Consider the following 62,067-nt stretch of genomic DNA (forward strand, 5'->3'; position numbering starts at 1 on the left):
GTCGTGCAGCACGGCTGTACGCAGAGATTGTATGAGATGAAGTGAAGTGAGATGCCTCACTCCATTGGGAAAAAAACGTCTGGTGACAATTGCCGACAATTTTGATTATCGCTTTTTGTCGACAACGTCAACGCATCGTTGCAGCCCTAATTATGATCGGAACACAAGCCATTCCACGGCCCGGTAGTAACGCCTCTACGGACCGGTACCGGTCCGGGGACCGGGGGTTGGGAATCACGGCTCTAGTGGACATATAAATTACCACATTTAAATGCATTTATTTGCCCTCTAGTGGACATATAAGTTACTGCCTTAAAATTACTTATTTGCCCTCTATCGGACACAAAGGTTACTGCTTTGAAATGCATTTATTTGCCCTCTAGTGGACACATACGTTACTGCATTGAAATTCATTTATTTGCCCTCTTGTGGACACATAAATTACCATTTTTAAATGCATTTATTTGCCCTCCAGTGGACATCTAAATTACTGCCTTAAAATTACTTATTTACCCTCTAGTGGACATATAAATGACCACATTTAAATGCATTTATTTGCCCTCTAGTGGACATATAAGTTACTGCCTTAAAATTACTTATTTGCCCTCTAGTGGACATATTAAATTACCACAATTGAATGCATTTATTTCCCCTCTAGTGGACACATGAATGACTGCATGACTGCAGAAATCGTAAAAATGTGGTGCACCGTGCACATCTTTGTATTTGTATTCTTTCCCAGTTTTAACTCAAATCTTTGCTTCTGTGTGGGTCTCTGGAAAAAAAAGAGATTTAGGGTGATGCAGATAATACTGGGGTCCTTGACATGCCAGTTTGAGATCTAAATATGTTATCATGCCTCTCCAGGTATGGTATCTGCTTTTTGCAGATGACGTTGCCCTGTTGGCTTCATCGGACCGGGACATTCAGCATGTGCTGGGGCGGTTTGAGGCCGAGTGTGACGCGGCAGGGATGAGAATCAGCACCTCCAAAACCGAGGCCATGGTTCTCCACCGGGAAAGGGTGGCGTGCCTTCTCCGGGTGGGTGGAGAAGTCCTGCCTCAGGTGGAGGAGTTCAAGTATCTTGGGGTCTTGTTCACGAGTGAGGGAACGATGGAGCGGGAGATTGACAGACGGATCGGTGCAGCGTCCGCAGTTATGCGGTCGATGTACCGTCGATGTGTCGTGGTGAAGAACGAGCAGAGTCGAAAGGCGAAGCTCTCGATTTACCGGTCAACCTACGCACCTACCTTCACCTATGGTCATGAACATTGAGTAGTGACCGAAAGGACAAGATCGCGGGTACAAGCGGCCGAGATGAGTTTCCTCCGCAGGGTGGCTGGACGCTCCCTTAGAGATGAGTTTCCTCCGCAGGGCAGCTGGACACTCCCTTAGAGATAGGGTGAGGAGTTTGGTCACCAGGGAGGAGCTCGGAGTCGAGCCGCTGCTCCTTCACATTGAGAGGAGTCAGCTGAGGTGGCTTGGGCATCTGTATCGGATGCCTCCTGGACGCCTTCCTAGGGAAGTGTTCCAGGCATGTCCCTCCGGGAGGAGACCCCGGGGAAGACCCAGGACACGCTGGAGAGACTATGTCTCTCAGCTGGCCTGGGAACGCCTCGGATTCCCCTTGGAAGAGCTGGAGGAAGTGTCTGGGGTGACGGAAGTCTGGGTATCTTTGCTGAGGCTGCTGCCCCCGCGACCGGGGAACGGATAAGCGGGGGATGATGGATGGATGGAATATGTTGTTATATCGTTATTGAATGCACTGCATTTTTTATTTGTTGCATTGATTGACTGGATGTGCCTATATTTTCAACAGTGCCTAGTTTAATGTTTTACACTATGCAATATGTTTTATACTGTACAATATGTTTTTATACAGAATTTTGTATTCTTTTCTTTATCCTTTTGAAGGATAAAAAAATGTCTTTGACAGATCACCTGTTTTGGCATATTTGTTACAAGGTGGTGGTGGTATGTGAGGGGGTGTGGTCCAATTGTTCAAATCTTTATAATTATAATCTACAATTACCAGGTAATAGTATGGAAACAAAACACGCTTTCTTTTACAGTCCAGATTCACTTTAATTACTGAGTAAAAGCCAGGTAAACATTTCTGTACTTAATGAGGAAGTACCAGGTAATATTATGGAAACAACACACGCTTTCTTTTACAGTCCAGTTTCACTTTAATAACTGAGTAAAAGCCAGGTAAAAATGTCTGTATTTATTGGGTAAATACTTAGGAAATAGAATTACTGGGCAAGTAACTACAAGGTAAGTACCTGCCAATTGCCAGGTAAAACATGGCAACTATCAGGTTAATTACAAGGTCAATAGAGTCATTTACACCCTCGGGGGTACATGCACCAATCCATTGATAATACATAAATCAATAATGAATGGGTAAATACCCGGTAGTTATCCATGAAATGTATAGTAATTACAAGGTAACTACATGGTCATTGAAGTGTAATTAGCTGGTAACTACCTCAAATATAGGTTATAAGTTCCTGGTAGTTTGCAGAAAAATACTTAGTAATTACCTCGTACTTACTTAGAAATAATTAATGTAATTTCAGAGTAATGACATGGTAAATTGACTGGTAGCTACGAATATAAACCTAGTAAATAGCTGTAGTTGCCCTCATAGTTCCCATCTCATTTTTTTGTAACTACCTAGTAATGTTTAGTTTAAATAACCAGGTATTTACCATGTAATTACATGGTAAATACACATAATTACATGGTACAAGAAAAAAAGGTGATAATTATCTAGTACTTACTGGGTACATTAACCGGTAGTTACCATGTAATTACCTGGTAAATAGAAGGTACTACTAGGTAATTACAGTGTAATTACCATGGTATTACCTGGTTATTAGCGTACTGTAAAAGAAAGGGTTACCGATGATCCTTCCAGTGTCATGTGACTTTTACGAGCCATTCAGATTCTGCAGATTCAGCAATTTACACAGGTCAGCCTCTGCTGCGTAAAACCACGCCCACAACTAACTCCACCGGCCGGAGCTTCCGCCATTGTTTCGAAGCAGTGTATCGTGTGGCTGTTTCAACGAGGGAGAGTAAAAATTAGGTTTTGCATCAACACTTACCCTCATAAAAGGATCAGTACCAACAGTACGGACCCGCAACTGCACACGAGTCAGCGGTAAGTAACGTTCATTTTTTATGTTATTTATATCTGTCTACGGGTAACACCGGAGCTCTATTAGTAATACATACTGTCAATGGTTTCAGATCTTCCAAGCAATGCACCTGAAGCTGTTCGACGACACCTTCAGAAGAAATGCACGGTCCTTCCTTGAGCCAGCAATAGTGCATAAATGTTATTTAGATACAACTTGGTGTATATAAACAGTGTATGGTTATTTGTATATGTTTTTTTTTTTTAACAATAAAAGTTGCCATTTGTGAACATTCAGTGTTGTGATTTCTTTACAGTTAACATGATTGATTTGTTTTGTAACATAAGAAATGAAATGATGAGGAATCGGAGTTAAAGAACTGTGGTGTATGTACCTATTTAGAATTCAATTAAATCTTCCTGTGTGAATTGTGAAGACGAGGTGATCCGTTCCCCCCTTCCCACCTTCAGGCAACTAAAGGCTGATTTATGGTTCCGCGTTACACCAACGCAGAGCTTAAGGCATAGGGTACACGTCGATTTTTTTTTTGTTTTGTTTTTGTTATTAGGGGGTAAGGCACAGTTGAACAGGAATAAACAAAAAAAAAGATATCTCCTTTTTTTTTTTTTTTTTGGAATTAAGAACAGAACAAAAAATCCACACAAAACAATGACAAATACACGAAAATTATTATATTCTTATATACAAGTAATATTTAAGTATTTAAGCTAAACAGTATGAATTAAAAAAATAGATGAATAAAAAGGGGGGAAAAAAAAAAAAAAAACCAAAAACAAAAGAAAAGTAAATAAAAAGATAAATAAAAAGGAGGAAGAAAGAAAGGAATGAGAGAAGAGAGGGGGGGGGGGATCCGTCAATCAGGAGGCAGGGACTGGAGAGAGTGGAAGAATGTAAGAAAGGGAAGCCACTTATTATAAAATTTGTTGCAACTACCCTTCAGTGAATATTTAATCTTTTCCAGCTTCAGAAAAAACATGGTGTCGTTGAGCCACTGGGTACTAGAAGGAGCCTTAGTCGACTTCCAGTGGAGAAGAAGGTGGCGTCTTGCCAGTAAGGAAGTAAAAGCCAAAATGTCTTTTTGGTTTGAAGTAAACCGGCCATGGTCCTCTGGGAGCCCGAATATGGCAACATGGGGGGAGACTTTTATATTCACGAGAGTATTTTTGACATGGTGTCAAAATAATTCGACCAAAAGCGAGAAAGTAGTGGGCAAGAGTAAAACATATGGGTTAAATTGCAGGACGAGGCATGACATTTGTCGCATTCGTAAATTGATACTGGGATAGATCTGTGAGAGTCGAGCTTTAGAAAAGTGGACTCTAAACAGTACTTTAAAAAGTATAAGTGTAAGACGAGCGCAGGATGAACTTGTGTAAATTTTTTTAAGAGCAGCGTCCCACCAGTCATCCTCCAAATTTAGATCCAGTTCATCTTCCCAGGCAGCCCTAACTTTAATAACTGGAGAGAGATCGAAAGACAGAAGGTCATCGTAAACCTTAGAGATCAGTGATTTTTGAAGTGGATCATGGTTTAAAAGCACCTCCCACTGTAGAGTCGGCGGAGAGGATGGAAAAACTGGAAACAAAGCTTTAGCGCAGTGTCTAATCTGAAAGTATCGAAAGAGATGAGAAGGCGGGAGATTAAATTCACCTGAGAGATCTGCAAAGCTGCGAAAGATACCATCCTTGTAAAGATCTCCAAAACTTTTCAGGCCCTTATTATGCCATATGAGAAAGGTTGAATCTGTAAGCGGAGGTCGAAATAAATGATTGTTCAGTAATGGAGCTAAAGTAGATGCTGACTTAAATTTGAAGTGTTTCCTAAATTGATACCAAATTTTAAGTGTGGAGTGAACCACTTGATTATTTTTTTATTTTTTTTTTTTTTATTGATCTTTTTATAGGAAACAACATACAATGAAAACATGGAAATCTGTAGTCAAACACACGCATTATACATTGTCTCCTTTTTTTTTTTTTTTTTTAAAACACACAAAACCTAACTAAGGAACAGAGTCTCTGTAGCGTTAAATAATAAATAAACAGATGAGCAAGAAATGATCAAAGGAGGAAAGTAATGTATGAGCAAAAATGCATACAAAAAACAAATGCAGTGGTGAATGTAGATGCCCATAAGTGATATCCCATTAACTGGAAATAAATAAAACATAAAAAAAAAACAAATTAAGGAGATGAAAAGAAAATTAAGGGAGGGGGGGGTCAGTCGGTGGGTAGAGTCTTCAACGCGGTAAAGTGGTCTATGAAAGATTGCCATTTGCGAACGAATTTAGCTGCGTTGCCTTTTAAAGAGTATCTCACCTTCTCCAATTTAAGAAAAAACATAACATCACTAAGCCAAATAGAAATAGACGGGGACTTGGGGGATTTCCATAGAAGTAAGATACGACGTCTTGCTAAAAGGGATGTGAAAGCCAATACTTCTGACTGTGTGGGGCTGATATGTGAGGAGTCAACAGTGAGTCCGAATATTGCTAAGAGAGGGGCCATAACAACTTTTTTACCCAGAACTTTAGACATGATCACAGAATAATCACTCCAAAATTTCTGTAACCTAGGACAGGAGAAAAACATATGACTTAAATTGCATGGAGAACCCTGGCATCTGTCGCATAGGTCTGCAACATTCGGATATATTTCCGATAATCGGGATTTTGATAGGTGGGCTCTATGCAGCACCTTAAATTGAATAAGTTCAAATCTAGCGCAAGGCGTGCTAGATCGTATGCTACGGATAGCTTTATCCCACAGCTCCCCTGTGAAGTCAAGGCCCAACTCTCGTCCCCAACCCTCCCGAGCTTTATCTACAGAATGATCATCAAATGTCATACACAGTGCATATATCTTAGATATCAGAGACTTTTGACTGAGTTTCATTGTTAGAAGATCATCCCACGGTTGGTTAGCAGGAAGGGAAGGGAAGCATGGAAACAGAGCAGAGGCGCAGTGTCGAAGCTGGAAGTAGCGAAACAAATGGGAGGCAGGCAAATTGAACTTTGACCTCAGATCTGAAAATGTGGAAAAGATACCATCCTTATATAGATCCCTGAAGTGCTTAATGCCCCGGTTGTACCAAATCATAAAAGTGGTGTCTACTAGTGATGGAGGGAACAGATGATTCTTAGTAACAGGTGTATAGATGGATGGAGAAGCAAATTTAAAGTGGCGCCTAAACTGTGACCAAATCTTAAGGGAGGAAAGCACCACAGGGCTATTTGTAAACTTAGAGGGATTCAGAGGTAAAGAGGAGGAGAGTAGGGCCGTTACAGAGGATGAAGAGAGTGACTGAGCCTCCAATCTGCACCATAATAACTCAGGAGACTGAAGCCAATAAATTAGTTTGTGAATATGCGCTGACCAATAGTAAAGCATAAAGTTTGGTAGTGCTAGACCCCCATTAAATTTAAATTTTTGGAGAAGCGAATACCTCACTCTGGGTGTCTTACCGGGCCATAAAAAGTTGGAAACAATTTGGTCAAGTGATTTAAAAAAAGATTTTGGTAGAAATAAAGGAGTGCATTGGAACAAAAAAAGAAATTTAGGCAATACAGTCATTTTCACTGTGTTAATTCTTCCTATCAGTGACAATGGTAGGGAGTTCCACCTCTGTAAGTCCGCCTTCACTCGAGTTACCAGTGAGGAAAAATTAGCGGTGAAAAGAGAGGGCAGAGTGCGGGTCACATTAATCCCTAAGTATCTAAAGCCTGACGGGCTGAGTTTAAAGGGGATATCAGATTGTTTGAGTTGTAAAGCAGAGGAGTTTATGGGGAAGCATTCACACTTGTGAAGATTGACCTTATAGCCGGAGAAGGATCCATAATTCTTCAACAGAGATAATATTGGTGCGATGCTGGTTAAAGGGTCAGATACATATAAAAGGAGGTCGTCTGCATAAAGTGACAATTTAAGTTCCACATTGGACCTAGAGACTCCGCGAAATAGAGGAAGAGTTCTTAAAGCAATTGAAAGTGGTTCGACGGATAGAGCGAATAGCAAAGGGGAGAGAGGGCAGCCCTGTCTCGTGCCACGTGATAATGTAAAATAAGTGGAGTAGTTGTCATTGGTGTGAATGCTGGCCTGAGGGGAAGTGTAAAGAAGTCTAATCCACGATATAAACCTGTGTCCAAATCCGAATTTATGAAGTGTTGCAAAAAGATAGTTAAATTCGACATGATCAAAAGCTTTCTCAGCATCAATTGCGATAACAACTTCAGGGAGTGGAGAAGAATCTTTAGAGAGAATCACATTAAGAAGTGTACGAACATTATAGAAGAGCTGGCGTCCCTTGATGAAACCATTCTGCTCCTCAGATATGATGCTAGGAAGGATCTTATCAAGACGAATTGCTAGTGCTTTGGCTAAAATTTTGACATCTACATTCAGTAAAGACAAGGGCCTATAAGAAGTGCATGATTCAGGGTCCTTGTCCTTCTTCAAAAGGAGGGCAATAGACGCCTGCATTAAAGAGGGAGGCAATGAGCCATGATCAAGGGACTCATTGTACATTGAAAGTAAAAGGGGGGCCAATTTGTCTTTGAATTTTTTGAAAAACTCAGCTCCGAACCCATCGGGACCAGGGGCCTTGTTGCTTTGCGTAGCTTCAATGGCGGCAGCAATTTCTTGCAAGCTGAAAGGAGCATCGAGGCCATTAGCCACATCCAAATTAATAGTAGGGACAGTGATATTATCAAGAAAGGAGGTCATTTCTGCTGTGTCAAGTGGAGATTCTGACTCATAGAGAGAGGAGTAGTATGATTTAAAAATTGTGTTGATGGCGATTGGATCGGTGGTAAGTGTGCCATTAGAATCTCTAATGCTGGGAATCAGTCTCGACGTTGCTTGCCTTTTTAATTGGTGAGCCAATAACCTGCTTGGTTTATCGCCGTGTTCATAATAGTTGGCATGAGCGCGTAATAGGAGCCGTTCAGAATCGGCTGTCGCTATAAGATCGAATTTTGACTGCAAATCAAGCCGTTGTTTCAGTAAACTCGGACTCGGGTTAACTGAGTTTAGTCTGTCTGTGTCCTGAATTTTAGATGTGAGCTCCTGTAATTTAGCCCTGCGGATTTTACTGGCGTATGCTGAATAAGAGATAATCTGTCCTCGCAAATATGCTTTGAGTGATTCCCATACTAGCGAAAAACTGGTAGAATCTGTTTTGTTTAATGCAATGAAATCATCTATTGAAGCAGATATAGAACCATTAAATGCATCGTCGGATAAAAGCAATGGATTAAACCTCCAGGGAGAAGAAAAACGGGGGCGCTCAGACCATGTTATATTCAAAGTTAGAGGGGCGTGATCCGAAATAACAATTGGGTGGTATACGACAGAAGTAACTTTGGGGAGAAGAGAGCCATCAACAAAAAAATAGTCAATACGTGAATATGACTGATGTACTTGTGAAAAAAAAGAGAATTCCTTATCTCCAGGATGTGAGACCCTCCACGGATCAACAAGCCCGTTCTTGACTGTAAAATCGGTAATAGATTTTGACATAGAGGATTGAGTCAAAGTACGAGGATTCGAACGGTCCAAAGAAGGATTAATAACACAATTCAGATCACCGCCCAGTATTGTAATATGCGTATTTAAGAAAGGGAGGTTGCCAAACAGCCTATCCGTAAAATTGGGGTCATCAAAATTAGGGGCATATTCACCAACAATACAGGGTTACAGTATAGAGTGCCCGCAACAATAAGATATCTACCATTCTTATTGGATATTGTCCTGGAGACGGAGAAATTGACTCTTTTGTTGATCAAAATTGCTACTCCTCTAGACCTAGAATCAAAATTTGAATGAAAAATATCACCCACCCAAGCTCGTTTGAGTCTGAAATGATCTTTATTTCGCAAATGAGTTTCCTGAAGGAAAGCTATGTCAGTGTCCAGGCGTTTCAAATGTGAAAAAATCTTTGATCGCTTAATTGGATTATTCACACCTTTCACATTCCAGCTAGTGAATGTAATGTTTGATCCAGTATCAGGCTTGCGCAGATTACGATCGTTCATAGGCATTCTCTGAGAGAAAATAAGACCGACTCACCCACCACCAGAGGAGATATAAGGAAAAGAGGTAAAAGGGAAAACCAAAACAAACAAAACTCAGGAGTATATACATACCTACAGAGACAAAAAGCCAACATCCCATAACCCCCGCCCACCCACCCAACGCACATTAGATGATCCCATCCCCAAACGATGGAAACAGCCGTGCTGGCTTCAAAGGAAGCCATTCTCGAAAAGAGATGCTTTCGACTATAAAGCTAAATACAAAAACAAAAACAAAATTAGCTCCTGCAGAGTTAAAACCTTAAAAAAAAAATAAAATAAAATATGAGGCATATGAAACCATCAATCTGAGGCATTCTGACGATCGCTGTCTTGTCAGGGTAACAACAAACGTAAATTAAGGAGATCTTTGGCCTATAGAACAATAATATATACATATATGCACTCACACACCCACACAGACACGCACACACATGCACACAATTTAAGCAAAGACAGGGGTGTGTGCATATTTTCTAATCAAGGCATCATACCAGAGAAATGATTAGGCCATCAATTTAAAACGGTGTTGTTCCCATTGATAGTTAGAAGAGAAAAGAAAAAAAATTAATAAATAAATAAAAAATAAAAAATAAAAAATTACGACATAAAGTCCCATTTTCTGAATTGACTCACTCACTCACCCCGGGCCAGAGTCCCGCACGGACATCAAGCTGGATAAATCGTCCCAGAAAACTAGCTGGTAGTCACTTTTTTTATTTTCCTGATGAATGCCAGGGCTTCATCTGGCGACGCGAAGTCCCGCTGCTGGCCGTCATGGGTTACACGCAGCCGTGCGGGATACAGCAATCCATACCGGACTCCTTCAATCTCCCGCAGTTGACGGCGCACGTCATTAAAGGCAGCGCGCGCCCGCGCTGTCTTGGCTGTGTGGTCCGGGAACACGGAGATGCTCATACCCCGGACTTTGATCTGCTGCCGCTCTCTCGCCTTTCTCAGGATGTCAGCGCAGTCGGTGTAATAATGGAGCCTTGCCACTATTGCGCGGGGCCGCTCCCCGGGCTTCGGTCTCGGCATGAGGGTGCGGTGGGCTCTATCCACCACCGGCTCTGCGTCGAGGGAGAAGGCTTCCGCCAATAGCCTGGAAACACCGGCTGCAGATGAAGAGTCAGGATCCTCCTCCGGGACGCCAATAATCCGTACGTTCTGCCGACGAGACCTTGACTCCAAATCCTCGCATCTGTCCTCCAGCCTCACATATTCTTTCGACAAGTGATCCACTTTTTTCTGGAGAGCAACGATGTCGTCTGAGCAGCTTGAGAGCGAGAGCTCGATCCCAGCGACCGTGGTCGCGAGACCCGCGACGTCCGCCTTCATGGAGGAAATACTGCCAGAAAGATCGGCTTTAAGAGAAAGCAGCTCGGACTTAATGGACGTTAAATTCTCGGTAAGTGCTGCCTGAAGCTCTGACCGAAATATAGCTGCAACATCATTGCGGAGAGCGGAGAGGAGTTCGGTTTTAAGCCGGCTGAACTCCGCAGCTGGAACCTGCGCAGCGCAGGTGCTCTCCGGAGGAGGAGAATCACCGCGGGGCGAGGAGACGGCATGAGCAGCAGGCCGCGGGTTAGCTGGAGGGTTATTCCCCGCTTTAATGGACTTTGGAGGCATTTCCGTGGTAAGTTGTCGAAGTAACCGCGTTGAAAATAATTTAGTTAAAACCAAAGCCGTGGGAGTGATGCAAAAAGTGCCTATAAATGTTGAATTAAAATTAACTCTGCAGGAGCTCCGCTAATCACGTCTCACCCCATGTACAGCTAAGCCGGAAGCCCCCCACTTGATTATTTGTAAAGACAGAGAGGTTGGATGGAATAGATGAGGTAAGTAGAGCAGGTAAAGAGGATGAAATGCATGACTGTGCCTCCAATTTACACCATGGCATATTCACCGATTTGAACCAAAATGAAATTTTTTGAATATGTGCTGCCCAATAATACAGTTGGAAATTGGGAAGTGCCAGTCCGCCATTGAATTTACATCTCTGAAGTGTGGATTTGCGGATTCTAGGAGCCTTCCCACACCATAAGAAGTCAGAAATAGTTTGATCAATTATTTTAAAAAAGTGTTTTGGTAAGAAAAGTGGAAGACAATGGAACAGAAATAGAAATTTGGGCAAAATATTCATTTTAACTGCGTTAATTCTTCCAATTAATGAAAGAGGTAAGCTTTTCCATCTATGGAGGTCAGATTTAATTGTAGACATTAAAGGTGAGAGATTAGCAGAAAAAAGAGAGCTTAACGTTCTGGTTACGTTGATCCCAAGATACCTAAAGCCGGAAGGACTAATCTTAAAAGGGATATCTGACTGTACGAGCTGTGTTGCTGAGTCATTAATGGGATAGCATTCACTTTTAGATACGTTCACTTTATAGCCTGAGAAAGACCCGAATCTCTGGAAAGCAGATAAAATTGAAGGAATGGAGAGGACAGGATCCGAGACATATAACAGTAAGTCATCAGCGTAAAGTGACAGCTTATATTCTGTTCCCAATCGGGAGATCCCAGTAAAAGTGGGGGAGGACCTCAGAAAGATTGACAGGGGCTCTATAGCTAGTGCGAATAATAGGGGAGAGAGGGGACACCCCTGCCTGGTGCCACGGGCTAGAGTAAAAAAATTGGACTGAATGCCATTAGTGGAAACGCTTGCTTGTGGAGACGTGTAAAGGAGACGAATCAAAGAAATGAACCCATTCCCCAGCCCAAACTTCTTCAGTACAGTAAATAAATAGTCCCATTCAATCCTATCAAATGCCTTTTCAGCATCGACTGAGATTACGACTTCAGGTGTTGTGGTGATAGTTTTAGAGTGAATAATATTTAAAAGTGTCCGCACATTAAAGAATAACTGTCGCCCCTTAACAAATCCTGTCTGTTCATTTGAGACAATAGTTGGCACAATGTTCTCCAAGCGATAAGCCAAGGCTTTAGCAAGGATCTTAGCATCTACATTTATTAACGAAAGAGGTCTGTATGAGCCGCAGAGAGTTGGATCCTTATCTTTTTTTAAGAGGAGACTTATGGAGGCTTGCCTTAAAGTGGGAGGGAGAGTGCCATGTTCCAGTGATTCCTTATAAACAGCATGCAATAAAGGGGACAATTTATCCTGAAATTTCTTAAAAAATTCCACTGGAAATCCATCAGGGCCAGGAGCTTTGTTATTTTGCATACTTCTCACAGCGAGATTAATTTCTTCTACCGTTAATGGCGAGTCAAGATTTTTAGCAGCATCGGAGCCTATAACAGGAAAGTTGAGGCTATCTAAGAATGAATTCAATTCAGTGGAGCCAGATGGAGATTCAGACGTATATAAAGAGGAATAAAATGAGTGAAAGACAGAATTAATGGCGGTGGGATCCTGATGCAATGAGCCTGATGAATCTTTTATCTGAAGGATCATACGTGAGGCTGCCTGGCGACGTAGCTGATGAGCCATGAGCCGACTTGCCTTGTCTCCATGTTCATAATATACGGAGCGTGATCGTAAGAGAAGTCGCTCTGCGTCATTAGTGGTAAGGAGATCAAATTCAGTCTGTAAATCGACACGTTGCTTAAGAAAACTGGGAGAGCAAGTTGTTGTAGCAAGTTGTTGGTCCAATTTTGTGATCTTAATAGAGAGTTCTTGTAATTTGGCTTTCCGGGACTTATTCAAGTGAGCAGAGAAGGAGATAATTTGTCCCCGCAAATATGCTTTTAATGATTCCCACAGCAGTGAAGATGAAATTGGTTCCATATCATTTTGATTTATAGAGATGTAATCATCAATTTTAGTTGTAATAAAATTGGTGAACTTATCATCTGAGAGAAGTAATGTATTGAACCTCCAAGATGTTGAGTAGCGTGGCTGTGAAGAGAACTGAATATCCAAAGAAAGAGGAGCGTGGTCGGAGATCACAATAGGATGATAATCAACAGACAGTACTTTGGGAATTAGTTTAGCATCAATAAAATAATAATCAATCCGAGAGAAAGATTGATGCATCTGAGAAAAGAAGGAATATTTTTTGGTACAAGGGTTATAAAATCTCCAAGGATCGGTGCAACCGTTCTTGGACACAAAATCTGAAAGAGACCTCGACATTGAAGAAGGAGTCAGATTTCGTGGGCTGGAGCGGTCTAGTTTGGGGTCAATTACGCAGTTCATATCCCCGCCAATTATAAGAAGACTGTCGTTCAATGAGGGGAGACATTCAAAAAGCTTGTTCATAAAGTGTGGGTTGTCAAAATTGGGGGCATATATATTAACTAATAATATGGGAATATGAAATAGCGTACCCGCCACAATTAAGTATCTGCCGTTTTTGTCTGAAATCACCTTAGATGCTGAAAACTGCATTGACTTACCAATTAATATAGCAACCCCCCTGGCCTTAGAGTTGAAATCAGAGTGAAACACCTCAGAAACCCAGGGACATTTAAGTCTGACCTGGTCTTTGGTGCGCATGTGGGTTTCCTGAAGGAACACTAAGTCAGCTTTAAGACGTCTCAGGTGAGCAAATATTCTCGATCTCTTAATTGGACTCCCCATGCCTTTAATATTCCAGCTCAACAACCTCACAGAAGTACCAGTATTAGTGGCCATATGTTAAATTCCTAAAGATAGAGATGTACCGAATGCGGATCCCCAAGGAAGGAAAGGAAATCCCAGGGAGTCGTTTACACCGTGTCATAACTGCATGATCGCGTCGAGCTGCGTGACATCGGACACTCTCTGTCCACACTGAAACCGTTAAACTCGCGGCCAGTTAGGACAGTCCAATACAAAAAAAATTAAGCAATGGAATTGATTTTGTCGCTGACGCTCGCTCGCATGGGACACGCTTTGTGTACGCAGCCGCTGCTCTTCTGCCGGAGCGAGGCTTTGTTCCCTCCCCTGCTACACGTCATTCAGGCAGCCAATCAGCACAGAGCCTCATTATCATAGCCCCGCCCCTTAGAATCCCTCATAGAGAAGAAGGTTACAAGCAGTAAAAAAAAGAGACATGGCCCAGAGTCTGAATTTCTAATTTATGTAGAAAAAACAAGTTTTTGATTGTTTAAGACATTCAAGGCCTGTTTAAAATATACATTAAATGCCATAATAGGTCCCCTTTAAATTGTCATTAGCTTTGTAAGTCTATGACAGCATTCACTCACTTTTACAGTTGACCAGCTGGTCTGAATCAGAGGGTGTCATTAGTAAAGCATTTTTTTCTTACATCCCTCAGATAAAATTAAATCAAGAACCATCATTCATCTATAGTGATAAAATCACATGAACAAGGCATGACAGTGGGACAGTGTTCAAACATTATGACATTGACTTCCTGTTTGTTTACTATGGTTTTACTGAGCAGGAAGCTGAAATCCAACAAAAAATATATAACTTTATTTCTCTTTATTAACAATACAATGACAAAAACTGGTGAAAAATGTTAGAGTAAAATATAAAAATATTACAAAACAAGTTACTAATGTGTCAATAGAAGCAGAACCATTTTTAAAAAGCGAATATAAAACTGAACTTATTAGAATTACACCTTCAGATTTCTTTCTCTCAGAACAAAAGATTAAACACATTTCTATCACTGTTTTTTTCTAACATGTTTGTGCCATCTGAATGCCTCACTCATCATACACACATTTTATCCAATCTAAATACAATTGTGACTTCCTAAACTATCTGATCTGGCAAAAGCTGCCCCACACTGATCCCATTTCTACGGCTTCTCTCCAGTGTGAACACGTTGATGACTTCTTAAATTACCCAATTTAGTAAAAGCTGCCCCACATTGACCACATTTGTACGGCTTCTTTCCAGTGTGAACACATTGGTGAGTTCTTAAAGTACTCAATTGATTAAAAGCTGCCCCACACTGATCACATTTGTAAGGCTTCTCTCCAGTGTGAACACGTTGGTGACTTCTTAAATTACCCAATTTAGTAAAAGCTGCCCCACATTGACCACATTTGTACGGCTTCTCTCCAGTGTGAACACGTTGGTGACTTCTTAAAGTACTCAATTGATTAAAAGCTGCCCCACACTGATCACATTTGTAAGGCTTCTCTCCAGTGTGAACACGTTGGTGACTTCTTAAATTACCCGATGCAGCAAAAGCTGCCCCACACTGATCACATTTGTACGGCTTCTCTCCAGTGTGAACACGTTGGTGACTTCTAAAATGACCCGCTTCAGAAAAAGCTGCCCCACACTGATCACATTTGTAAGGCTTCTCTCCAGTGTGAACACGTTGGTGACTTCTTAAAGGACCCGATTCAGTAAAAGCCGCCCCACACTGATCACATTTGTACGGCTTCTCTCCAGTGTGAACACGTTTGTGACTTCTTAAAGCACCTGATCTACTAAAAGCTGCCCCACACTGATCACATTTGTACGGCTTCTCTCCAGTGTGAACACGTTGGTGACTTCTCAAATTACCCGATTTAGTAAAAGCTGCCCCACATTGATCACATCTGTACGGCTTCTCTCCACTGTGAACACGTTGGTGCTTCGTTAAATCATCTGATTTTGCAAAAGCCGCCCCACACTGATCACATTTGTACGGCTTCTCTCCAGTGTGAATACGTTGGTGAGTTCTTAAAGTACCCGATTCAGTAAAAGCTGCCCCACACTGATCACATCTGTACGGCTTCTCTCCAGTGTGAATACGTCTGTGTTTCGTTAAAGTACCTGATTGAGTAAAAGCTGCCCCACACTGATCACACTTGTATGGCCTCTCTCCAGTGTGAATACGTTGGTGACTTCTTAAATTACTCGATTGATTAAAAGCTGCCCCACACTGATCACATTTGTACGCCTTCTCTCCAGTGTGAATAAGTTGGTGACTACTTAAATGACCCGATTCAGCAAAAGCTGCCCCACACTGATCACATTTGTACGGCTTCTCTCCAGTGTGAACACGTTGGTGACTTCTAAAATGACCCGCTTCAGAAAAAGCTGCCCCACACTGATCACATTTGTACGGCTTCTCTCCAGTGTGAATACGTTGGTGAGTTCTTAAAGTACGCGATTCAGCAAAAGCTGCCCCACACTGATCACATTTGTACGGCTTCTCTCCAGTGTGAATCCTCTTATGGCTCTTCAGGGTTGATGAAGTGGTGAGGACTTTCTCACACTGATCACAGGGGTAGTAACCTGTGGGCCTCTCTTTGCCTTTACGTTTCTGTAAAGAAAGAAAGAGACTTAGATCCTGTTGTCGGTTGACCTGTCAAAAGTTTATTCAGTTGTATTTCAATTCAATTTTATTTAATTTTATTTATATAGCGTCTTATACAACAGATGTTGTCTCTAGACGCTTTCCAGAGATCCAGAACATGAACATAAACATAAACATAAACATAAACCCCCGAGCAATTATTATATAAACATTGGCAGGTAAAAACTCCCATAGTGGGAAAAAAGCCTATTAAGTATTCAATAGCTTCATATCATGGTGTTTCCAGTGAAACAATGAATTCTTATTTTCTAGGGCTCATATTAACCATGTCCTGTCACAACTAGTTCTTTACAGACAAAAACATTAAAATAAAAACATCTCGGTAGGTCAGAACAAAAGTGTAAGTGGTGAAAGCTGCGGAAACACCCGAAAGCTATCGTTTTGTGGCTTTTTAGAGGATTTCTTGTTCATAATTCAGACATTCAGCTGCAGTTGGATTTACAGTGGTCTGTCTGGAAAGAGACTGGGCAGTGGCATCCAGTAATTCTTGGTAAGTTTTTAAACTGTCAGGATTTGGCACAGTAACAGCGATGTTAACACTGTAACAGACAGACTGTTTCAATTCAATTTGGTCATCAACAGATACAACAGTTTCAGGTGTAGGCCAAGTATTGGAGGTTTGCATAAAAAAGCTGGGGCATTGATCCATCTGTTAGGGAGGAAAGTATCTGACAGGGATAAGCCTCTTGTAACATCATCAGCACGATAATTTTCTGAATGTATGTGTCTCTAATCTTGACTGACTGTGAGGCTTTTGATTTCGGATACTCTTGCTCCTAAATAGACTTTGAAGACACAATATTCTGATTGAAACCAGTGGAGCACAGTGGTAGAGGCAGTCAAAAGTGTAAGTTCAGACTGGTAAAGTGAATTCTGTACTGATTAGGCACCAGTTAGTGGAGCATGTAACTCCAGTATGGGTACTGATAGCTGTTGTTTGGGTGAAACGTGTGAACAAGCAAGAATCAAACTTAGCTTGATGTGACCTTTGACATCCTTAGATCTGACATATGCAACAACACTATACTGTATGTAGGGCTGCAACTAGGGATGTCACGATTACTTGTTTTCACTATTAACCGCGATTTTAAACGGCACGATTAATTATTCGTGAAGACTCCTAAACATCGTCACTTTCCAAAGATTACGCCGGGACCCGGAACCATAGACAGATCAGCGCAACTCGCACGGAACGAAAATAAAGTTACACAAGCGGAGGCGGAGCAGCTGAAGTGAAGCATGGATGAAGAGTTATTCCCCCCAAAAAGCGGATAAAATCAGCTGTGTGGGATTATTATGGGTACAGCAAAAATGAGGAAGGGGTTATCAGTGTGTAAACATTGCCGAAATAAATCCATTTATTTAATAAAAATCCCCGGCCCGCGGGGGACGGGCTGGGAGCGGGCTCGGACGCGAGGCTGCGCTCCGTCGCGGGCTCTGTTGATGGATTGTACCGTAGACCAGGGGTTCTTAACCTTTCTGACATTGGGGCCCAATTTTTCCAGTACAGAGTGGCCCGGGGCCCATTAAATATTAAAATTGTATAGCTGGGGTATTCAACTAAAACTTTAAGAGGTCCATTTAGAGAAGATTTACTCAAGCGAAGGTCCAGAACATCATAATATATATATATATATATATATATATATATATATATATGTGTATATATGTATGTATGTATATATATATATATATATATATATATATATATATATATATATATATATATATATATATATTATGTGTGTGTATATATTCACATATATTCATATTCATATATTATATTTAACACTTAACATGTGTAACTTGAATTACACATATTTTTTTCTCTTAAAAATAAAATTGATTTTATCTTATTTTTCAAATGCTATCTTATTTTATTTCTCTACCAGCAGTTTGAATTTCCCCTTTTCTTTGTTAATTGTCTCAACACATTTTTATAATAAATGAATATAAACACATCTTAACAATTGAACAGTTTTGCAGTTTGTCTTTCTTCCCCATAATCGTATGCCCCCACTTTCTGTCGTTCAGTGAGAGAACTGAGCTCTAATTTCTCCTGCCAGGACTTTAAATCTGGGCTGGATGGTGTCAGGTTCTCATACACATGAGAAGGTGCTCATATTTAGTTTTAATTATGTTCATTGTGGAGAAAGCTGCCTCACAGCTGTATCTGGACTCAAACATGGGTGTTTTAAGATTTTATTTATTTAAGATATTAAATTAATCAGTTGTCAGGACTCAGCGTGTCGGGCTTCATCCGAGCCTGATCAGCTGCGACGGGGACGAGCCCGCAGGTCTCCGCGCTGCAGCCCAGTCACTTTCCGATGCTTTTGCAACAACAGTCCAGTCCAGCAGACACTTCACCCCACGCATCTACCATCCTTCAGCAGTAACGACGGAACCCGCCGCCGCCCGAGCGGCAGCGGGTTCCGCGGCCGCGGGGACGCGTCGGCTCCCGCTCAGTCGGGCGGTTCCTCCGGCTCTCCGGCCCGCCTCTGCGGAGCCGCCGCCGGGCAATCACTGGCAAATCACGCCCCCCTTCCCCCTTCTCATGGTGGCTTCAAGCCTGAATTATGGTTCCGCGTAAATCGACGCAGAGCCTACGCCGTAGAATCCCTGATCCTGGTGGATCTTAACGAACTCTGTGCAAAATAAATGATTTTTTCTGTAAATACACACCATTTCTCTTACTATTACACGTACTAGCTGAGTGTCTTCTTCTCCTCATTTGGTCGGGAGTTGCTATGCAGTCCCGCGGCCCACACGTACAAAACTGAATTTTTTTGGCGGCCCACTAGATGGCGCTCGCGGCCCAAGTGTGGGCCGCGGCCCTATGGTTAAGAATCACTGCCGTAGACCACTGCTGCTTCTGTTTTACATCCATTATTAAATAAATGGATGTAATAATAAAAGAGTCTGCTAACTTAACCGCCGTCTTCAACGCTCCGTTGTTTAAAAAACGGCTCTTCCGTGTTTATTCTGCTTTGGTTGTTCAGTAACACCGTCCCCAGCCCCGCCCCCAGTCCTTGACGTAAGCACGTAGCTGACATTCCTGCACTTTAACCTGAACTGAAAGGACTTGAAGCAAGTCTTCTGCAGGTGGCTCCTGTCCTGCAGGCTTTCACCACTTTTTTTGTTCCAAAAGGAAATACATAGCTAGCTTGTATTTAATTTCAGATGTGGTCTTGTTTATTTTCACTGTTACAGTATTATTTATGTTTCAGAGGGCAGCTATAAGTCAAAAGCTAGTTAGATGTTTTTTCCTGTTTAAAAATTATCTTCTCAGGTCCAAAAGAAATGTTCAGAAACATTTTTGTAATACAGTTTACAGTTTGCATGTAGCATTTGAAACGTTATTACCCAAAAGGGAAATCCTGCTGTGGATGATTAACACAGAAGTGATTTTTGTTTAATTCCAATGGTATTATTGTCATTAATGTTGTACTTTTTGGTTACTTTTCTTTGTTGCTAATATTTGGCATGGAAAATAAATGACATTTAAAGATCTCCAAGGAGTGTTCATGTGATTTTACACATTCATAGTGTGAAATTAATTAATACATAATAATCGTGATAATCGTTAAATCGTGATTATTTCTCTGACAATAATCGTACCAAGAAAATCTGTCATCGTGACATCCCTAGCTGCAACTAACGATTATTTTAATAAATCGATTACTCTGTCGATTCGATTAATCGATGAATCAGATAAAAAAAAAAAAAGCATTACATTCCAACCATTCAAAAACAGAACTGACAGTGCAAATTCACAGTGCAGATAATCTTCAGAAAGTTCACAAACAGGTTGCTCCTTGAACATCCCTGAGCTTTTAAAGTATTGATTAAAAAAAAACTAAATGGACTAACACAGAAAACATACACATGTATGCTTTACATCTGCCAAATATATAAAAAATAAAGTGCACAAAAGAGGTTGTTTAAAAGGGACCTGAGCTGTCAGAACAATAAAATAAATAAACAATAAATAAATTATAAAAAATAAAGAAAAATACAAATCAGAAACAGGATTTGTTTGAACATTACAATTTGTTCTCTCACTGCCTTCACTCAAAAAACTAAGGATCTTACCAAGACGTTTTCTTATTTCTAACCTAAAAATGCCATTACACCTGATAACACACATCACTTAAAGGTTAGGTGTTTTTCCCACGTGTTTCAATTGAACTTTCATTTGTGTCAAGCACATTTTAAGTTCTAGTTAAGTTTTAAGTTAAAGTCTTTATGAGATTTGGCAGTGTTCAAAATAAAATTATGAGACCTACTGTATTGGAGCACATTAGGCACCAGTGCTGCTTGTTTTATCCATGAATGACTACAGACCTAAAATTGAAAACTACCCAGTTAGCTTTATTACGTTTTTATTTTTCTGACATTTTCTGCATTTTCTTTTAGTTAAAACTGTAGCAGGAACAGATGTTTAGAGGAACCTATGTATGTACCAGGTTAGAGGGGGAACATATAGGAGAACGGACCACAAGAATATAGAGTGGATTCAAAATAAAAGTGAATCACTGAGCTACACGTGTCTCCCATCTGGGCCATTGCAGACTGCCTGAGCACAGCATTTTACTAAAACCAAACATATCTTTTCGTTTCTGAGCCGCATTCATTCATCTGCCGTCAAGGCTGAAATCGGAGCGCACATGAACATTTAGGAGCGGCTGATTTGACCACGTAAGCACGAATGCAGGCTGGCTGGACCGCAACAGCAACAGACCTCTAAACATAGGCTTGCCACTCATCCCTTGAAATGCGGAATTGTTACTTAATTGGGAATTAAAAGTTGCGTTCCGTATTGGTTCAATACGGAACGCAGTTTTTTCTGTATTTCACAATTGTCCCATGCACGTCTGTCACACACGCACACACATGAACAACGAACTAACAATAATGAACAAAATAAAGGACAGGATATATTAAAGACAGCAACATGTGTTGGTGCGCTCTCTGCCTGCCCTGCAGATGGCCCGTCCCTTCGCGCTCCGTTGCCTAGTTAAGCTTAAATTATGGTTCCGCGTTAAATGGACGCAGAGCCTACGCCGTAGGGTACGCGGCGACGCGCAACGTACGGCGTAGGCTCTGCATTGGTCTAACGCGGTCCATAAATCAGCCTTTACCTCTCACTGCTGCTCACTGCACCGACACACGCGGCTTTAAACAAAAAAAAAAAAAAAAAAAAAAAAGAAGTTAAGATGTCTACAGAGGCTCCAGACACCCCACCTCGTCCTAAAGAGGAAACAGACACCCCACCTCGTCCTAAAAGAGGAAACAGACACCCCACCTCGTCCTAAAAGAGGAAACAGACACCCCACCTCGTCCTAAAAGAGGAAACAGACACCCCACCCCGTCCTAAAAGAGGAAACAGACACCCCACCCCGTCCTAAAAGAGGAAACAGATACCCCACCTCGTCCTAAAGAGGAAACAGACACCCCACCCCGTCCTAAAAGAGGAAACAGACACCCCACCTCGTCCTAAAAGAGGAAACAGACACCCCACCTCGTCCTAAAAGAGGAAACAGACACCCCACCCCGTCCTAAAAGAGGAAACAGACACCCCACCCCGTCCTAAAAGAGGAAACAGATACCCCACCTCGTCCTAAAGAGGAAACAGACACCCCACCTCGTCCTAAAAGAGGAAACGGACACCCCACCTCGCCCTAAAGAGGAAACAGACACCCCACCTCGTCCTAAAGAGGAAACAGACACCCCACCTCGTCCTAAAAGAGGAAACGGACACCCCACCTCGTCCTAAAGAGGAAACAGACACCCCACCTCGTCCTAAAAGAGGAAACGGACACCCCACCTCGTCCTAAAGAGGAAACGGACACCCCACCTCGTCCTAAAGGAGGAAACAGACACCCCACCTCGTCCTAAAAGAGGAAACGGACACCCCACCTCGTCCTAAAGAGGAAACAGACACCCCACCTCGTCCTAAAAGAGGAAACAGACACCCCACCTCGTCCTAAAAGAGGAAACAGACACCCCACCTCGTCCTAAAAGAGGAAACAGACACCCCACCCCGTCCTAAAAGAGGAAACAGACACCCCACCTCGTCCTAAAGAGGAAACAGACACCCCACCATGTCCTCAAAGAGGAAACAGACACCCCACCTCGTCCTAAAGAGGAAACAGACACCCCACCTCGTCCTAAAAGAGGAAACAGACACCCCACCTCGTCCTTAAGAGGAAACAGACACCCCACCTCGTCCTAAAAGAGGAAACAGACACCCCACCTCGTCCTAAAGAGGAAACAGACACCCCACCTCGTCCTAAAGAGGAAACAGACACCCCACCTCGTCCTAAAAGAGGAAACAGACACCCCACCTCGTCCTAAAAGAGGGAACGGACACCCCACCTCGTCCTAAAAGAGGAAACAGACACCCCACCTCGTCCTAAAAGAGGAAACAGACACCCCACCTCGTCCTAAAGAGGAAACAGACACCCCACCTCGTCCTAAAGAGGAAACAGACACCCCACCTCGTCCTAAAAGAGGAAGCAGACACCCCACCTCGTCCTAAAAGAGGCTCCAGACACCCCACCTCGTCCTAAAGAGGAAACAGACACCCCACCTCATCCTAAAAGAGGAAACAGACACCCCACCTCGTCCTAAAAGAGGCTCCAGACACCCCACCTCGTCCTAAAGAGGAAACAGACACCCCACCTCGCCCTAAAAGAGGCTCCAGACACCCCACCTCGTCCTAAAGAGGAAACAGACACCCCACCTCATCCTAAAAGAGGAAACAGACACCCCACCTCGTCCTAAAAGAGGAAACGGACACCCCACCCCGTCCTAAAAGAGGAAACAGACACCCCACCTCGCCCTAAAAGAGGAAACGGACACCCCACCTCGTCCTAAAAGAGGAAACAGAGACCCCACCTCGTCCTAAAAGAGGAAACAGACACCCCACCTCGTCCTAAAAGAGGAAACAGAGACCCCACCTCGTCCTAAAAGAGGAAACAGACACCCCACCTCGTCCTTAAGAGGAAACAGACACCCCACCTCGTCCTAAAAGAGGAAACAGAGACCCCACCTCGTCCTAAAAGAGGAAACAGACACCCCACCCCGTCCTAAGAGGAAACAGACACCCCACCTCGTCCTAAAAGAGGAAACAGAGACCCCACCTCGTCCTAAAAGAGGAAACAGACACCCCACCTCGTCCTAAAAGAGGAAACAGAGACCCCACCTCGTCCTAAAAGAGGAAACAGACACCCCACCTCGTCCTTAAGAGGAAACAGACACCCCACCTCGTCCTAAAAGAGGAAACAGACACCCCACCTCGTCCTAAAAGAGGAAACAGACACCCCACCTCGTCCTAAAGAGGAAACAGACACCCCACCTCGTCCTAAAAGAGGAAACAGACACCCCACCTCGTCCTAAAAGAGGAAACAGACACCCCACCTCGTCCTAAAAGAGGAAACAGACACCCCACCTCGTCCTTAAGAGGAAACAGACACCCCACCTCGTCCTAAAAGAGGAAACAGACACCCCACCTCGTCCTAAAAGAGGAAGCAGACACCCCACCTCGTCCTAAAAGAGGAAGCAGACACCCCACCTCGTCCTAAAGAGGAAACAGACACCCCACCTCGTCCTAAAGAGGAAACAGACACCCCACCTCGTCCTAAAAGAGGAAACAGACACCCCACCTCGTCCTAAAAGAGGAAACAGACACCCCACCTCGTCCTAAAAGAGGAAACAGACACCCCACCTCGTCCTAAAAGAGGAAACAGAGACCCCACCTCGTCCTAAAAGAGGAAACAGACACCCCACCTCGTCCTTAAGAGGAAACAGACACCCCACCTCGTCCTAAAAGAGGAAACAGACACCCCACCTCGTCCTAAAAGAGGAAGCAGACACCCCACCTCGTCCTAAAAGAGGAAGCAGACACCCCACCTCGTCCTAAAGAGGAAACAGACACCCCACCTCGTCCTAAAGAGGAAACAGACACCCCACCTCGTCCTAAAAGAGGAAACAGACACCCCACCTCGTCCTAAAAGAGGAAACAGACACCCCACCTCGTCCTAAAAGAGGAAACAGACACCCCACCTCGTCCTAAAAGAGGAAACAGACACCCCACCTCGTCCTAAAGAGGAAACAGACACCCCACCTCGTCCTAAAAGAGGAAACAGACACCCCACCTCGTCCTAAAGAGGAAACAGACACCCCACCTCGTCCTAAAAGAGGAAACAGACACCCCACCTCGTCCTAAAGAGGAAACAGACACCCCACCTCGTCCTAAAAGAGGAAACAGACACCCCACCTCGTCCTAAAAGAGGAAACAGACACCCCACCTCGTCCTAAAAGAGGAAACAGACACCCCACCTCGTCCTAAAAGAGGAAACGGACACCCCACCTCGCCCTAAAAGAGGAAACAGACACCCCACCTCGTCCTAAAGAGGAAGCAGACACCCCACCTCGTCCTAAAGAGGAAACAGACACCCCACCTCGTCCTAAAAGAGGAAACAGACACCCCACCTCGTCCTAAAAGAGGAAACAGACACCCCACCTCATCCTAAAAGAGGAAACGGACACCCCACCTCGTCCTAAAAGAGGAAACAGACACCCCACCTCGTCCTAAAGAGGAAACAGACACCCCACCCCGTCCTAAAGAGGAAACAGACACCCCACCTCGTCCTAAGAGAGGAAACAGACACCCCACCTCGTCCTAAAGAGGAAACAGACACCCCACCCCGTCCTAAAGAGGAAACAGACACCCCACCTCGTCCTAAAAGAGGAAACAGACACCCCACCTCGTCCTAAAGAGGAAACAGACACCCCACCTCGTCCTAAAGAGGAAACAGACACCCCACCTCGTCCTAAAGAGGAAACAGACACCCCACCTCGTCCTAAAAGAGGAAACAGACACCCCACCTCGTCCTAAAAGAGGGAACGGACACCCCACCTCGTCCTAAAAGAGGAAACAGACACCCCACCTCGTCCTAAAAGAGGAAACAGACACCCCACCTCGTCCTAAAGAGGAAACAGACACCCCACCTCGTCCTAAAGAGGAAACAGACACCCCACCTCGTCCTAAAAGAGGAAGCAGACACCCCACCTCGTCCTAAAAGAGGCTCCAGACACCCCACCTCGTCCTAAAGAGGAAACAGACACCCCACCTCATCCTAAAAGAGGAAACAGACACCCCACCTCGTCCTAAAAGAGGCTCCAGACACCCCACCTCGTCCTAAAGAGGAAACAGACACCCCACCTCGCCCTAAAAGAGGCTCCAGACACCCCACCTCGTCCTAAAGAGGAAACAGACACCCCACCTCATCCTAAAAGAGGAAACAGACACCCCACCTCGCCCTAAAAGAGGAAACGGACACCCCACCTCGTCCTAAAAGAGGAAACAGAGACCCCACCTCGTCCTAAAAGAGGAAACAGACACCCCACCTCGTCCTAAAAGAGGAAACAGAGACCCCACCTCGTCCTAAAAGAGGAAACAGACACCCCACCTCGTCCTTAAGAGGAAACAGACACCCCACCTCGTCCTAAAAGAGGAAACAGAGACCCCACCTCGTCCTAAAAGAGGAAACAGACACCCCACCCCGTCCTAAGAGGAAACAGACACCCCACCTCGTCCTAAAAGAGGAAACAGAGACCCCACCTCGTCCTAAAAGAGGAAACAGACACCCCACCTCGTCCTAAAAGAGGAAACAGAGACCCCACCTCGTCCTAAAAGAGGAAACAGACACCCCACCTCGTCCTTAAGAGGAAACAGACACCCCACCTCGTCCTAAAAGAGGAAACAGACACCCCACCTCGTCCTAAAAGAGGAAACAGACACCCCACCTCGTCCTAAAGAGGAAACAGACACCCCACCTCGTCCTAAAAGAGGAAACAGACACCCCACCTCGTCCTAAAAGAGGAAACAGACACCCCACCTCGTCCTAAAAGAGGAAACAGACACCCCACCTCGTCCTTAAGAGGAAACAGACACCCCACCTCGTCCTAAAAGAGGAAACAGACACCCCACCTCGTCCTAAAAGAGGAAGCAGACACCCCACCTCGTCCTAAAAGAGGAAGCAGACACCCCACCTCGTCCTAAAGAGGAAACAGACACCCCACCTCGTCCTAAAGAGGAAACAGACACCCCACCTCGTCCTAAAAGAGGAAACAGACACCCCACCTCGTCCTAAAAGAGGAAACAGACACCCCACCTCGTCCTAAAAGAGGAAACAGACACCCCACCTCGTCCTAAAAGAGGAAACAGAGACCCCACCTCGTCCTAAAAGAGGAAACAGACACCCCACCTCGTCCTTAAGAGGAAACAGACACCCCACCTCGTCCTAAAAGAGGAAACAGACACCCCACCTCGTCCTAAAAGAGGAAGCAGACACCCCACCTCGTCCTAAAAGAGGAAGCAGACACCCCACCTCGTCCTAAAGAGGAAACAGACACCCCACCTCGTCCTAAAGAGGAAACAGACACCCCACCTCGTCCTAAAAGAGGAAACAGACACCCCACCTCGTCCTAAAAGAGGAAACAGACACCCCACCTCGTCCTAAAAGAGGAAACAGACACCCCACCTCGTCCTAAAAGAGGAAACAGACACCCCACCTCGTCCTAAAGAGGAAACAGACACCCCACCTCGTCCTAAAAGAGGAAACAGACACCCCACCTCGTCCTAAAGAGGAAACAGACACCCCACCTCGTCCTAAAAGAGGAAACAGACACCCCACCTCGTCCTAAAGAGGAAACAGACACCCCACCTCGTCCTAAAAGAGGAAACAGACACCCCACCTCGTCCTAAAAGAGGAAACAGACACCCCACCTCGTCCTAAAAGAGGAAACAGACACCCCACCTCGCCCTAAAAGAGGAAACAGACACCCCACCTCGTCCTAAAGAGGAAGCAGACACCCCACCTCGTCCTAAAGAGGAAACAGACACCCCACCTCGTCCTAAAAGAGGAAACAGACACCCCACCTCGTCCTAAAAGAGGAAACAGACACCCCACCTCATCCTAAAAGAGGAAACGGACACCCCACCTCGTCCTAAAAGAGGAAACAGACACCCCACCTCGTCCTAAAGAGGAAACAGACACCCCACCCCGTCCTAAAGAGGAAACAGACACCCCACCTCGTCCTAAGAGAGGAAACAGACACCCCACCTCGTCCTAAAGAGGAAACAGACACCCCACCCCGTCCTAAAGAGGAAACAGACACCCCACCTCGTCCTAAAAGAGGAAACAGACACCCCACCTCGTCCTAAAGAGGAAACAGACACCCCACCTCGTCCTAAAGAGGAAACAGAGGTGTCCCGGAGGTGTGTCAGACAGCATGCTGCAGGAACCTCCACAAACGTAATATAACATCCCAGAGGAGCCAGGCATCTGTTGCACAGTTCTTACCTGAAACATCCCCTGAGCTTGATATGGTGTGATACGGGACATATATTATGGTCTTAATTATTGATCATAATATACAGCTGAAGGTCGGAAAATTAATATATATTGCTAAAATTAATTTGTTTCAGTAAATTAAACTAAAGGTGAAACAAATATATTATTTACCACTACATGCGAAGTGAGATATTTCAAGCCTTTATTTGTTATAATTTTGATGATTATGGCCCACAGCTTATGAAAACCCCCCCCAAAAAAAAAATTTGAATATTTTATGAAATCAATAAAGAATTAAATAATCAAAATTATAACAAATAAAGGCTTAAAGGCTTAGCACAGTTTTGAAAGACAAGGAGCTTCTTGTCTTAGACATTTGTCGTTTTGTCATTTAATTTAGGTGCGGTTCTGTTTAACTGCCCAATGCAGGCAGACTTTGTTTAATTTACAATGATCATGCGCAGGTTCCGGCTGTCTGTACAGTCAGGAAAGTTCAATGCTATTAAAGCATTTTGTTTTTTCATATAAAATATATACATTTTAGACGTTTTGGGGCTGTCCCTTTTTTTTGGTGCTCGTGAAAATTGCTGAAATCGTTCCTTATTTCTATTTCTGAAAGGTGGCAACCATAGGCTGGCCTGCAGCAGCAACAGACCTCTAAACATCAAAGAAGAAACTTATTTATATTCATTTTTAAAGTTAAGATTGAATTGCTCTCCCATTTAAAATATATAACCGGATCTGATTTGATCCCAGGGCGACATGTGGGTGATGTCTTGCCAATGAGCAAACGCTCTCCATGCGTCTCTACACTGAAAAAAATAAGTCTAAGTGCATGTAAATATAACATTTAAATCTGTGATATTAACAATTAAAAATCAAGTTTGTTGCTTTACATGAATACATCTAGTTTTGAACTGAATCTGCATTTATTCAAAAAACAAGACATTGTGCATTTTTTTTCCCTTAACAAGCACACTGATAAATATTGTGCTTGATCTACTTAAAAAAAATAAGTCAACTTTTTGCATGACATTATTATGTAGATCAAGAAAGACTAGTCTTTGTATAAACTACTTAATTTTTTGTATGTAAATAATACATTTTGCAAGTCATTGTGTTAAGTTTACTTTATTTATAGAAATTAAGTTGACTTTAAAAAGAAAAGAAAAGAAAAAAGGAGAAAAAAGAAAAAAGGAAAAAAAATAAGAAAACTAAAAAATTAAGTTGACTTTACCGGCAAATGAATTTTGTACGTACAAAAAATTAAGTAGTTTATACAAAGACTAGTCTTTCTTGATCTACATAAAAATCTCATGCAAAAAGTTGATTTATCTTTTTTAAATAGATCAAGCACAGTATTTGTATCAGTGTACGATTCTGGTTCGGTTCGTCAGCAGGAGACAGACGGACCGAGAACGAGCAGGTTCTGGTTCTGGTTCTGAACACTGACCTGCAGACCAGCAGCTTTAGTCCTGCTGGACTCGGAGTCCTGGTCCTGGTTCTGGTTCTGGTCCTGGTCCATCTCCTGGTTCTGGTCCTGGTCCATCTCCTGGTTCTGGTTCTGGTCAGGGCCGTCCATGGGTACGGCAGCCGCCACACCTTGGCTTCAGGGGAAAATGTAAATTTTTTGTTTTTTTAAATACATTTATGGAATTACTCTGTGTCTATTTGTGTTGATTATTCTATTATTTAATACATATAAAATAACTACAAATGCAAATCAGAACAACATGATGGATTTCACTAGGTATTATCTTTCCCAACACTTGTACCCCCTCATATCTTGAAATGTCCCAGCGTCCCTGACGACAGTGGTCGCTATAAATCTCGTTTTTAGCGCTCTTTGCAGTGTTACTAACTTACAAACTTACAAAAATTAAAAGAAAGCAGGCGACACTGCAATTGTTTTTCAAAGAAAGAATGCCAGTCAAGATATTAACGAGGCTGTCAGCCACTGACGGATTAATTATGCAAGTTCATCTTAAGGTAAGATATCAAATCACCATACCCTCTTATAAATCTGTTTAAGGGAAATTAAGGGATTGTGTGGTCCAGTTTAGGAAAAGTGCTTTTAGCCAGTCTGCATTTTCTATCAGGGCTGCTCGTGAGTGGAACTTACTACCCACTGAGATTAGAAACCAATCAAATTATTCTTCTTTTAAATTTTATCTAAAAAAGTGGTTAATTAGTGGCCAAGGCTGTCAACATTGAATTTTTGTGGGTAATTTTCCTGGCTTGCTGTCCTGCCTGTCATGTTGCCTATTAGTTTGTCTAGTTACACCGTTGCTTTTTGTGCATGGCTTTTTATTCTGTGTTTAGTGCTTTTGTCTTGTTTGTTCTTGGCCTGTTAGTGTGTTACTGTGTCTTGTGTTATTAATGTTGATATTACTGTTGCTGCTTCATGTGGTTTCTGTTTTCGTTTGTAGCAATTGTCTGTTGTTGAGCTTATGTTAACCTGTGTGTGTGTGTGTGTGTGTGTGTGTGTGTATGTATTTTAGCTTAGTTTTTTACCTCTTAATCTTTATTCTGATATAGCCTTTTTATTCAGAAATGTTTTATTGATTGTATCTAATAATTATTTCTTTTAGGTTGACTATTTTTACACCAGTCCAGGGACAGCGGATGCAAAATAGCCTTTTTGGCTAATTCCGGCACATTTTATATTTGTTTAAATGCGTTATTAATGTGCATTGTCCCTGTTATCTAAACCTTTAAATAAATAAATATTTGACTTTTTTTACTCTCTCTCTCTCTTTCTTTCTTTCTTTCTTCTGCTCCCTCCCTTTCCTTTTTGCATTTGGACTTTAACTGTTTTCAGTTAAACTGGGATGTCCCTGTGATATTGTTGCACTGACGTAGTGAATAAAGTGAACATAATGAGTTAAATTGCATTTGTCAGATACGCTTCTGCTCTCTCTGCCGCTTGCTGTCGGTGCCGAAACGGATGTGTATTGCGTTATCAGCACGTAAAGCCTGAATTATGGTTCTGCGTTAAAACGACGGCGTAGCCTACGGCGTAAGGTACGCGGTGACGCGTTCCCTACGCCGTAGGCTCTTTGTTGGTGTAACGCGGAACCATAAATAAGTGTAGTGTTCATAGCAGGATGTGAGTCAGGCTGCGTTTGAAAAAGTTCCAGTTTTCTTGACCACACACATAAGCTACATAGCAGACTTCTGTGATGAGTATCCTGGACATGTTGGTTGATACTGTAGTTCAGTTCTGAGACTAGTAACCTTGCCGTACCTTAGCTTTGACTGAAATGACACTGGCTCTGCTTCTGATCCCGGCCTGTCTGCAAACACGTGGCCTCCACTCGAGCGTTGCTGCTGGAAAATGTGGGATTAAAGTACCAGAGACATCAAATGATCGTAAACCCGTCACAACCAAAATGACAAGTCCATCGGTTTCTCTACAGAGACTCACGGCTCGGTTTCGTGGTTACATCTTCTCTCCTAGACAAACTGAAGCGTCTCTTCTTCTCCAGGTTGACTGGATCAACGTTATTGGTTAAACCGCCACCTACTGTACCAGAGTGAAACATCAGGAGAAATACATCAGCTTACTACGACGGAGTATTAGGGCCAAACTAAGACAAAAAATACAAAATAAAGTCATAATATTTATTTATTTATTTATTTATTGGCTTTGTCTCGAACACAACAAAACCCAATCAAATTAAAAGCATCAGAATAAAAAAATAAAAATAAAAGCAAAACAATTTTAACAGTCTCATTCAAAAGTAAAACACAAATCAAAACAATGTGTTCGAGAGGGAACAGGAGGAAGCAGAACGCTTATTTAGTCCTGTCCCTTCCTCACAATATCATATATAAACTATAAAAATTAAATAAAGTTAAAAGAAAAAAAAAAAAAAAAAATATAACAAAAAATAAATAAATACAACACAAACAACCAATAAGCAATATCCGTAATTATAATCATAATTGAACCGGTCTCCTCAATCAATCATATTACGAGAATAAAGTCGTAATATTAAATATATTATAAATATATAAATAGAACTTCACAAGATGCTCAATATTCCTCATTTTAACACAGGGAGAAGATGCCCTTCCTGTTAGAGTTCTCATACATTATTCTCATAATATTACAACTTTATTCTCATAATATTACAACTTTATTCTCATAATATTACAACTTTATTATCGTAATATTACGACTTTATTCTCATAAATTACGACTTTTTCTCGTAATGTTACGACTTTATTCTCGTAATATTACGACTTTATTCTCATAAATTACGACTTTTTCTCGTAATATTACGACTTTATTCTCGTAATATTACGACTTTATTCTTGTAATATTACGACTTTATTCTCATAAATTACGACTTTATTCTCGTAATGTTACGACTTTATTCTCGTAATATTAAGACTTTATTCTATTATGACTTTATTCTCATAATATTATGACTTTATTCTCGTAATTTCCCTTTTTTTTTGTCTTAGTTTGGCCCTAATACTCCGTCGTAGGTTACAGTCTAACTCAAAGGAAAATAATAGGGGAAGAAAAGAAAAGAAAAATAAGTAAATAAATAAGCAAATAAATAAATAAATAATATAAGATAATCACATTTATATTCCATTGTCTAGCCCTGTCTGTTTAAGAAAGACAAGGAGTGTCCTGTAATAACCCCTCCTTTTCTCACTGCTCCCTAACAACCTTCTAAACTCCATCCAGAGAGGACAGATTCTTGGCAGGTACGTCGTCTAGTTGTTCTCCGGGTCCACGTATCTGAAAGAGAAACACGTTTATGAAGGTTTTCCATCTGGAATATGTTTCCCTTCCTCTCCGTGTGTTGCTGCGATGCGCCTGTTCGTCCAGCAGATGGCGACATTTCCCCGAATCGGCCGCCGACCCGCCGCCCGCTCCCCCCCGGCGACCCCGCAGAGAAAAGAATGGCCAGGGCAGAGACGTTCTGGGTGAGGAGGAGAATATAATGTGAGTTTATTTAAATGTTTTTGTGATTCTGGGCTGATGAGGAGAATATAATGTGAGTTTATTTAAATGTTTGTGTGATTCTGGGCTGATGAGGAGAATGTAATGTGAGTTTATTTAAATGTTTGTGTGATTCTGGGCTGATGAGGAGAATATAATGTGAGTTTATTTAAATGTTTGTGTGATTCTGGGCTGATGAGGAGAAAATAATGTGAGTTTATTTAAATGTTTGTGTGATTCTGGGCTGATGAGGAGAATATAATGTGAGTTTATTTCAATGTTTCTGTCTTTCTGGGCTGATGAGGAGAATATAATGTGAGTTTTGAATGACCCAGGAGGTGGCGGCAGTGCAACTAACTGGATACAAGCTGCCGTAAAACTCCAAAAAGAAGAAGAAAGAAGGAGAATAAAACAGAGAACAAGAAGAAGAAAAAGACGAGACGCTTCAGTTAGTCTGGAATAGACCTTGGCAACCAAGGTGCATTCTGGGACGCGGCAGCCATGCTGAATGCATCGTGAATGTAAACAAACCGCAGTGTGGTAGCACGGAACGCAAAAAAAAAATGTTAAAATGTCGGAAAAGAAGTGGTATTTACCGGGATACCGGGGCGGCAGTAGCTCAGGTGGTAGAGCGGGTCGTCCAATGATCGGAAGGTCGGCGGTTCGAATCCCCCTCTATCCCAGTTTGTTGTCGTAGTGTCCTTGGGCAAGACACCTTACCCACCTTGCCCCGTGTGAATGTGTATGAATGTGTATGAATGTTGGTGGTGGTCAGAGGGGCCGTTAGGCGCGATATGGCAGCCACGCTTCTGTCAGTCTGCCCCAGGGCAGCTGTGGCTACAATGTAGCTTACCACCACCGGAGAGACTGTGTATGAATGAATAATGATTTCTGTAAAGCGCTCTGGGTGCCTAGAAGGGCGCTATATAAATCCAAGTCATTATTATTATTATTACCTTAAACAAGGAAGCCAGGGACCGGTATTTGGAGAAAATTGTTATAATTAACGGTTTGGATCCATACGAATTCCCTGCCAAAGAGTGGAGCTCCGACGCAGATTTACTGCCAACGTTCTGCACAACCGACGTCTTCGTCTACCTTGTTTGTGGTGTGAGCGCCTACACTTCAGAGCAGGTCCGTTGTTATTAGTCGTTGGAGTCTCATGTGCAGTTCACAAATGGATGGGTGCAGGAGCTTGAGATCATAAAGCCGGCAAACAGTGGGAACACGGTTATCCGGTCAAAGGTAAGCTGCGCTCCAATCTAGGAACTGTTAGTGCTTTGTTTGTAGCAGCATGCACACGTGTGCTTTTAACTAGGTGTTACAAAAGTGTAGTTAAGCTATATCAACTAATATTCAGATGTTATACTTTACCGTCATATACATAAATGTCATTTATAGGTCATGTATATACACAGTCCTGCTAGTGAGTGGCCACTACAATGTTTGGTTTCCTGCATAGAATCAGATAATCCTGTTTAATCCAGCAGGAAGATGAAGGTGGTTCAAATCTCCAGACATCCACATCTGTGCATCTGCAGTGTTGCGTTGGTAACAGGGTTAAAGTTAACTGATGCCACCTGGTGGCGGGTTAGTTATTAAAACCTTTTAATAATATGAATGATTTCACTGTTTGATCTCCTCACTTTCCACAGTTGAGCATAAATGGGTCTCAATCTTCAGTTTCATTGTTGCAGTAACTGTTGGACAACAGTGTTTGTTCATGACTGTTTAGGTTGGATGTTTCTGCTGTTCGTGTAATAAATTAGTTATTACCATTTGATTACAATCTAACCATTTCAAATCAGCTTAAATGTCCTGGCAGCATCTCTTGTTCACTTCCCTACACGTGCTGTCAGACTTTCTGTCTGTTGGATTGTGTTTTCTTAAGAGTTTTGTACTTGTTTTGTTCTTCTGATCCTCGGTCACGTTGGCTTTCATCGTGGATGTGATGAGAAAAACAGAAGTAGAAGACGTTGTTCTCCAACTAGAGTTTCAGTGGTTCCATCCAGGTTCCAACGAGGAGAAATTTTCATTTTGTTGTCTCTGATCCAAGCGTTTTAAAAAACTCACAGCCTTTTTTACGAAAACATTTTACCAGTTTATATTTTCAATAACAAATTTGCAATACCAGTGCAGTACCAGTGCAACAAACTTGATGAGTTGTGGACAAACTCATCACCACCTCCGTATCACATGTTTGAACCGCTGGGTGACTGTTTGGGCTGAACTGAGTGCATGAGACTATCAGGAATAAAGATGTGAGATGATCCCAGTTTAGGAGATTTAATACATCGTTAGCATGCAAGTGGGTCAAACATACATCAGGCGCCTCGATGCAGGAGTGACACCGAGTAAAAGCTGCATAGTATTTTTGAAGATCACAAAATGATGAAGACTAAACACTACGATTCTCAAACAAGCCCCGGTGACCCCAGAGCTGAGCTTTCAGAGACAATAAGGCTACTTAATAGCAGCAAATGAAATATAGAGGAGGGTTATCCTTGAACTGTTTTATTGAAACGGTATCATTTAGTACACACACTCTATGGTGTGGTCTATGTCTATGTAAATATGGTGTATGTTCTTGTCCTTGAGAAGTCCCTGTCCTTTGTTGTTGTTGATTCTTGTTGTCTGTGTTTCTATGGGCGCAGCATGGGTTAAAGCCCAACCCGAATTTCCCACACGTGAGTCATAAAGTCTATCTTATCTTAAAACATCCGTCTGCTGCTCTGTACCCAGGCTAAGGCTAATGTTTCCATCAGACACAGCTGATTTGTTGATCTGTGGATCGGACAGAAGCAGGCAGGTCTTCATCGTTTTCATAGTTCACCACATCATCATCTTCATCTTCATCCCTGTTCACCTGTGGAAACAGAAAACAGAGTTCATGGGTCATGAGACAACACTGCTCCTCCCTCCTTGTCTTGTGTCTTCCCGTCTCTTGTGTGACTGCTCTGGTGTTCCTGGTTAGGAGGTGTGTTACCGGGGCAACAGCTGACACACCTGAGCAGTTACCGGGGCAACAGCTGACACACCTGAGCAGTTACCGGGGGAACAGCTGACACACCTGAGCAGCGTCACTGACCATCACACCCTGGATGAAACCAGCTGCCCCCACCAGTTTATCAGTTACCTCCGTGGATCAGAGATCCTCAGACTGAACGTCAATGTTCTTGTAGTTCATGTTTTCACCACAAGAGGGAAATAAAAGATCATATTTACATGATAATGTACCATTCTTAATGGTTCCTATGAAATTGATCTGCAATTATAAACTATTTTATATCAATATCTGAATGAAAACCAGAAAATCATCCATTAATAACATTTATGAAAATTATCAGCTATTAATTGTTATTTAACGTCTTGTTAGTCAACTAAGACCACAATAATGATTGACTCTCTGGTATTTAATTTTATTAACAGAAAACCAAGAAAAATCAGCAACAAATGTTGATGGAAATGAACAAACAGGAAACATTGGATGAACCTGGATATTCCATAGATATTTATATTTTAAAGGTAGATATATATAAAACATTAAATATTAGTGAAGATACTCACATACTGCCGCATTGGCAACTGAACATCTGGAACAAAGAATGTTACATTCTTAGAGTTAGTTGACAAGATAACACATGTATTATCTTTATTCTATCATTATAATTAATAATAATATAACTTTTCATTAGCTTGTTCATTAATAAGTCACTTATGTTACATTTCCAATTATGCTGGAGGGAAAAAATTGTTTCTACTTCCTCTTTTCTCTACATGTCCAGCTGTGATTTCTTCTCTTCAAGTCTACTTTAGATAATTTTATCCTGCAGTAGTTCTTTCAAAACCAGCAGATCCAACATATCAGACCCTCACTGACTCTCAGATCCAGAGGATTTTGTCCACCAGTCTCCACGCCATTTTCACAAACAATAACATCTTTAACTGCTTTATTCCAGTTTGAGAAAACAATGTTTGTTGATTTTGTTTCAGAGTTTAACTCAATCTAACTTCAGAAACTGAATAACAACCTGACAGGCAGGTCAAACACACCTGTTTGATTTTTGGAATTGTTAATTTTAACTTTCATCCTGTAAATGATGAGAAACATAGCGATGTTGACCAGAACCACCATCAGCCCCCTGACCACCGATCCAATAATCAATCTGGTATTGATCACATTGGAATCTGGAACTAAAGGATTCAACAAAATGATCAGAAAGTAAATATTAACACTTTAACTGAATAAAAGTGTAAAGTCTAAATTATGACATCCAGTTTTTATTATCTTCATCTTAACCTAGTTTCCTTGTCTTCATGATCTTACCTGTAAAGTGAAGCGTGTACTCAGCATCTATCTTCACTCTGTCTCCTTCAACAACCTGGCAGGTGAATCTTCTCTTGGAGCCTCTCTGATGTTTCACCATCAGATCAGAAACACAGTTCTTCTGTCCTCCAGACACAAACCCATCACCTTCACCAAGCAGCACAGTTCCTGTCTCATTCACCCAGATGATGCTGTTCTGCTCACAGGGACCCAAACCACTGTGTCTCACCAGAGAACAATGTAATATCACATCTCCATCCCTTCCTGGATCAACATCTGGTGGAGATGGAGAGACTGAAAGAAGACAAATAACTGTTATTTCAGCCACTTGAATATGAGAAACTCCTCATTTTACTCTCCCGACTTTTTTGTCTAAAACTTAGATTGTTTTCTGGTAAAATAGTACTATATCTGGCACATTTCTGTCTTTATTTCAACACTCGCACATTTTTCTCTTCCATATCTTTCATTGTCACCAATCACCGATACATTTTCTGTCCGTTAGCCTCTGTTAGCATCTTAGCATGGCCTCTCCGTTTCCCACCGTTTCACCTCTTTGCTGCTCAGTGTGTGAAATGTTTAGCTATTCCTCTGCCTCCTTTAGTGAAGACGGTAAGTGCTTAAACTGCAATTTATTTGCAGGGCTGGAGGCGAGGCTCAGTCAGTTAGAGGTCTGGTTCCGCCAATTTGACCATAGTCCGATAGACCCGTCAGCAAGCTAGGCTAAGCTAGCGGCGGACCGGCCTGTAGCAGCTGCTGGTAGCCGCTCCCCTGCAGCTCCCGAGCAGCCAGCCAGTGAGGGCCGGTGGGTGATGGTTCGGAGGAAGCGTAGTCCTAAAGGGTGCACGGAACACCACCACCCGCTTCATGTGTCTAACCGATTTTCCCCACTCAGTGACACACCCGTTGAGAAGCCGACCCTGGTGATTGGAGACTCCATAGTCAGGCATGTGAGGCCGACTCCAGCAACCATAGTTAGGTGCATCCCAGGGACCAGAGCAGGCAACATTGAAGCAAATTTGAAGCTATTGGCAAAGGGTAATCGTGAATTTGGTAAAGTTATCATACATGATGGAGCTAATGACTCCCGTCTTCGCCAGTCGGAAGTGACCAAAATGAATATTGTCTCTGTGTGTAACTACGCCAAAACCATGTCGGACTCCGTAGGTTTCTCTGGTCCCCTCCCCAATCTGACCAGCGACGACATGTTTAGCCGCATGCTCTCGCTCCGCCACTGGCTGTCGCGGTGGTGTTCAGAAAACGACGTGGCCTTTATTGACAATTGGGAGACGTTCTGGGGAAAGCCCGGTCTGATTAGAAGGGACGGCATTCATCCCACCCGGGACGGCATTCATCCCACCCGGGATGGTGCCGCTCTTATTTCTAGAAATCGGGCCAGTGTTACTAATAATAATAATAATAATGACTTGGATTTATATAGCGCCCTTCTAGGCACCCAGAGCGCTTTACAGAAATCATTATTCATTCATACACATTCTCTCCAGTGGTGGTAAGCTACATTGTAGCCACAGCTGCCCTGGGGCAGACTGACGGAAGCGTGGCTGCCATATCGCGCCTAACGGCCCCTCCGACCACCACCAACATTCATACACATTCACACTCATTCACACGGGGCAAGGTGGGTAAGGTGTCTTGCCCAAGGACACTACGACAGCAAACTGGGATAGAGCGGGATTCGAACCGCCGACCTTCCGATCATTGGACGACCCGCTCTACCACCTGAGCTACTGCCGCCTCTATTAAACACTCCCCCTGACAATCCAGGGTCCAGGCCAGGATGAAGAGCTGCAGTTTAAGACACTTCTCTGCTGCTTCCCGAGGACCAACGCCTGCCAATAAAACTGTAGGATTGCATTATGTAATTAGCGACTCTAAAATTGTAGGATTACATGATATTGGCAACTCTAACCAGGTGCCTAGCAAGATAGAAGTGGTTGCAGTTCCCCGCCCTCCAAAAGTTCACCAGGTGCGGCGTTATAGAGGCGTTAACCAAAATAATCTTGTAAAAATTAAAACCAATACACATTTGGTACCAATGACAGACCGAAAAATTAGATGCGGACTACTAAATATACGATTGTTAAGCTCCAAGTCTCTGTTAGTAAATTATATAAATACAGAGAGCAGGAGTGATATTTTCTGCTTAACAGAAACATGGTTACAGGAGGAAGAGTATGTTAGTTTGAATGAATCGACTCCGCCCTGCTACTTTAATCATCACATTCCTAGAAACACGGGCCGAGGCGGAGGAGTCGCAGCAATTTATAACTCCAGTCTCCAAACAAAAATTGAACCTAAGTGCAATTATAATACATTTGAAAGCCTCACTCTTAGTCTGAAATTTCCGAGCTGGAAATCAGAGAAGCCAGTTGTGTTAGTGGTAGTGTACTGGCCCCCTGATGGTGCTTATCTAGAGTTTCTGTCTAAATTTTCAGATTTCCTATCTGGATTATTGATCAGTACAGATAAATTCATCATAGTGGGTGACTTTAATATTCATATGGATGTTGAAAGGATAATCTTAAATTAGCTTTCGATTCTCTTCTAGAATCAATGGGTATCTCACAAAAAGTGGATAAACCGACGCACTGTTTTAATCACACTCTCGATCTCGTTCTCACCTACGGTGTTGAAACTGATGATCTGTTGGTGTCACCTGTAAACTCCCTTTTATCCGACCATTACTTAATAACGTTTGAATTTAAAATTGTTGATGTTGAAGTGCAAAATAGGAGGTATTGTTTTAGCAGATGTTTGTCTGATGAAGTTATTGCTAAATTTAGGGAGGCCATTGCTCATCTTACGACAGTGCGAAATAGTGATAGTGATGTAGTCGAGGCCAGTGACTTGGGTTCTACCCCTGCAGATGTTGATTTCCTTGTTAGTAACACTGCTGATTTGTTGCATTCAGCTTTAGATGAATTCGCTCCTTTGAAAAGAAGGGTTTCCAACCATAGGAGCTTAACTCCCTGGTATAATTCAGATATCCGCATGTTGAAACAAAACGTGTGTAAAATGGAAAGGAAGTGGTACTCTTGTAAGTCTGTAGACTCTTATCGTGAATGGAAAGATATTCTTATAGTATATAAAAAAGCCATTCACAAAGCCAGAACAGCTTATTATTCAACATTGATAGAGGATAACAAAAGTAACCCACGTTTTCTGTTCAGCACTGTAGCCAGGCTGACAAAGAGTCACAGCTCTGTGGAGCCGTGTATTCCTGCAGCTTTCAGTAGTGAGGACTTTATGAGCTTCTTTAACAGTAAAATCACGAGAATTAGAGAAGAAATCAACCAGCCCGTTGTAGGTGTTTCTTCAGCTTTAGCGACTTCCCTAGGCTCTGACTTGACTCTAGACTGTTTTGATCCTATAGACCTCCCTGAGCTGACCTCACTCGTCAATAGAGCTAAGTCAACCACATGTATGTTAGACCCCATCCCGACTCGACTATTCAAAAATATTTTTTCTCTTATTGGTACGACAATACTGGACCAAATTAACCTATCCCTAAGTTTAGGATATGTACCACAGGTTTTCAAAGTTGCAGTAATTAAACCTTTACTTAAAAAACCTTCTCTTGACCCAGCCACCTTAGCTAATTATAGACCAATTTCCAACCTTCCATTTGTTATCTAAAATTCTGGAAAAGGCAGTTTCATGCCAGTTATGTGACTATTTGTATAGAAATGATCTGTTTGAAGTCTTTCAGTCAGGGTTCAGAATGCATCATAGCAGCACTGACAGCACTGGTTCGAGTCACGAATGACATTCTTATGGCCTCAGATAAGGGATTAGTTTCCATACTGGCTCTACTGGACCTCAGTGCTGCTTTTGGCACTGTAGATCATGGCATTTTACTGCACAGATTAGAGCATGTTGTTGGGATTAAAGGGACAGCTCTACGTTGGTTTAAATCATATCTATCTGACAGGTTCCAGTTTGTTCCTGTACATGAAGTTTCTTCAGAACAGTCAAGGGTCTGTTATGGTGTTCCGCAGGGTTCAGTGCTAGGGCCAATCTTGTTCAGTTTATACATGCAGCCATTGGGAAGTATAATCCAGAATCACGGCATACACTTTCATTGTTATGCTGATGATACGCAGCTCTATTTGTCTATGAAGCCGGATGAAACAGAACCGTTAGTTAAACTTCAGGCATGTCTGAGAGACATCAAGGACGGGATGTCCAGAAATGTCTTGCTTCTAAATTCAGATAAAACAGAGGTTATCATTCTTCGTTCAGAGCATTTTAGGAAGGGATTAGATGGTGTTGCAATGGCTTCCAGTGCAACTGTGAGAAATCTTGGTGTTGTTTTCGATCAGGATTTGTTGTTTAAACCATATGTCAATCAGGTTTGTAAAATAGCATTTTTCCATCTCCGTAATATTGCAAAGATTAGGAAAATCCTCTTGCAGAGTGATGCAGAAAAACTAGTTCATGCGTTTGTATCTTCTAGACTAGATTACTGTAATGTGTTATTAGCAGGATGTCCAAGTAATTTGCTGAATAGGCTCTAGCTGATCCAGAATGCAGCAGCACGAGTACTGACAGGAATCAGCAGGACAGACCACGTCTCTCCAGTGTTAGCGTCGCTCCATTGGTTACCCGTAAAATTCAGAATCCAATTAAAAATTGTATTACTTGCGTATAAAGCCCAAAACGACTTAGCTCCGCATTATTTGCAAGACCTGATAGTGCCTTATGTTCCTGTCAGAGCTCTCCGTTCTCAGAGTGCAGGTTTAATCGTAGTTCCTAGAGTATCCAAATGTAGATTTGGAGGGCGGGCGTTCTGCTATCAGGCACCACTGCTATGGAACCAACTTCCAATCTGGGTTAAGGTGGCTGACACCACCTCCACCTTTAAAACTAAACTTAAAACATTTCTGTTTAGTAAAGCCTGTAGTTAGTGTTTAGTAAACCTCTAGCTGGTGTTGGTAAATCTCTAGGTAGTTTAAACTCTAGTGTGTTAGAGTCGCTCCTGTAGTTTCTTGTGCTGGCCCCCCTTCTCTTCTCTTTTTTCTCTTTTGTTCATGGTGCAGCATCCTCTGCCGGTGGCAAAGAGCATCTCTGAATGCAAAACACCGGATCCTGCAGCGTGGGAGTGAGAGGGGCAGGGTAACGCCCTGGGCAGGTGGGGGAGAGATTTGTCCGTCAAGACTCCTCTCCCTGGCCCTGCCCCTTCTCAACCTTTCCCCGACCCTGCACCCCAACCTGGGACTTGCTGATTGGGCCGGAGCTTCGGGAGCTGCGTGCTGGCCTGCGGTCCCCACCCCTGGTCATCCCGTTGCTGCTTCCACCTGCCTGCTGTGCTGTTGCCGTCCCTGACCCCCAGTCTGGCCCTCGGCAGGAGGGTCCCCCCTTATGAGCCTGGTCCTGCTCAAGGTTTCTTCCCTCCTAAAGGGGAGTTTTTCCTTGCCACTGTTTGGCTTAAGGTTTTTCTCCCACTAGGGGAGTTTTTTACCTGCCATTATTTATGTAATAACTGCTCGGGGGTCATGTTCTGGGTATGGGTCTCTGGAAAGCGTCTAGAGACAACGTTTGTTATATTAGACGCTATATAAATAAAATTGAATTGAATTGAATTGAATCAAATATTTAAATGTGTAAATAAACGTCAGGTGTTTGTGGTCCAGTTCCTCTGAGAGGATCCATCCTGTTGAGGATGATCCCAAACAGACCAGACGTTCATGTCGCTGACAAATCCACACAAGCTTTTAACAGCGTTTAACTCAGAGTTCTTGAGGAGGATTCAAACTGACAGTCTGGATGTTACTAAGTCAAAACACTCACCTGTTAAAACACTCAGATACACATATGTGACATAGAAACCTTCATGTCCAATCCTACAGGTGTAACGACCAGCATCTTCAGCAGTGATGTTGTTGATGATCAGAGAGCAGTTACTGCTCAAACTGATCCTGTCAGCTCCAGGTGACGTCTTCACAATATTTCCATTATTAATCTCAATTAGTGATTTTGAATTTTGAACGTTGTCGTAAATCCAGTCAACATGAGAACATGGGTCGGATGATGAATCGCATGTTCTTGGTAAAACGACGTCATCTCCAGCTCTGTGATGGAGAACGATTTGTCCATCACTGATTCCTGCTGCAGAGAAAAACACTCTGAGAAAAGTTTTACACTTCACACATCAACCTGATCCAAGAAACATATTTAACCAACATATTTAGGTTTGTCAGCACATAGGCAACATTCAATAACCTCACACATCCTCCATCATTTTCACTTTTTGGTTGAAATCAACTGCTTCCAAAATACACTCAAATCTGAGCTCAAACGTGTGAATGATGAGAGCTGCACACCAGCAGGTACCCGAGGATCGGGTTTAAGTCAATGAAAGTTGTTTTGAGGTTGAAGTTAATACAAAATTAACATGACATGGCTGCTTTTAACTGAATGATATATTTGGTTTCATGGAAACATAAATAGAGGAAGCAAACTTTCCTCTTCTGCTTCAACTTTTGAACCATTTTCTCAGAAATAGAAGAATAAAAGAAGAATTTTGGTTCCAGTAAAATACTGAAATGAGTCAAATCTGAACATTTTTTTATACGACTACTCTTTTATAAATATGTAAAGTTGTTTCTTCTGAATTCTTTACTTTGTCACACTTCAATGTGAAAAAAGATCATTTTAGCTGAAATGATCTATTTAATTTTATAAAACAGTCTGTTTTTGCAGAGACATGTAGGCGAATCACCAGCTTCTGTTTTTGTTAACGGACTGAAATCCGTGACATGAGGGTGTGAACGTGGTTCTCCAACAACGACCCATCCTCCACTTATTTGTTATTTTCTGTTTAATTGTGTACTGTTTACTGAAGCGTACTCTTAAATTAAATACTTGTGATTTTTGAAAACCGCGCAAAGTTATACTAGTGATGGATAAGCCCTGAATGCAGGCATGTTGACGTAGAATTGTCAAATTGGTTTAATTCACTGTATGAATTGTTACAGATTACTTTTGTAATACTGTATTTGACCCGGTCTTTGTACGTTTTGACCGTATAGAAACGTAATTCTTGCCATTTTAAGAATGAGATGTACCTGCTGTACTCTACTGCTCTGACTTTTTAACAACTTGTGCTTCTTGTAGGTTCAGAGTGGGATGTTACAAGTGTGTATTTTAAATCCCATAAAGCCCTAAAACACGTGAAATAAAGTTGATCTTTACCTTCAAAGTGAAGCAGTAAAGTGATGAAGAGCTGCAGGCGTGGTGTCATTCTGTCTCTGCCGGAGGAAATCTTGTTTTCTCTGCTTCTCATCTCTATATGAACATGTTAGTTCCTGTTTGTGGTTAACTTAGTGGCTAAAATCATCTTCACACCAACAACTACCGTCTTCACACTGTTGGGAACCCTCTGAACCCACAGCCAGCAAGTTCAAAGTTAAGGTGGACGGACGGATTATATGAAGACCTAAACATCTGAAACTGAATCTTTTCTCTCCCAGTCATTCTGTCTCTGGTCAATGATATAAATACTTTTTCTCTGCTGCAGGTCTTTATGTGATGATGTAACGTCCTGTTTCTGGGCGATTTGATGACTAAAACTATCTAAAGTAACACTTCCAACCCTGACGTTGGTGTGTTTGCTGAAAAGTGTGAGAACAGGCCAAAGTTAAAAAAAAAAAACGTGAACTGTTTGAAAGTGAATATGCGGGGAAGTGTTCACTTTCCCACTTCCCTGTCTAAAAGATAATTATATATCGGTCTGGCTAAGGATCTTAGTTTGTTGGTGTGACTCAGATTATAAGGCAAGATGGAAGGAAATTGAAGAAAACATATCAGGGACAGTACCAATTCAAGCAAGGTTAGGAGACAAAAGACTAATTAAATGTTTGATGGAAACGGGTAATAGATGGATCAACTCATCACTGAAAACACGGTTAGATGTTAAAAAAAATTCAATCTTAGAAGAGGTAAAGATTCTGAAATGGTGCAGTTACAATCTTGATTTTGTCCCAAATAAAAATGGATGCTAATTATAGAAGATGGGTTAGCAGTGGTCTCTCCTCATATTGCACCTTTTCAGGCAACATTGAAGATCTTTCAGACGTTGAAAAGACTACACGATCTCAACAAAAGTGACTTCTTTAGATTTCTCCAGGTACGCCATCACCTAAACAGCTCTATGTTAAAAAGTCAAAAGGCATCTATTAAAACAGTCTAAAAGTGTTCATAAGGGCCTACAGGTCAGAATCCTGGTTTAAGATCATCTCCGGACTTTATAGAGGACTTAAAGGGGACATATTATGAAAAACACGTTTTTTCTTGTTTTGACATATATAAAGCGGTCTCCCCTCACCCTGCCAGCACAGGGGAGACAAAATACCATGAATTTCTGCAAGGTGTCTGACCCCCGCCGGACAGAATCCCCCAGTGTCACGTGATTTTTTTTGAGCCGATTAAAATCTGCGGGTGATGTCACCCTAGGCGCAGAGGTTCGGCCTCCGCTGCTGAAACCACGCCCACAACCAGCTCTCTCTACAGGCTGGAGCGGTCCTTCCTTGAGCCAGTCGCACGCGGCGCCGCGGCGGAGCGGATCCGGGTTAAATCATCCAGGTTCCCGGGTGGTTTGGGAGCTGGGTCCTCGGGGGTCCGTCCCAGGTCGGATCAACTTCACCCTCCAAGATTTTCAGCCAAATCTGTCGGTTTGATCCCCGGTAACCGACGATGCGCAGAGGATGCGCCCCGGAGCCGATCTGTGCGCCGGGCGCCCGCCGTGGGGTTGCGGGGCAGATCCGGCTGAAATTCCGCTGGTCGGTCCCCGGGAGTCCCTGCTACCAGTGCAGGCGGGTTCCTCCGGTCCCGGCCGGTCGGAACCGATCAGATTCCCCGGTTAAAGCCGCGGTGATGCGCGCTGCTCCAGCCTACTTCCTGGTTCCCAAAGCGGGGTCCGTCCGACTAAATTCTCCAGGTTCCCGGCCGCTTTGGGAGCAGGGATTTCTGGGGTACGTCCCAGGCTGGATCAGCTTCACCCTCCGAGATTTTCAGCAAAATCTGTCGGTTTGATCACCGGTAACGGGCGATGCGCCCCGGAGCCATGCGCCAGGCGCCCGCCGTGGGGTTGCGGGGCCAGCGTTCAGCATCCGCCGGGCAGATCCGACTGAAATAGTGCATAAATGTTATTTATATACAACTCATATTTTATTTTTTTAACAATAAAGTTGCCATCCATCCATCCATTATCTATACCCGCTTTATCCCTTGCGGGGTCACGGGGGTCTGCTGGAGCCTATCCCAGCTCATTTCAGGTGAGAGGCAAGGGGTTACAATAAAGTTGCCATTTGTGAAAATTCAGTGTTGTGATTTATTTACAGTTAACATGATTCATCTGTCTTGTAACATAAGAAATAACGTTACACCAACGCAGAGCCTACGGCGTAGGGTACGCGTCGATTTAACGCAGAACCGTAAATCAGGCTTTAAGATCCGTTTACAGCGTGTAACTGAAAGAGCATCCGACTATCGAGCTGCGTGACATCGGACGCTCTCTGTCCACACTGAAACTGTTAAACTCGCGGCCAGTTAGGACAGTCCAATACAAAAAAAATAAAGCAATGGATTTTATTTTGTCGCAGAAGCTTCTCGCATGGGACACAGTTTGTGTACGACGCAGGCGGCTCGGGCTGCTCTGGCGGAGCGAGGTTTATTCTCCTCCCCTGCTACACGTCATTCAGGGAGCCAATCAGCACAGAGCCTCATTATCATAGCCTCCCCTCCCCTAAAATGAAGCACAGAAAAAGGGGTTAGAAGCGGTAAAACTATAGACATGGCCCACAGGCTGAATTTCGGATTTATGTAGAAAGACATTCAAGGCCTGTTTAAAATATACATTAAATGCCATAATATGCTCCCTTTAAAGACATTAAAACAGCAAATACTGTATACATGAAACAAAAATGGGACAGGGAAACCAACAGCTGTCTTGTAGAAGATACCTGGGAAAAATCCTGTGAATTTCAGTGGAGGATCACAAGATCAAATACATGGAAGTGTCTCATTAGATATTTTATCACACCAGCTCGACATGGTCACTATTGTGGTTCTTCCAGTTGCTGGAGGATTTGTCATTCCCAGGAAGCCAATCATAACGACAGGTTTTGGGCTTGTCCAAAAATAAATATTATCTGGTGTAACATTCACACAGAGCTAGTGATTATATTTGGGGAGGACATTGCATTTAATTGGGACAAACTCTTCCTTGGGCTTGTACGTTCAACCACTGTAAGTTCTGAAACTAAACACTTAGCTTAGCTTAGCTGCATAAAAGCAAGAACAAAGAAATGGCTTAAGCCAGACATCCCATCTATAGATGAATAATATAATTTATAATATATTTGTGATGGAAAGAATTACTTTCTCAATGAGGCTGTAGCAATCTAAATTCAAAGACATCTGGGAGCAACGGAAAATGTATATTTCCCTGAAACGCCCTGCTTTTGTTTAATTTTCTTTTCTTGTATTACTATAATAGAAAACACCCCATGTTCACGTGTTCTGTTATAATGAAAAAACAAAACAAATTGGAGCACTGTGTTGAAACAACTAACTATGCGATAAGATTTATTTATTGTTGACATGTGATTCCAAACAAAAAATAAAAAAAATAAAAAAAAGAAAGTGAACATGCGAAGATATTTCTTTAGAATATTTTTTTTTACACCCCAGTCAACCTGTTTATGTCACTGATTATGTTTTTCCTCTTTGTGGGCGATAAATACCTAAAACTGTCTCTTCAACAACACATTTGTGTGTTTTCCAACCTCAACGGTGAACAAGAGTCGCTGTCAAGAGGAACTTTAGATCCGCGGGGTTGAATTCGTGTCACCATTGAGAGCAGACTAAATAGTAATATGTAACACAGGTTCAATGAGGAGTCCAATTCATATGAAAACCACAGACACAGCTTTAGTTTGAAAATAATAATTTATATTGCAATGCTTCACACAATAAGTAAACAAAAGTAAACACACAAGTCTCAAGTTCTGAGATTTTGGAAGTTTCTCTTCCTTAAAGAGTTCTTTTTTTAAAGTCCTTTGTCCATTGAATCAAGGAACAAGAGTCAAGTAATCTTCATTCAGTTGATCCTACCACCAGTTGTGGAGGTTTAATTGAGTCCAAGGTAGCTCGCCATCAAGGATTGAAGATTCTTTGTCCAAACCCATTCAACAAAAAAAAAAACTGCTGATAGCTGAATATAAGCATTTTAAAGTGCCTTTAAAGTGCCATTAAGGTCGCCGATATATACACACTGATGTCCAGGTTGGGCTAATTTGTTCACCTGCTCACTTTTCACAGGGCCAACCTTGGGTTACACTCCCCCCCCCCCCTGATCTCATGTACTTTGCACGTCCCGTGACATGGAACTGGTTGGGTGTGAATTGGTGGCTGGTGCGTAGCATGGGGAATGTCTGGATCAGTTAGAGCATATGTAAAGGCAGTGGTTAGTCCGTGGATTAGTGATTGAATGGTATCCAATACAGGCTGTCCTAGTTTTGTATATTGAAGTCGCTCCGGAGGTTTCCTGGTCCATGGTGAGCATCATAGGGAGTTCATCATCCATGTGGGTAGACTGAGGGGAGTGGATAGAGTTATCCATATTTTCCTCTTCCGTGCCAGCCGTTCCAGTGCTGCCACCTACTGGGCTATCCAAGTTGTATGTAGCATTTTGTGCTGGTGCACTGCTTGTGTCCTCAGAGACTGCCCACCAGTGCTATCATCTGAGTTGTCCAAGTTGGGGGAAACATTTTCCACAGGTGCAGCATTTATCTCCTCAGAGGGTGGTTGCTGAGTAGTTTTTGGGGCAGTGAGAACCAATTTGGAATATGCCGGTATTGAAACTTTTGGGATATTGAGTATTGTGGTGAATGTTGGGGATTCAGAGGTAGGCGTTTCAGTGTACCAGTGAGGTGGGATTATTTCATCATCTGACAGGTGTTCTCAGTCTGTATGATTGTCAACATTTGAGAGGATTTGAGTTGAGTCCTTGGTGTGATGGTTTGTTTCACTGAGGGGGCTCTTGTCGATGCAGGTAAGTACCCACAAGGAAGAAGGAGGTCTCTGTGTAGTGTTCGTAGAGGACTATCTTTATCTTCAGGTCTGACTGTGTACACAGGAAGAGTACCAGCTCTCTTTACAACAATATATGGATCTGATTCCCATTTGTCTGCAATCTTGTGTTTTCCTCTCAAGCGGACATTTCTGACCAAGACTCTGTCTCCTACCGACAAGTCAGAAGCAGTTACTGTACATGTCGGTCAAAATCTGATTTTGTTGCAGTGCATGACCTTTTCTGCATTTTCCAGATGATATTTGAGATTCTGGACATATTGAGAATATTAGGTATGTTGGATATCAGTTGCAGGTAGTCCAAAAGCTAAATCAACAGGCAATCATGGTTGACAGCCAAACATGAGTTCATAAGGGGAGAATCCAGTGATGTCATTCTTTGTGCAGTTGTATGCGTGTACAAGTGGTTTTACAAAGTCCTTCCAATGAGTTTTATTCTGATCTCTGAGCGTCCCAAGCATGTCCAATAGTGTGCGACTAACACGTTCAATGATGCTAGCCATTTCACATAATTGTTTTATTGTACGAATTGTACGAATCAAAGTATCAAAGTCCCGTCCTTGGTCACTGTGCAGTTTTTCAGGGATTCCATAATGAACAAGGAAATTGTCCCATAGGCGTTTTGCGACAGTTCGGGCCTTTTGGTTAGGTGTGGGAACAGCCACTGAATATTTTGTGAAATGATCAGCCATCACAAGAATGTCTTTGATCCGGCTTTGATCTGGTTCCAATGACAAGAAATCCATGCAGACAAGTTCAAGGGGTCTTGTTCTTATGTTTACGAGGGGTGCAGCTTTTTCTGGTAATGATTTCCTTTTCACACATCTTTCACATGTCTTTACCTTGCTGTACACATCGTTATACATTCTTGGCCAATAAAATCTGGCTCTGACCAAGTCAAGCGTCCTTTCAATCCCCATATGACCCATATGGTCATGTAGACTTGTCAGGACTTGTGGCTGGAATTCCTGGGGTAGAACGACTTGATAACTACACTGAGGTCCTGTTTGCCTCCTCCTCACAAGAAAGTTGTTCTGGAGCTCCAACCGATTTATTTCTCGTAGGAGAAGGGGCAACTCGGGAACTTCATCCCTCAATGCAGGTGGTGGCGTTTCCCCCTTTTCCAACTGATGGCATGACATGTTGGATAGTTTGGTCTGCGCGTTGCATTGTAGCCATTTCAGTGTCTGTAAGCTGAGGAATGACAGAGGATCCAAACTGCTGATCATACACAAAACTATCAGGCAGTGCATCACTGGAAGTTGAAAGTGACAAGATTAGTGTGATGCGGACCATCTTTGGTTGAACTGTAAATGAGCTGTCTGTCACAAATGGCTTGGACAGTGTGTTTGTCAATGGAAACCATAGAAGGATCAGCAAGATGTTGATGAGAACCTTTCCATATTCTATCTCTCTCTTTCTGAGACGTGAGATCATCTGAGAGATCACCATGTGGTCTGCAAGAAAGTCCATCAGCGTCTGCACTTTGTTTACCAGCACGATACATGATCACGGAGGAAAAGGTGGATAAAGCTGCAAGCCACCTGTAACTGGTGGCATCAAGTTTGGCTGATGTCAAGAGGTAAGTAAGGGGGTTGCTGTCAGTTACAACTGTGAAATGGCTACCATAAAGATAGTCATTCAACTTTTCTGTTACTGCCCATTTAAGGGCAAGGAATTCAAGTTTATGGGCTGGATACCGGGCTTCACTGCGGGAAAGACCTCTGCTGGCATAAGCAATAACTGTTTTTTCCATCTTGCTCTTGGTAGAGCACAGCTCCCAGACCAGTGGAACTGGCGTCTGTATGAAGGATGTATGGCTTTTGGGGATTTGCAAAAGCTAGAACTGGGGCAGAAGTTAGTTTTGTCAATGATGGTGTCAAAGGCTTGCTGGCAATTTGGTGTCCAGCGACCACCAAAAGGTTCTTTGGGGTTCAGATATTTTTCAGGCTTCAACGTTGGTTTCAAGTGTTTTTGTGAAGGTGGATAACCAGATGTGAGGTCATGAAGGGGCTTGACAATGGCAGAGTACCCCTTCACAAACTGCCTGTAGTACCCAGCAAAGCAAGAAATGATCTTAGCTCTTTCAGAGTTTTGGGAACTGGCCAGGTTTTGAGAGTAGAGACTTTCTCCGGATCTGTTTCAACACCATTGCGGGAAACCACATGCCCCAGTTAGCGGAGAGATGTTTGGAAGAACGCACACTTGTCCAAGGATAGTTTTAGAGCAAACCTCTTCAGTCGCTCAAGCACTTTAACAAACTTGCTTCATGTTCTTCTAAAGTATGTGCAAAGATAATCAAATCATCAATGAAGACAAGGACTTCTTTCAAGTTTATTTCTCCCATACATTTTTCCATGAGGTGCTGGAATTGCTTGGCGCATTGATGACTCATTGAGACATGCGATTGAATTCCCAGAACCCTAAGGGAAAAACAAAGGCCGTTTGCAAGTTCAACTTCCGATAGTCAATGCAAAGACGTACGCTGCCATTCTTTTTCCTGACCACCACAATGGGTGATGAAAAGGAAGACGAAGACTCACGGATTATACCGCTTTCGAGGAGATCTTGTAGATGTTTGCGAACAGCGTCGATGTCTTGAGGATGAATGGGTCTTGGTCTGTGCTTGAAAGGAGTTTCATCTGAAAGTCTGATTTGATGAGTGACCTTATCAGTTCTTCCAAAGTCAAGATCATGTTGTGCAAAAACGACTGGCATACTGTTGAGTTTCTTTTTTATGCGTTCTTTCCATTCCGGTGAGAGTGGGGAATCGCCAAAGTTAAAAGTCATCTGTGATTTTGCACCACAAGCACAAGCAGTTTGGGTACTTAGGTGAATCTGTTGCTTGGATGAGGTAATGTGTTTTTTCATGCGGGTTTCTTTTGATAACTGTCTGTCCTCTTCGGTGCGCAACAGGAGCAAAAGCTCTGAAAAGGATGGAGGGTTATCCTTCTTCTGTTCTAGTTGTAGATTTGTTATTATACTGTTATCCAAGCACCCACGGCAGAATTGTTTAATGAGATGTTTATCTGTTTCGTTTGTCAAAATACCTCCCCCTTTTACCACAGAGTTCAAGCAGAGTTGCAGTTGCTGGAGGTAAGCAGAAGACCGCTCACCGGGGTCTTGGAGTGTGTTCAAGAACTGAGCAAAAAGTTCCTCCCACACAGTGGCAAAGGCAGAGTCAAGAACCTTCAGATACGCACTGGGCAAAGTATCAGTGCCTAGGCCTTTAACCACATCAGCTGCAGGAGAAAACAAACTTTCAATGATCCGCCTGGTGACATACAAACAGACAGACTTGGATCAGCGAGTAATAACTCAATGTGTGAACGCCAGGTTTCATAATCTGCTTCATTGTTCACTCGGGGAATTTGCCAGAGAAGGCACGGAGTTTGAGTGGAGCCAAATAATTAGCATCATCCTTCCTCACAATATGTTCGACAACAACTCTTTGGATTGCAGGTGGAGTTAAGTCTTCTCCAATTAAAGGGACAGACCTTCTCGATGTGACAGGAGTTGTTGAAGGCCGGGGGCCCTGCTGATCAGATGCAAAAGCTGTTGGTTCCAGTATTTGTACTGATGGCTCCTCTTCAGAGTCGCTTTCTGTGGCAGGGTGCAGGATTGAGGTGTGGTCTGCAGGGGAGAGAGGGAGTGCGGGGTGTGGCGGCTGGAACAGCTTATGGTGCACAGGTGTGTCTAATCACTCTCTGTGTATTTCAGTAGTGCGCGGGCCCTGGAGACAAGAGAGGAATGACGCAGAGCAGAGCTCTGCTGAGAGGAAGGAGAGCTGCTGAAGGCACTGGTGGACGTGTGTCTGGGTGAAAGGAAATAAAACGTTTCCTGCACGAAAACCCTGTGTCTGCTGTCCTGTCTGGTGACCCCCGTAGCGCGAGCATTGCTACACTTTCATTTCCCAGTTGTTCTATCAATTAGGTCTATCATATCCTTCAGCACTTCCTCAAAGATTTTTCGACTGCACTTTACAAGTAGTTTTAACTCATTTAGATGGTGTGTGGTGTAGCTGGTGCCAACTGTTTCTGTGTATTCAGCAGCTAGTGATTTTACAATAAATGTAACTTCAGGCATTTCTTCTGAAGTGGTGTAAATAGTGGCTTGTGAAAACTCAACGATCAGGTTTTTATAGTATTTGCTTTTTGAATCATTCACAGGGGTTATTTTCTTAATGGACCCATACCTCTTCAAACAATCAAAAATGTCTTCATCTGTGTCTGTGTGAGTAACACCACTGATTATAACTGAACTTGATATATTGACCCCTAATTCCTGGATGAAATCCATATTGACTTAAACCACAAGTTTAAACAGACAAAATTATTCTTCCAAAACGTATTCAGACCCAAAATTAAATGGTTTTCATTTAATTGGACTCCTGGCTAGGTCACCGAGATTGTAACACAGGTTCAATGAGGAGTCCAATTCGTATGAAAACCACAGACACAACTTAAGTTTGAAAATAATAATTTGTATTGCAATGCTTCACACAATAAGTAAACAAAATTAAAGTAAACACGCAAGTCTCAAGTTCTGAGATTTTGGAAGTTTCTCTTCCTTAAAGAGTTCTTTTTTTAAAGTCCTTTGTCCATTGAATCAAGGAACAAGAGTCAAGTAATATTCATTCAGTTCAACAAGGTTTGATTCTACCACCAGTTGTGGAGGTTTCATTGAGTCCAAGGTAGTTCGCCATCAAGGATGGAAGAGGGATTCTTTGTCCAAACCCATTTAAAGGTTCCAACTAAAAAAAAAAAAAAAAAAAACGCTGATAGCTGAATATAAGCATTTTAAAGTGCCTTTAAAGTGCCATTAAGGTCACTGTCTGCCCACGTTGCAACAGCCCAGCGTTGATCACAGAAGTGGATGGAGGAAGAGGAAGTGACCCCAGGCTGACCCAAATATATGTAGACACTGATGTCCAGGTTGGACTAATTTGTTCACCTGCTCACTTTTCACAGAGCCAACCTTGGGTTACAAATACATTTTAAAGATTCCCTTGGTTCTTGCTACAAAATTTCAATTGTTCATTGTTCATTTATAAAAAAAAAAAATGAATTAAAGATATGTAAAAAAAGAGATTGAAACAGGACTACGGTCTGAGAAAGTGTGAAAGATGAATAAGGTACAATGTGTTTGTATGATCATTCAGTTATGGTTTGTCTTTTCTCTCTCTGTTTCACTTATTTACCTTTTCAGATGCATCAGGTTATGAAACAATGGTGGAAAAGAGAGTCAGATGAGAGAAATTGTGATATTTCTGTGAATGTATGGATCTTTTGTGAAATCTTAAGAGAATTAAAAAAAAAAAGTGTCCCTACATGCATGACAGTAGCTCTCAAGGAACAAGGTTTGACACCCCTGGTTTAGGACTTTATACGGAAATAACAGAGTTTTGACTTTGATTGTAGATGTTGTGGAGAACCCCTGAAGAGAGGCTAACACAAGAGAGATGGTCTCCTACTGGTTCCTGTCAGCACTCGCACTGTTGCTTTGATCAAATCTAAATCTAGACCTTCACCCAGTGAGGATCTTCAGGACACGCTGAAGAAGACTTTGCACATCAATCCGACTCTCCCATCATCAACCCAACATTTGGTGAAAATATAAATGCAGCTATGGATGGAAATACATGTTTAGATACATGATGATCTGACTGAAACAAGGACATGATCATATGACATCTAAAGGGTGAGACACTTGTTTAGTCCAGTTTATTGATACTGAAAAAAATGAAGCTTGTAAAACAGACAAAACTGTTGATGAGACAGTGAGACAAACTTAAGACTTGAATCAACCTAAGATACCATCAACAGTCCCAGATATAAAAGACCAGAGTACAAATGAAATGTAGATCAGAGAAAGAAGAAGACAAGTGATCAACAAGTGCTCCTGCTGAAAAACTACATCTAATATGACTGAACATGAGTCCAACCGTCCACCTCCTGTCAGCAGCTGGACAACCGGACGTCCTCCAGGGCTTTTATCCTCTATTTGGATTTTGAGACGCAGTTGCAGAGAATGCTGGGATCACTGTTGGTTGGTTTTGATCCTCACAGCAGAATACGTCACCACATCTTCTTGCTCCTTGACCTGAAGTGAACAAACCAGAAACGTCACATGACTCATCAGAAATCCTGCGCATCAGCCACATTTACACCCACATGTGCTGGTTGGACATTTCAGTTTGAAACCATCTGTGCTAATATGATGTTTAGTTCATCACAACTTCGGATCAGGTTTTTGTTCAGTTGCGATAACATCACCACGCGATAACATCACCACCAAGTGTTTTCTGCAACACGTCTGCAGCTGGAAGTCACTTTTACTGTCTGAAGTATCAGTTTGTAGTTTAACTTCATCATTTGTTTATGAGGAAGCTGTTTGTGGAAGCAGCGTTTCAACGATGCATCCACAGACTTTCTTTTTCCTTTTTTTGGAAGTTTCTCTTCCATAAAGAGTTCTTTTTTTAAAGTCCTTTGTCCATTGTATCAAGGAACAAGAGTCAAGTAATCTTCATTCAGTTCAACAAGGTTTGATCCTACCACCAGTTGTGGAGGTTTAATTGAGTCCAAGGTAGCTCGCCATCAAGGATTAAAGAGGGATTATTTGTCCAAACCCATTCAAAGGTTCCAACTAAAAAAAAAAAGGTTTCCGTCTTCCCACGTTGCACCAGCCCAGCGTTGATCACAGAAGTGGATGGAGGAAGAGGAAGTGACCCCAGGCTGACCCAGATATATACACACTGATGTCCAGGTTGGGATCATTTGTTCACCTGCTCACTTTTCACAGGGCCAACCTTGGGTTACAAATACATTTTAAATATTCCCTTGGTTCATGCTACAAAATTTTAATTGTTAATTGTTAATTTAGAAAGAAAATTGTAAAAAGAAAGAAGAAAAAAAAATGTAATTAAAGATATGTAAAAAAGAGACTGAAACAGGACTAAGTTCTGAGAAAGTGTGAAAGATGGATAAGGTACAATGTGTTTGTATGATCATTCAGTTATGCTAATGTCCATTGTCTGTTTTTTTATTATTATTATTATAACCTCTATTTAACCAGGAAAAAAAGTCTCATTGAGATTAAAAATCTCTTTTACAAGAGAGTCCTGGCCAAGACTTTTTTACTTTTCTGTACTTTATGTATCTGTATGTATCTTTCTGTACTTTTTTGTATTCTTACATCTGGCCAGGGACTACAGATGAAAAATAGCCTCTTGGCTAACTCTGGCACATTTACAGCAATGTTTTTATTGATGTGCATTGTCCCTGTCAAATAAACCAATAAATAAATAAAAATAAATAAGACAGGGAGCAGCACAAACACACAGTTGCACAAACAAACAATATCAAAACAGTTAAAAACAGATCAGAAATACAGATCACAAACAAAATCAGCAGTCAAAGCATCTACAGACAGTTGTACTTGCTTCCAAGTCTTTCAGAAGATCCTTAAAAGCATCAAGTGACACCAGATTATTCAATTTAATATTTTCTGCAACTCATTCCAAGCAGAGGGGGCAGCATAGCTGAAAGCCCTGTTACCTTGGTACAGTCAATAGAAATAAGTCCTGCGACCGAAGATTCTGACTCCCAGTGCTTTTTTGACAGAGATACCTCCCCAAATAAGCTGGAAGCAGATCAAGAATTACCTTATAAACAAAGACATGCCAATGATAAAGCCTACGGGTGGCCATAGCAGACCATCCGACCCGGGCATACAAAGAACAGTGGTGAGTAAGAAATCTGTGATAAATCTCAGTGCTCCATGGTAGACAGTATCCAATGCAGGAAGACATTGAGCAGATTAATGCATATAAAGGACATCGCCATAGTCAAGCACAGGCAGAAAAGTTAATTTCAACAAGTCTCTTTTTGGTGTTGTGCAACTCAGTGGAGCTTTAGCTGATCAGTTATCGAAGGTTATTAATAATCTTATTAATAATTATTAATAATTAATAAAGTCGACTATTTAGCAAATTGAATGACCAAAATGATAAATAAAATCATGGGGGCACCACCCTGTTCCTTAAGCAGGGAAATGATAACTTTTACAGCAGAATATCAGTCTCAGAGTAATTACTATACCCAGTTATTAATTGAAGGAGTGAGATCCGAACACACACTTCGTCACCCAGCCTTGGCGGCAGATATGCACAGAATAAACAGAGACGACTTTTTGCGATCAGAAATTTATTCACACTAGTGTCAAACAGTTGGTAAACAACACTTCGAATAAATTCTGATGGTCCAATTACACAAACAGAGACAGGAAATCATAAAGGAAAAGGAGGAGTTCTTCGGATCCTCCGGGTGGAGACTGGTGGGTGTGTGTGTGTGTGTGTGTGTGCGTGTATGCGTCAGAGCAGCGTACGCTGCGCGCCACGCAGTCTGGGGGCGGGTCACGCCGCGGTACGTGAGAACGTAGCCCGAAGGGCGTGCTACGTCGCGGTACGTGAACACGCCTCCCGGAAGGCAGGCCACGGCAGTACAGCCGTGGGGGAAATATGACGGAAAGCGCAACAGACCACGGATAAAACAACGGTGAACCACCACGTGGATCTGACGCGCAACCGGGTTTAGTGAAAAGAGGGGGGGCGGAGGAGCGGGTCAGCGGACCGCACTCGGACGTCGCACCGGCGTGCCTGCGGGATCTCCGACGCGTCACACAGATGCGCGGCTGCAGGTGGTCACACCGCAGCCGGGGGACCCAAAGGGGGTTTGTGAGCTCTAACGGCCGGTTCGGTAGATCGGCCGCAGGTCCCACTCGAGAGCCGGGTCGGGAGTGAAACCCACCCGCTCCGAGATACAGTCGGGAGCCGCGGTCCGACCACTCGGCGGTGAAAGCTCACGTAAACAGGTGTACAGTACAATCAATACATCACACAATGTATAAACTCAATAAATAGGATCAAAACCACCGAAATAAACTTTACTAAGTCTGCCCAGACGCTAATTGCCTCTTACTTTGCAGTAGGTGTGGGAGAGCAGCGGCTCTATTGAGGAGGAGGAGGAGGGGGGTTGCGTCAAGCCCGTAGTGCGTTAACGCTCCTTGCGCGCACCCGGGGGGGGGACTCTGTCTCGCCCCGTCCGACTCTGAGGAAAAGGAACACAGGCAGGATTGCAGGACCGGCGAACCTGTTACCAGCGCTTGACGATCTCCAGTGGCCCTTTGTGGCGGTCGGTGCCGGCCCCGATGTCGGGTGCACCGGGAAAACCTTTCTACCGCGGTGGCGCCCACGGAGTCGGCTGGCAGGATGCCCGGGGCAGATGCTGCGCTGGTTGGATGCGGGAGTCGGGCTAGGAAAAATTGCACCTCTGCCAGCAGGCAAAAAGGTCGGGCAGATGAAAAAGTGAAAAGGAAAAAGAAAAAGAAAACTTGGAGCTAAACTCCAAGTTTTGGCCTGATGCCAAAAAAAATGAGAAGTGGCAAAGGAAAAATGGAAAAAGCAGAGATGAGCATCAGGTGGCTGCTCCTCTTTTAGAGTCTCCTGGGCGGGACTGGCCAGCGGGCAGTGCCCCCCACCTCTTCGGGCCGGTTGAGGCCTGGCTTTTTGGGCTCCGCTGCGTCCGGCCTCCCCAGGTGTCGTAAACCCCCAGGGAGTCTGTTCCCTGGCAGAAACCCTGCTGATTCACTGTTTTGACCCTCTAGGTGTCATAAACCTTAGTTCGGTTTCCGTGGACCTTCTTTGATCTGGGCATAAGCGGACCATCTCGAGCCAGGCCGCAGGGGTCATGGACTGAGCATGAGGATAGCAGCAGGGCCATAAAACTCTGCTTTCAGGAAGAAGGCCGAGTCTGGCTTTCACTGGAATTTGATGACAATGTAATGTTCCTCCGATCGCACACGTCATGAATTCATCATCATATTTTCACATGGGCTGAAGCCCAACATTGGAATAAAGGAAAAACAGGCCTTATTTGTAAAATAAAAACCCCATTTCAGCTTCAACTTCTTGACTAGATGCAGAATATGAGGCTTAAAAGATAATGAATCATCAATTAGGAATCCAAGATACATATATTGTGACACTGTCTCAATTTCAGAACCTTGAACAATAATTGATGGGAGATTCATTGGCCTGGATTTGGCCTGTGAAAATGTCATGAGTTTTGCTTTATCAGCATTTAGAAGAAGCGTCAGGTTAAACAGGGTACACTGCACAATGTTAAAAGCAAATTGTAACTGACAGAGTGCCTGGTTAAGGGTAGGCGCAGAACAATAAATCACAGTATCGTCTGCATAAAAGTGAAAATTTGCCTCAGCAGCATTTTGATGAAGACAATCATCTGTTTGTCTATTCTCTCTCTGTTTCACTTATTTAACTTTTCAGATGCATCAGGTTATGAAACAATGGTGGAACAGAGAGTGAGATGAGAGAAATTGTGATATTTCTGTGAATGTATGGATCTTTTGTGAAATCTAAAGAGAATTACAAAAAAAAAAAAAGTGTCCCTACATGCATGACAGTAGCTCTCAAGGACCAAGGTTGGAAACCCCTGGTTTAGGACTTCATGATCACATGACATCTAAAGGAAGTCCAAATAAATATTAGAGTGAGACACTTGTTTAGTCCAGTTTATTGATACTGAATAAATGAAGCTTGTAAAACAGAGACAAACTTAAGACTTGAATAGACCTAAGATACCATCAACAGTCCCAGATATAAAAGACCAGAGTACAAATGAAATGTAGATCAGAGAAAGAAGAAGACAAGTGATCAACAAGTGCTCCTGCTGAACAACTACATCTAATATGACTGAACATGAGTCCAACTGTCCACTTCCTGTCAGCAGCTGGACAACCGGACGTCCTCCAGGTCTTTTATCCTCTATTTGGGTTTGGAGACGCAGCTGCAGAGACTGCTGGGGTCACTGTTGGTTGGTTTTGATCCTCACAGCAGAATACGTCACCACATCTTCTTCCTCCTTGACCTGAAATGAACAAACCAGAAACGTCACATGACTCATCAGAAATCCTTGCTCATCAGCCACATTTACACCCACATGTGCTGGTTGGACATTTCAGTTTGAAACCATCTGTGCTAATATGATGTTTAGTTCATCATAAAGATGTTGGACTTCACAACTTTGGATCAGTTTTTTTTTCAGTTGCGATAACATCATCACGTTGAAGTGTTTCTGCAACACGTCTGCAGCTGGAAGTCACTTTTACTGTCTGAAGTATCAGTTTGTAGTTTAACTTCATCATTCATTTATGAAGAAGCTGGTTGTGGAAGCAACATTTCAATGATACATCCACAGACTTCCTCTCAGCAGTCTCCATCTGAAGTTTTTCCAGAAACACCGTGTCAATCTGAAGCTGGCAGAGAAATACAATCTATCCAGTAATTCCTGGCTCCACCCCCAAAATACAGGAACCAATGAAATTAGCTCCGCCCCCAAAATACACTTCAATAACCCCTGAAAGAGAAGCCTTTAATCACCTGTTCGTCTATATTTACTTACGTTTATCTTAGCAGAAGTCTTCCCAGAGTGATCGACAGAGGCGTAGGTTATGTTGTTCTCCGACTCATCCTGGAGGAAAACAAGAAATACTCAGAAAGTGGTCTCAAGATCTGTGTTGCTGTTTGAAACCACAAGTTTCATTTTCCAGTCACGATGAAAGTAAGTTGTTTTTAGCCACAAAAGACGAGAGGGAGATCAGATCATAAACGCTATAAGAAGAACTGGACAAACTCTCGGTGACGTCACCCAAAGGTTTCTGAAGACTATGATTCTTGATTTTGATTTGATTTGATTCTTTTTTTTCATTCATTCAAAGAAAAACAAAACAGTTCAATATAATTACAACAAATCTCTTTCCTTGAATGAAAGGGAACAGAAAGAAGATTTTATCTGTCCCTTTTTCCTAAGAAATTTCAATTAATGTAATAAAAAAAATAAAAAAATTACAAATTACACAATAAAAAAAAACACTTTCCAATAAACATAATTTAAAAAAAACAAACAATCAAAAAAACCAAACCAAAACTACAACAAAGTTATAAAATAACACAAAATAGCTGTCGTCAAACAGCTATTTTTGATTCAAAGAAAAAAATATGACAATGGTGCTAAAAAGAGAGAGAGAAAAAAAAAGAAAACCCACCTAACTAAAGATATTTCTTCATCAAACTAGGTAGTGTAAACTCTAGTGTGTTAGAGTCAGTAGTCATAGTTGCAGCTATAGAACAAGACTATAATAGTTAGTCTCAAATATAGCTTTGCGGTAGATATGCTGCTATAGGCCTATGCTGCAGGGGGGCACCGACATGATCCGCTGGGCGGTGCCTCTCACCCTTCTTCTCCTCTCCTCTTCCCTTCTTCTCTTCTCCATTTCCATTTTTATTTATTATAAGTATCTCATAGCTATCATTTTTGTCCATCGATCCTGTAGTTTCTTGTGATGGCCCCCCTTTTTTCTCTTTTGTGCATGGAGTTTTGCAGGGAGTTTTTCCTTGCCACTGTTTGGCTTAAGGCTTTTCTCCCAGGGGAGTTTTTACCTGCCATTGTTTATGTAATATGTAATCGGGGGTCATGTTCTGGGTCTCTGGAAAGCGTCTAGAGACAACATCTGTTGTATTAGACACTATATAAATAAAATTGAATTGAATTGAATTGAATCAAACTGGCTTTTTTTATGTAATGTTTGATTTGCATTCTTTGGCTTCTGTATCCAGACTGTTCCATAAACTGACACCTTTTTACAGAAACACAACGTTCCATAAATTTTGTCTTGAATTTGGTTTTTTAAAGATCTCTGTTCCTTTTAAGTTATACTTATTTTTTTCCTATTTTTTTCTGTATATTGATTGGC

General features: G+C 42.5%; 2 protein-coding genes across 2 annotated transcripts in view; both read right to left on the minus strand.

Moving 5' to 3' along the window:
* Positions 1-14,286: 14,286 nt before the first annotated feature.
* LOC133418389 (zinc finger protein 665-like) lies at positions 14,287-31,313 on the minus strand. The gene is made up of 3 exons (XM_061707031.1): positions 31,080-31,313; positions 29,286-29,439; positions 14,287-16,415 (listed from the first exon to the last, which is right to left on the minus strand). Exons 2-3 carry the CDS (start codon positions 29,412-29,414, stop codon positions 14,952-14,954), a joined length of 1,593 nt encoding a protein of 530 aa, XP_061563015.1. The 5' UTR covers positions 29,415-29,439; positions 31,080-31,313; the 3' UTR covers positions 14,287-14,951.
* A 28,513-nt stretch (positions 31,314-59,826) lies between these two features.
* The window catches only part of LOC133464913 (uncharacterized), a 9,617-nt gene continuing 7,376 nt past the window's right edge, over positions 59,827-62,067 (minus strand). The window contains exons 7-8 of the mRNA XM_061747117.1: positions 60,717-60,785; positions 59,827-60,182 (exon numbers count right to left, since the gene is read on the minus strand). Coding sequence (XP_061603101.1) covers positions 60,120-60,182; positions 60,717-60,785 — 132 coding nt within the window. The 3' untranslated portion in view covers positions 59,827-60,119. The remainder of the gene's footprint in view (positions 60,183-60,716; positions 60,786-62,067) is intronic.

Source organism: Cololabis saira, chromosome 18 (genome assembly GCF_033807715.1).
Source record: "Cololabis saira isolate AMF1-May2022 chromosome 18, fColSai1.1, whole genome shotgun sequence".
Classification (NCBI taxonomy): Eukaryota; Metazoa; Chordata; class Actinopteri; order Beloniformes; family Belonidae; genus Cololabis; species Cololabis saira.

What these genes read in the sequence shown, in the direction of transcription:
- LOC133418389 (XM_061707031.1), bottom strand. Translation starts at nt 29,414, where the DNA reads ATGGACGGCCCTGACCAGAACCAGAACCAGGAGATGGACCAGGACCAG. An exon ending in CTAAAGCTGCTGGTCTGCAG is followed by an intron (nt 16,416 to 29,285) that starts GTCAGTGTTCAG and finishes CTTTCTTTACAG; the next exon opens with AAACGTAAAGGCAAAGAGAG.